The sequence below is a fragment of the Rhea pennata genome, chromosome 5 (genome assembly GCF_028389875.1).
Source record: "Rhea pennata isolate bPtePen1 chromosome 5, bPtePen1.pri, whole genome shotgun sequence".
Classification (NCBI taxonomy): Eukaryota; Metazoa; Chordata; class Aves; order Rheiformes; family Rheidae; genus Rhea; species Rhea pennata.
Genome location: NC_084667.1, coordinates 54,689,623 through 54,761,711, shown reverse-complemented (window position 1 = coordinate 54,761,711; position 72,089 = coordinate 54,689,623). Strand labels below are relative to the sequence as shown.

Below are 72,089 nucleotides of genomic sequence, written 5' to 3'. Positions count from 1 at the left end.
GCCCTTGTGCTATGCAATGAGAGTGTAAATCTGCCTGACTGGGGAGGACTCTGGCATGGCATGGGTGCGTGTGCTCCCAACTGATGATGATGGTCTTGTAGAGCCTAGCTCAAGAAGTGATGCAGTATCCCTACGGCGTTGCCAGTGGCCAATGGGTGGGAACGTCCTTTTATGACCCTGGCACATTTGGTTATGTCCTACCTACAGAACAGCATACTAGATGGCAGTTAGCAAGTTGTAGATAAGGCAGTGTATGATTTTGCAGGTTCTTGTGAAAACAGTGGCTATAGTGGAATTAATAAATGCTGTACTGTTGTACTAGACTGATAGATATTATTGTCAAATTTCCAAAGGGTGTTGCTGGTATTGCCTGCAGCTTGTGGGCTGAGATAAGACAGTTGGTCTTGCAGAGAGCATGACAGGGTTGAGTTTTGGCAGTCCTTCACTCTGGCTTGAGTTCCCTTCCTGAAGCCTCCTCTCTCTCTCACCCAAACTGCAGGGTCTCAGCTTGTTGCAACATACTGGCACTGTACAAACAATAGAGGTTGAAAAATGGCAGCAAGGACTAACACATTTATGCTGAAAAGCAAGTAGTATTGTGTATGAGCTTTATGCAATGCAGACAAGTCAGAGTGGAGGAAAATGAGGGCTTTTCATGCTGTGAAGCACCTGTGGGCCAGACGAGGTGTCTGGCATTGCCTCTAATGTGCACCACAACATACCTGGATGCTCTGGAAGTGTCATGGCAGCCTCTTGAGAGACTGTTGGGATGAATTAGCCTGTGGTACTCCGTGTGACAGTCCCTGAGCATGCCCAGGCTGTATCCCGCAGAATTTCTAGCGGGAGAAGTTTCTGATGTATAAAATTACCTAGGAAATTGGAGATTCTCTCTATCTAATAGTGGATAGAAAGCTCTTTGTTTGCCTTGGAATTTCTTCTAGGAAATCAGGAGAGTAACCAGCCCAGTTCCCCAGCTTTCATTGCTTAGAAGAGTACAGTTATTTTCTCATAGTCTTTAGCAAAGAAAAACATTTCAAAGGACAGCTTTACTGCAGAAGTAAACAGAGACAAATAGCCACTGGTGTGAGGAACCAGGTTTTTCATCTAGCACACTGCTTCACGTTCTGCATTCTGCTTCCAATTACCGAGTTTAAAATAAAGCTCGGAATCATCATAGTTTGTGTGTTTGCAGCAATTCCTAGCTTTTGCATTTGTCTGTATGCAGGAATTCATACAGGCTTCCTGTTAGTAAAGACCCTTGCGTGCTAGTGTGAAGCACTTTGGCCCAGGTGGCCAGGATTTTGCAATGGCTCAGATTGCTTGGTGCAAAGGTCTTTTGAATGTTTAGTTGCAAATATTGCTGTGGGACCTGCTGAGGGCTTTGAACACCTACTCTGAAGGGTCTAGACAAGAGCTGAGCTCTCCTTAATTTCCTACGCATTGCTAATGCCATGAGTGCCTTTTCCTGCTGTATTGTCCTTGCTGAGTTCACTCAGGAGTGTTGACTCTTCTTGATGAAATTTTATAACTCTTTAGAAAGTTTTGGCTGGCTCTTTTCCTTTCTGAATTCAAACCAACTAACATAAACCACCATGACTGCCTGTTTCTGGCGGCACGTAGTGGTACCAGTAAACAGAACAGAGTATATTAATCAGCCTGGAGAGCAGTAGGGGAAGAAATCCAGATGGACTAGCAAACCTTCCCTACAGCCAACTGAGAATAAACAACATTCAGAGACGAGAAAGACAAATGTAATATCTGTTTATGATCAAATTAAAAGTGCAGGAAAAATTCCAACTACTAGTGCAATCAACTTGGCAGGAAGGGTGTTTCATTGCACAGTGGAAAAGGAATGTATGTTTGTGAGAAAGTTATGCATTTCCCCTTGCTTCATCAAGGACCTGAGGACCCTTGGGGTATTTATGATAATCCTGGGGAAGTGCACAAAACCTGTTTCCCTTAAAGTGCCCTTGTGTTTAAATGTTTTTATTTTGTTTTAATATTTCACTAGCTCATATTTTCAACTATTTTGAATGTTATTTATTACTGAGACAATCTTTCAAGGTTCCTTTTAGTGCAATTTTTAGTCCAGCACCCTTCTTGCTGACAGGAAACACTGGTACTTGGTTACACGTTAGGGAGATGAGCTGTAGGTCTTCCTCTACATGCTGCTAAAAGGCAGTGCAAACAGCCAAGGCTTTTTTGCCAAACTCAATTAAAGAAACCTTCTAATAACTTCCTATCATACAGTATTTGGAGTAAGTTATGTTTAGCTGTGAATAGCACTGCTAGTGATGTTCTTTTTTCATAAATGCATTTAAACATTTTTTCTTAAGGAAAAATCAAAGAACTAGTTTGTCATTTATTTTTCATTTTAAAAAATGTGGTGCCTGTACACCATGGAGAGTTAGAGGTGAATGAAACTAGCATGAAGCAGATACAATAGGTTCTATAACTAATCATCATCATGAGGATTTTAGGTCACACAAATGAAGGGCTGATCCACCTCTTTTTTCAGCCCAGTTGGGTGACAGTTAAAGTACCCAGTTCCTTAAACAGCTCTAGCACAGAGGATAAGGCTAGGTTATGCTATGGCATGTGGCTGCTTGTGAGCTCTTTTCAGCTTGCAGAATTTGTCCCCAGATATCAGACAGTGCTCAGCCCATTTAATTAACTGATACTGGGGCCAAACTCCTCCTCCTGTAAAGTAATTAATTACTTTCTGAACTATATGTGACTATTCTGAACTATAGGATTGTTCAGAAAAGCTAGATGGATTTGATTAGAATTGGAACTTGCAATGGAAAGAACGGAGAAATGCCACACCTTTGAATTTTGAAGCAAGTTTTTTTTTTTTTAGCTCAGTTCCACCTGGGATCAGTGTGTTATGGATCCATCTACTACCAAGTCTATTCCCAAGAAAATGTATTTACATCTCAACTTTCATAGATGAACTTGTTTCTACATGGGAAGGTCTAGAAAGTTACCCAAATTAGACAGGGATCTAACTAATCATTTGGGCAGTTTCATCTGTATAATTAGCCATGCTCAAAATTGCTTGGACTGGAGACTTTCCCAGGACAATCAACTCATTTATACCAATAAAACTTCTTTGTTTAGACAGATTTTTACTTAATTTGGTCAAGTGTCAACTGTGCAAGCATGGGGAACTTAAGCAGAGACCTTCTGGGAAATTTGATGAGAAGACAAATGGCAAGATTTTGGTGAAATTATAGAATTCATTAAATGGTAACAGTGCATTTAAAGCTAACAGCTGTGCTGTATTCATTGATAATCACGATCTAGACCACCACTACAGAACAGATCTGCTTATTATATCCCCATGTTGACTTCCTGTGATGAAAGTGTGTGTGTGTATTTGAAAAGTATTTTGTCATCTCTCCTGCGGTTAAGATGTGATAAATACCTTGATCGTATTTCCCTCTCAGACAAAGACATTTTGATAGCGCCATATAAACAAGGAGAGACCATCTGTGCTTCAAGGGACACAAGTAAACAGGAGAGCTGGGGAGAGGCTAGGATTAGAACGAGGTCTCCCAACAGCCAGACTGTTGCCTTTCTGACAGACAAAACTTCCTGCAAGTCTGCTTTCAGCACTGATTTAAAGAACAAAAATCGTCATCATTTGGCCCCTGCCCTAATATGGCTAGGATTTTAAAGAATGCATTGCCATTGTATGATTTTTCCACCATTTCCTCCATGCTATTGAATTCTATTTTCTATTATAAAGTCAGGTCTAGATGAAATGTTTACTTCCAGAAATCCAGCCCTGAAGGAAACAATTATGGTTTTCCTCTTGGCCATCTATCTTGCTGATAATTTGTTATGTCACGGACTCGATTTATTTTTGGTTAATTTTGAGCTGTAATATGTGACTTTGTCCTAATGCTTTCTTCACTTTCATAACAGTTTACCCAGACACTCCCAGTTCGTCTTCCTTACAGTCATCGGCTATTTGAGGAAGCTTGCTTTCCGTTCCATTTGTGTCACGCGTGAGAGTATACAGAAAGTCTCAGGTTTGTCATGAGGGTGGAATCTAATTGCTATTTTTTTCTGATATTTAACTCTTTTATGTCTCAGATGGCATGAGACTCCTGGGGTTTTGTTAGGGAAACCAAAGTCGCAATTTTTAGAGACTTCTTCTATGTGAATGAAAACAAACAGACAAACAAAAGTAGATAATTATATTCCAAAAATGACAAGATAACCATGTAACTGCTTTGTTCATACCTTAAATGGTTAGATTTTTAATCCCTTTGATGTGCTCCAAGAAAACTGAGCTGCTCAAAGGGTGTGCACAGAAGAATCTGGATCCCTGTTAGGTTGGGGGCTGTTTTTGCAATGCACAGCGGCACTGAGGTGCTACGGGGATTTGTTTGCGGTAGAGTGGTGCCTCATATCAAGAGAGCTAATGTATACATGGGCAAACTATCTTGGTATAGCAAAATGAGAGAGGCTCCCTTCCTAGGCAAATGAGGTTTTTTGAAAAAGGATTTGTTGACCTCAGCAGAACACGCTAACATGAATTTATTGCTGGGTGTACTTAGGATGGTGTGTTCACATATCTTGGCCTAATGCTGTATCGCATCTTATAGGCATCTCCTTGTGATCAGAGAAGTGCTGTTAAGATTTTGGGCTGTGTGAGTTAGATTGAATCTGGCATGTGTCCTGATTTTAAAGGGTTTTTTGTTTTGTTTTTCTTAATAGCCCTAAATGTCTAAAATATTTCATGTATGATCCACTGAGTGAAGATTTAAGCAGAATCTCCCACTCATTAACTTGAGGGTCTGAGAGGGTCCCTGAATGCTGGACTATCAAACTATAGAACAAAACTTCACAGATAAGAAAAAAAAAATTTTTAAGCATTATGTAAATAAGAAGGAAAAAATTCTAATGTAGTAAATGTAAGCAAAATTTCTTTATTTAGATGCAGACCTCGAAGATAAGCCTGAAGAAAAACTGACTTACTCTGTCAAGATGCAAATTAGAAGTATGTTTTGTCATTCTGGTAGCAAGAAGATATGCTATTACCTTTCTTCTTCCAAAGTAAGGGATTTTGCATGTTGGAGTGCATTAATGTGAGGGTTGTGTAGTGAAAATGTGAGAAAAATAGATAATCTAAAGCTGTTAATTTGAACAACAGACAGTGTGTGTGGCAGGAATTTCCACAGCTTAAAATGATTTACATTAATCCCGTAAGCGATAGAATGCTGCGAGGAAAGCTGCGAGAGTCTGAATGTCTTTGGCAGCCTGGCAATGAGGAGCTAGTACCACAGCTGAGTGACTCAAAGACATGGTTGAGTTTAACTCTGACAGGTTAGCTTGTCAAGAGAATGGAAGCATGTTTACCTTCTAAGGGACATGCTTACCTTCTTAGGGATGCTGGCTACTCCAGTCCTTCCTTTTGCTAACCATCCCATCGTGCATGAAGACAGGTATGTGCAATCACTTGTGTTACAGTGGAGCTGCAAACAAGAGCCTGGTAGAAGGCAGAGACGACTGTCATTCCAATAAGAACCAACCTACTGCAAGAGCTGGCCTGGAAGCTAAGCTCATAGACACTTTCATGTGAAAGTTTTGACCCCAGTGCTTTATCTTATTATGACTGAATTTTGGGCGAGCCCTTGAACAGCAAGCTCTGCAGACGTTATATAAAAGCGATAAATCAGCCCAGATTTTTACAAAATCAGATAAAGGTTGCTAGGTTGGTTCGTTAATCTGCAGAAAGACTACCTCAATCTGCAGATCAATAGTTTAGTCTGGTTTTGGACTCTTATTACTGAATCTGGACACAGTCATTCAGCTCACAAGTAGGAATATCAGAATAGTCATGCTGGGTAAGACCTAAGATGTATCAAAATGTTTAAGGCAAGATCAGGTAAGCAGCTGTAATATTTTTTCTGAGTACTCTCCTAGCTTACCACTTTCAGTTTAGTTGATTTCCTGAGTCTGATTTGTTTTGTCCATTTAGTAACTTTAGCGGATCTCTCTTCTGAACATTTTTTTAATGTCTATAACCCACATAAATTAAACTTGTTGAATTCGCAACATCATTCACGTTGACTACCTCCTACATGAAGAATCATCTCCTTTGGTTCATTTGGAACTTGTTTCCTGCTAATTTTGTTTTTTGACTTTTAATATTTGTGTTGGAAGAGATGATGAATCACTGTCAACTCTCTCCAGGTCAGTCATGAATTTGTGGACTGCTATCAAATCTAAGTTGTCTTTTTTTCCAGATCTTCACCTGAAGATGCTTAATTTTATCCAATTTTCCTAATACATATTTTTTTCTGTATCTTCCTGTTACCCTTCCCTGAACCTTTTCCAGTTCTAGTGTATTCCTTTCAGAAAAGGGAATCAGAAGTTTATGCAAATAAAGATAAATTGTGACAGCTTAGATGTGACTGACCGAGATCCCATTATAGTTTTCCAAATTTAAAAACAACCATCTCCTCCATTTTGTTTGTTACAAGAGAGATGAATGAAGTATTTGCACTTCAAAGAAGTGCAACCAGTTTAGTGCATGTATTTTGAAAACGTTTAAAAAAGTAAGGAGAAAAATAGATCAGTAATTATTGAATGCCCACTTAAGCACTATTTCTTTTGAAGGAAAACACCAGAAAGAGGGAACATGTTATGGCTGATGTATGCTGTAGTGAGATAGGATATCCATCATAGAAAACTGGGAAAACAGTGTCAAAGAGTTGGGGCGGAAACAGAAACTCAGCAAATTAGGTTCAAGGTGCCCTGCTGCTGGGACAGGTTGCTTTAAAAAATTCAGAGCCAGTAAAAGACAGTATGCATTTGTAAGTCAGTCAAGTAACAGTCCTCTTTTTCTTATGCAGAGAACTTTCCCCTGATTGCCTGCAGGGGTTCAGGTTTCTGTAGCAAATAAATAAAAGTATTTGCAGGGCCTGAGAAACAGGTTCAGTCTTTCAATGTGCCAGTTCAAGAAGGGAAAGTTGAATCATCGTTCTGCAAATGGAAACATTGACAAGAATCACAGAAATGTTATAAAGGAGAATTTTCAGATTCTGCTGGCTCTTGAGCTTGTTAAAGCATAACTTTTGTGACTATGAATTGTTGCTTTATCTTTCTCCTAGGCTTGCGCTTAGCCATCATCCTCCTGGGTATTCTCTGAATCTGGTCTTGCACTGGACAGAGGCATTTAAAACCTATACAAAACAGATGAGAAAAACTACCTTTTGGGGATCTGCTGGCAATATTAGACATTTTGCTGAGACAGATAAATTATGATGCTGTCTGAGTAATGGAAATGAAATTTTGATGTCTTTATTTCCAAGGATTCTCAGCAATTTATCTGAAAATCCAAGGAAAGTCAGATAAAATAACTTTTCTGTGAGTTTCTAAGCTGCACAAATGAGAGATGTTTCAAGGCTGTGTTCACAGACCTTTAGTAATATTTATGAAGAATTCATAGTTTATAAAGCCAAAAGAGACTTTTATTATTAAACTTGATCTTGTGTATAAATAGACCACAAACTTCCAAACAGTACTTTCTCACCATTTACATTTTATGAATCCTTCCCATAACTGAGTTCCACAGATCAAGATGGATTATTTTGTCAGAGCTACACTGCGTTGAAAATTATATCTAGGAAAAGAAATAAGCTATATTTTTGTTTCAGTATTTATTTTAAGCTTGTGATTCATGGCTACATAGCTAATGTGACTGTATCCTCCGTGACTTAGAATAAAGCATGCAGCAAAGGGAGGGGGGAACAACTGGCTACTGTGAACTTCTTGTACACTGACGGACAGATGAGAGGCCAGTCATTTTGTCTTTCTAGCCAGTAAAGAAAAAGACACATAATTCACTGCAATTGTGACATGTTATTATTATTAGTTCATGGTAACATAATGCAGCATTCCAGTAGAGAGCTCTAATGGTATCTCAAGGCTATAAAATTACATGATACAGTATTCATTGTTGATGAAGAAGAAGAAAGAAAATCCTTTGTTTATGATGATATCAAAGCTTCTCATCTCCCAAACAAAATGAGAGAAATATCCCTTTAGATTGTCAGACAGCCTTTGATGTATTATTCACAATGAAAACCACCTATAGCCTTTCTATAGTCTCATTTTTGCAGCTGTCCAAAGAAACCTAAGTACTCTTCCAGTATCAAATGATCTGAAGACTGGATAGCATTTGTAGTGATGAAGTCCTGATCCAGCATTCAGGCAAGACCAGTGCATCTACCAGTCTCTTCCTAAAGCACCAAACCCCTGGCATGAAAACCAAAACATAGCTGTGATGTACTCCAGAGAGGTCCCCAGTACGGATATGTGGAGAGCAGGACTCTCCTCCGTGTAACCTGCCAGTCCAGATGTGCTCCACTTGTGCCTCTCCTAGCAATGAAAACAATGTTGGTCCAGAAGAGCTTTCAGACAAGACTCGGGGAACCCAGTACGGACAAACGTTGGGGAGAAGTTCATGGATTCCTCTGCTTGAACTGAGAATAAAAGAAAATGCAAGAGTGGGAGGGGAGTTTTGAATACTATATTGTATGATGTTCACAGTGGAAACTTAAATATTAAGTCTGGCAGCTTTTCAGTAGAATCTTAACACTGTGTGAGCTGAATATAATAGGAATGAATTAATGTGATTGTAGCTATGCTTCATAAAGTGGTAGAAGACAGATGTCTGCAATAACAAGATACTATGCTGACTGCAAAAATAAAGTCCTATCTTGCAGTCATTAGTCTTGAAAAACTCGCAAGCCAAACAGGAGAGGCATGAGAAATGAAAAGTGAGATCCATTGACTGTGTGCACTATAGGAGTAATAAGCCATGCCAAAGTCATGCTAGTCACTGAAGTGCCAGTCGGCTCGGTGGAGCTCGCTTCCCGCAGGCTGCAGAAAGCACAATCTATCCATTAGAGGTTCAGCCAGAATAAAACCTCCAGGCAAGATTTGCCTCTACAAAGGCAAATTTGCACTGCCAAACTTCTTGTTGTTTTGGAGTATCACTATTGTGCTGCAGCGCAGGAAAAAGAGAAAGTCAGGGTTTTTCTATAATTTCCGGTTGTTGGTTGGTCCTGTGCTTAGGATTTCTGCTTATTTAATGTGATGGCATTTTCCATGGTTTGTGTTATGCCAAAAGGGGGAATAAACAAGCAGTTTAAGAGCAACATTATCCTCACTTATGTGCCAAATTTGCTTTTTTTTAATATAGAACAGTGTTTCATCACTTAACATTTATTCTCTTTCAGTAATTCTTTCCTAATAAAAATGGATGTGATACAATGGAAGTCTCTTTCTGCACAGGTTTGAAGGAGCCATTTCCTATTTCTCTGGACTGAGTCAGAGGATTTATCCACATAGAGAAGAGCTACAGCTACAGCCAGTAGTTTCTCTGCAGTAGTCTCTGAGGCCGGTTGTCTGCGTGTGCCACCCACGGCAGTGCTGGGCCGCTGGCTCTGCTGGGAAGTGACTCAGCCCACCCTCAACGCTGGGGCGCGCTTGAGCGGGCCCACGCAGGGAGCCGATGCGGCGCGCGGTGCCATCGCGCTCAGCCCACCGCTTGCTCGCTCGCGCTCCCCGCACGCGCTCCTGCGGGAAGCGTAGACGTTTCTCGGTGAAAGAGCCCTGCTGGGGTTTGATCCCACGCAACGGGATGATTCGCAACAGCAGTCTGGTGACCGACTGGTAAGTTGACGTTTGAAGAAGTACTTTCTAGACACCTAAATCATTTGGTCTTGACAAGGTCCTGAGACAGCTCTTCCCCCCACTTAGGCACGAAGTAGCACGCAGTAAGTAGGCAAGCGCTGACCAGCGTAGGAGACTGTTGTTGAGCTGTCAAGTAACCGCGGCTCTTGTCTATTTTAAATCAGCCTCACTGGGGAAAGGATTCTTACTTAACCCCAGCACTGAAACATGTTAAAACATATCTGACGAACCATTCTTTTCACTGAAGAGTTACTAGATTATGATAATTTTTCAGCCATAATTTTGACACGGTATTCTGCTTACTAATGGATATATTTAGTTTTGCCATTGAAGCAATTATAATATTGCGTGTTTCAGAATACAAAACTTAAGTTTTCTGAGGCTATGCTGTGTTGCATGGTAGTGTAATAAAAATACTCTGATTTCTTATTGTCGTTAACATCTTATAGACAAAATTGATATTAAATTAAAACATTCTGAAATACAACAAAATATTGTGGGTTTTATGTTTTTCTTATTTAGAATGATGATTTTTTTTTTTTGCCAAAATTGCCTGAAGACTGGGAATTCTGGATTGCTGTCAGAATACAGACGAAGGAAAAAATGAAGTTTTATATACAGTGCCCAACAAGCAGAAGTGAGGCACCTGGGACAACTACTTTAAGATACAGATCATATATCCTCTTGAACTAAAAAGGGAACAAGAAGGTAAGGAAAACTCTTACATGGTCAAAGTTTGATTTTTAGCTGATTCTAGTCAAGGTGTATTTCAGAAGATGGAGTTCATCTGAAAAAAAAGTCAAACTGGCAAACTGTAAGCAGAAATGGTTAGGAAAGTTTGCACAGAAGATGAGAACTAAAGAGGCTAAAGGAGATGGGAGAGTAGTCATATAAACTATTAAAAAGGCAAAAGCATGAAGCTCTCAAAGGAATTAATGGGTCTTCTGACTTACCAAAAAGTGAGGCAAACAAGTTTTTTGTAAGTACTTTCTTTGCATTAGCTATTATTTGAGGCGATATCTGAATTCTTTCTTTCCAAGTAGTAAATATTGCCAGAGATCATAAGAGTTGGGATATTGGAACAGGATAATAAATGAAAGAATAGCAAGATACCAAACCCAGGGGCTTGGTCGAACTTTCAGCAGGGCTACTGAGAAAATAAGGCAGCTTTGTTCAAAATTGGTTATATGCTGGAGGCCTGGAGAGTAGTAAGTCATTTTACTTACCTTTTAAAGGGACACTAGGGAAAATCGCAGACCAACAAACCTTACTTCTGTACCTAGCTAATATCTCAAAGCATAAAATCATTGTAATTCAAAACAGAAACTACAAGGAAAGCTCTTCACAAACAGAGTATTCTTTCTGCCTCCAACATGCAAGAAATATCTGAGTGTGTAAAAGAGAAATGAGAGTCAGATGCTCTGATGTATTCAGAATTACAAGGTGCATCTTTGTAAACTGTAGTATTTAAGGACAAAACCGTTATAAGAAATAGCATTAATTTATTCTCTTGCTGGCAGCTGCAGGAAGAGGACAAGAACTGAGTGGTCAGACTGAGCTAGCTTGCCTCCCTAGCTATAATCCCCTTGGTCAAGGCTGAATCACAGTGACACCTGCCTTCTACCTAAGGAGCAATTTCATAGTTTAGTGTTCACAACCTACTGCTTTTCAGAGACACTGCTGCACTTCATACTTATTTAAAGCAAATTGCAAGCTCCTGGTTGACTCCAGTGTTTTTTCACATTCACTTCTATGAATAGAGGGGTCTGTTCATAAAGATGTTACATCAATCCCAAAATAAAAAGTGCAAGTGCTGTATTTAACACAAAAGTCAGTCATTCCATTTTTCTGTGAATTAATCTGTATCCTATAGAAAACTGTGATGTAATACTAGGCAAAGCAAAAATGGCAGTTGAAAACACAGTTTAATGGACAGCCTCTCTTGGGCCTCTTTGTTAGGCTCTCTGAAAAATAATTTACATTATCAGATATCAGCATCCAGTTTGTTTATGTAGATACTGATGTGCAAGAATACATTTCCAACAAACTGTGCTGGTTTTATTAGTTTCAACATACACAGCTAAAGCTCTAAATGGTTGATGTTTTTCCTCCTTGACTGTTCAACAGAACATTATCTTTTTTTTTTCCTAAATTATTACCATCTCTAATTATTCTGCAGAATCTTAAAATGAACAAAATTTAGATCTATATGATACCAATATGCAGCCAGATTACCATAGCTGAAATGAAAACATGAGTTATAATCAGGTATTTAGCGTAGTGACTGCACCTTATTACATAAAGAAACAGGTAGACTCTGGAGTGTGTTGCTACAGCTTATAAAGATTGGGACCAGAACAAATCACATCTTTAATTTTTATGAAATGTTGCCAGACTTACTAACAGGACTGGCATATGCAGCTTTGTGGTGTTTTAAGTTTGATTCATTCAAAAGTAAGTCAAATATTTATTTAAACTTGTACAAGAAAAGTCACTTAGCACTTCCTTTTGTACGAAGCAGGTCTGAATGCCTCAGCAGATCTGAATATATGCGGCTCATGGGTTCCCTTTTGGGGAATCATAAGGTAGATGATAATCTACATGCTGTATTGATGGCACCTTACATCAGGCCAGGCAAATGGTCTCCGTTCTTCCTCTTGCCACTCTCTGCTTTTATGGAGCTCGCTGTAAGGTGTGCAGTGTGCACTGTTTTTCACTTTGAATCCCCAGTTGCCCTTAGAATCACTGCCCCAGGACAGTTTTGGGACCCAGTCACAAAATGTCCATGCTGCACTGCAGGACAGTATGGTCATGTTAAACTGAGGAGTGACCTGGGAGAGAGCAACTCCCACAAGGGTTTGTGCCACAAGGACTTCTGAGCTGAAGTCTGAAGAAGCTGAGACTCTGGTTTTGGTTCCAGAATGTGTTGAGACACTTGGACTTTGAGAGTGGGTTAATTTGCTCCTGTAGAAAAACCCACAGCTTTTTTTTTTTTTTTTGTGCCGAATGTATAACGGAGATGGTTCCCAAAGGCTGACAAGTCACGCAGATTGGTAAATTGCAACAAATAATGAGTGTCAGTATGTCACCAGAGGTGGTAATTAAATAGATACGTTTACAGACTTCTAGATATTGTCAAGTAAACTGACAATAAAAGGAAAATCACATGCAGCCATCAATTTGAAGAACTTTATCCAAAAACACAATTTCCTTCTGATGTTAACAAAACTTGTCATTTTCACCATAGTAAAAGAATGAACCAATATTAAGTACATATATAGTGAAAATAGTGTCAGTAATTTGAAAAGAATGTAACAGGAGCTTAAAAGAGTACATTTCTGCTAACTAAACTTGCTAAATACAATGAACTTAGAGAAAACAGAGGGTACTATTTAAGTTATTTTCCTTTTCACAGATATAGATCCACATTTCAAGAACAATCATTACAACAATAAAGGATTTTTTTTTTAATAAACCAACCCCTATACTATAAAAATAATACAGAGAAGCCCTGCAAACCTGTTACTGTACAAGAGGGAACAGCAGAGAGAAAGAATAGGAGAATTGTTGAAGATAATTAATAAAAATAACAGCACATATTAAAGGACTCCTATAAGCCTGTGTTTTACATGAGCTGAAGGAAGAGGTCCTTTCCAAACGACTGCAAATTATGAGTGGAGCATAGATACTTCCAGAAGTGTCACTATTTAGTTTGCATTTTGGAAAAAGAATATTTTAGGTGATATTTGGGACAATGAGATAACAGAAAAAAATAAATATTACAGGCTACCTCAGAAAGCAAGCAGCTGGATTTATTTACATTAGTTAAAAATTTCATTGAAGTTTTGCAACCCACTTCTTCCAACTTTATAGCTTCAGAACTGAAAGAGACCTTAACTAGAGAAAGAACAAAGATTTCTGAGGATATGTGCTCAGACAATAGAAAAACTAGTGCAACAATTTGCTACATTATATACCCTACCAGCATATCTATCAAAATATTCAGACTTGTTTTTATTACCTTCGTATTTAAAAAAATACAATGTGCTGGTTTCTTTCTTCCTTTCTATTAGAAAAGCATAGACATCCTTAGAAGTATTTAAAAATAAAACCCCAGCAACCCAGAGTTGGTCATGCAAGTTGATCTACCAAAGCAAACTTAGAACTTTAGAGATGTTATTAATCCAGCTGACTCAGGAGGAGGCAAAGGTCCCTCTGGATAGAGCAGTTTGCATGACGAGGAACTTCAGGCATCCTTGTGAAGGTCAGAACTCAACAGAATTTTAGACCTAGATCTGCAATAACTTCATTTTATTCCTCATTAATGGGACTGAATTCCACAGGAATTGCAAATATGGCATTAATCACTGCAGCTCAGAAAGCTCCTGCAACAATACCAGAATAAGCATAGACTTCTGAGGGAGTTTTTTTCAGAGCCTCTCAGTTCTGCCCAACACCTTAGAATAAATTTCCTTTTGTTCAAAATGAGATTTAGAAACGATTAAGTGCTATCAGGCTAGAGCACCTTAGTTGTCCAGCTGAGAACAACAGGTATGACTGGATTTGAAATATTCATATCTTAGCACACTGGAAAAAGTCTTTTTAAAAAAAAATTGTGATGTTTTTTCTTGACTGACTAGGCTAGGGTTTTATGGCCTTTACCCTATTATAAACCACATGGATTGACTAAACTTTTCTGTTCTTTTGTATGTGGAAAGTCTTAGTACTACTTTCACTCCCCTTTTCCCTGCCCCAAGCATATTACTACTGATCCTAATTTGCTAAGAATAACAAAAGGTTTGAGGGGATGGAAAGACTGGTAAATGTTTGCTACTGATTGGTGCAGTTTATAAAACCTGGATTTCTGAATGACAGCATTGGGTTTTATAGCTATTGATAACACAGATACCAAACTTACTTAATGGGCACAACTTAATCTTCTGCTTGAGGGAAAGTCTTTGCAGTTTGCTAAGGTAGCTAACGATTAAGATTTTATCTCCAAGAAGAGACCTTATTTTACTGATGTCTGTCTGGTAGCACTGTGAAGGTCAACAGAGGTGATTAGGAAGGGCAGAAGAAAATTTTGGGCTTCCAAATGCCAGAGTAAAAAAGAAAACTCAGGAGAAATAAAATGGAGGCATAGAGACACATTTTGGTGGCATTTGGTTTTAAAGGGATGTGAGTTCACATCAAGGTACTTTGGCAGGAAAGAGGAATCATCTCATTCTCAGGCTAAAGGACTGTGTATTGACCTTTGAGACAGGCCTGAAGAGAGTGACTTGTCTCTGTTTTCCCCCTTTCAATAAGTGTGGGAATAATACATATCTACTGCCATAAAGCTGTAGAGGAGAGTAAGGGATGCTACTACAAATGCTCTCAATTTTTTGTGTTGTATGCATAAGAAACCTAGGTGGTTTACTTTCTTGGGGAGAGAGTAAGTAGAGTTTAGTTTTGGAAGGTCAATCTTGCATGTATTCCACCAAATTGGAGGCTTTTCAAGTCTTCTCTACGCCTGAAAAGAAATCTTCACTAGTGTGCACAACAAAAAAAGAGCCTGCATAACTGTCCCAAGAAAGAAAACACCAGTTTTGTTCATACAAAAGGATATTTGCCTTGGTACCAATAGATCAAGTCTACTTATGACACTTGGAGAAGCCTGGCTTTATAGGATGAATTTGCAGTACATTGATATGATTAGATGTGTGACAGGTCTGTACAACCAGCCTTCTTCCTTTCTCTTCTGTGTTGCGGTAGTTCCTAAAACAGATTACTGAAAAAGTAGGATCCAGAAAGAAATAGAGGGGGAAAGGTGCAAAAGGGGGTAAAAGGTCTCTATTCAGATATGTGGGGGACTCTTTGTTTTTCTACCAAATAAACCTGTAGAAAGTAGTGTCATTTAAATCAGGTTGGCCTTTTGTACTATATAGCCCAAAGATTGATTAGATGGCTGATCTAGCATAAAAGCCTGTAAAGTTTGCATTGACTTCACTTTAGCCAGATGACATGGATGCAATTTTCTAAAATAGTTTTTTTATCTGTGCAGGCCTGGCCACGTTGTCTTGGTGTAAACACCCTGGTACAGGCCAGAAGGAGATAAAATTGCCATGTATTTTGTTCTGCAAAGATGCATATTCCCATGGAGGTTTCTGGCCAGATGCTTGGACTTCGTGCCTGAAGCACCAGAAGGGAAAACGGCAGATGGCTGGTCGCTGCCTGTTACGAGTTCTTCACATATCCACAGAAGAGTTTAGTGATGACTTCACTTTCTCCATCTTGAATTGGAAAGGCAAGAGGTAAGACAAAGAGGGGCCGCATAAGGAACATGAAAAGTCAGTGTCAGATAAAGGGTAGTGGGAGCTTTTAAAATGAAGGATTTATCTCTTCAGGATGTTCCCAGGTCAGGGCCAAATGGCCAACCACGGATTAAACTGTCCCTATCTTTATCTTATGATGACTAACTGATAAAAATATACCTAGCAGAATATTGAGCTCTGGTTCTTCTTCTGGTAATGGAATAAACACTTTTTTTCTGAGGATTAGCAAGCTGTAAAATGAGGAAGGACATGCTGTACCTGATAATTTGTTCCCTTAACTGTGTGTCCAGAAAGTCAGCAGGGCTCAGAAGGGCAGAATAGGACTTAATGAAGCACTAAGCTCTGCTTGTCAGAACTCTGATGTCTGACATTATCACCAGAGACCTGGCTGCCTTTCTTCTTTCTGAGAATTAACCAGATGAAATCCCATTCTTCAGAGCTCTGAAAGCTTTAAAAGCATACAAGTATTCTGATCTGAGATTTTGATTTTTGGCCTGTTTCTCTTAATAATAGAAATCATCCTTAAAAAGAATAATTTTCCAGATTCTGCTCTGTGATTAGCCACAGGAAACCCAGTAAAATTACATGATATCAAAGGGCAGAGCTATGTGAAATTAATAGCTCACAGCAGCCTGCAGAGAAATGTGAAAGAATATTAAGAACCAGGATAGTAAAAAGAAAGTGTCTAATAATAGACAAAACACATAACAATCTTTAGGGATTCCTGATTTGGCTTACTCCCAGACACAAACGAGAATTTTCCTTTTAACTGAAATAGGTGCATAGAATAAGACTGTAAGAGCTAGCTGGTGCTAATCTCTCTTGATTTGGGACTTGTTACAACAGACTACTCAGCATTTTGCTGGTATGCTGCCTGCCTTCGAGTCCCATTGCAAACAAGGATTTGAGAGGCTCATTATTTGTCAGCTCACTTTCCCAGATAAATGGCTAAACATTACTTATAGCAAATGAGTGTCACTGCTGCTGTTTCATCAGTTTCAAAATCTTCTGTTCAGTTTTGCAAATGTGTTGGTATGGAAATACATCCTCATTGTATTTTAGGAGAGTATTAATGATGGTGATTAGGGCAGACCCTCTAGCCCCACACAGCGGCCTCGTCTAGCTGCTGGCTGCTTAGGCTAAAAAAAAAAAAAAAAAAAAGTTAAATGACTCTTTGATTTTTGATCTGTTGTCATAGATTCCTATAAGCCATGGCTAGAAAAGACTTGTTAGGGCATCCAGTTTATTTCCTTGCTTCCCACAACTCATTAACAACTTTGCAGAGCACAGGCAGTATTGCTTGTGTTTGTAAGATGATGTTTACAATATATTAGGGGTCTAATACTGCATTCAGAGTATTTGTTTTGTCTACTGCAGAACAAACTCAGCTCAGAATCATGTAAGAGTTATCTGTATTAAGTGCTTTTATTTACAGATCTTCATCTGCAAGTGGAATCCTGCTCTGATGCTGATGTATAAAATGCTTAGCAAAGTACAGAAGCCTTTTCTGCTTTTGCAAAACTGCTTCAGAGAAATGCTCTGAGGAATGTGCTTGGGCCTCCTCATCACCCCTGAGTGAGTGACAGCAGTTTTCCAATTGCCTAGTTCTAAGGAAAAGTTTAGGTTAACACATTTCCCAGGACCATGCCTGTGAAACTTCTGCCTTTCATTTCTTTTTCCACTCCCTGCTGTTGCTTCTATGAACTTTCTTAATGACAGGTAGTTCTCATTTGTAGTGACTGAATTTAAACCTTCCTTTACCCTGCAAAAGACAGAAGTGTTCACAGTGCATCAGGTCAGAACACGACATTGAGAAAGAAGGCCATATCACAACTGTGCAACCCACTGCTAAGCATGTTACCAGTATCGAGGATGATCAGACTTTGAAACAGCTTTATCCACTGCAGTTTAGGGACACAAAATCTTTAATATACCTGACAACATGCTGCATAGTCTTGTATGCAATAATATACTTGCATCCTAAAAATATTAACAGGAAAAACTGCATCATTAGTACCTTCAGCTGTGAGATAACAAATGCCTGTGCTTGCTGTCTGCACCATGTTTTTCCATGTCACTGTCAGACCAATTACTTAATTAAAAGTTCTGTTTGGGCCTTCTTGGCAGCTCAACCTCTAATGATGAAAAAATGTATGAGGGTGATCTGGATGAGGGAGGCAGAACTTGTTTTCCAGCAGTCCTGCAATTACTATCAATTTCACATGTAAGTAGGGCACTTTCTTTGGGAAAAGCAACACAAATGTGTCATTCATTTTCATTAGCAGAAGCAATCCTTTGCTGTTCCCTCTCAAACACTCTTCTTCATGAGTGAAGAATTTGGTTCAGTGCTTTGGGGGAGAAATGCAAACACTGCTAATTGCACTTAGATTAATATTCTTGGGTAATTTAAAGAAAGCACTCCACTGGTAAATTCATTAAGCAGTAAAATAATCCCATCGGGTAATTACCATATTGTTACCAGGGCAACAGAATATCTGAAAATTGTGGGGACAGTGCGTTAAAAAATATTTGCATGGTCCTGCATGTTCATGCACCAATGTCCTACTCAATTCTGTACTGGAAGCTTGTCTACAGCTTTCCAGCTTCTCTCAAGATCAGGCACGTAACCGCTTGGGGGTTTTCTGAGAGAGGATACAGAGCGTAAGAAAAGGAGGGGTACACAGCTTATATAGCTTCTCTGTTCTTTAAAACCCTTGGTATATGAAGAAGAAAATATCTATTTCAGGGTAGTGAAAGTTATCATTTTTATATTATTTAAGACTATAGCTATTCTATCAGACAAGATTTGCTTTTTGTACTACAGATCTTCCAGAACTGTGCTTCTCAAACTTTTCCCTAAGTGCAGACCTCTTCTGACCTCAGCCACCTTCACAAAATAATGTCTCCAAACAGGAAAATAACCAAATGCATAGGAACTCAATACCTCTTGTGAGCTGTCTTTGTTTTTCTTATCCTCCAAATAATTTAATTTTCTCCATCCTGCTAGCTCTGTTTGCATCCTGTTCCATGATCCCCATCCAGTGGAGGAGTGCACAATCACAATTACACAGGCTACTGTGGAACATCACTGTGACATTTTTGAAAAGACAGCCACACTGTACGTGGAGGAAAGGGAGTGAGGAGGAGAGAAGGAGCCTTGGGAGGCCTCCCACACAGTTTCAAGGATGTCTTCAGTGACTGGCAGCAAATCGCTACCAAAGAATCAGGACAGCTTTACAGGCCAGCTCACAGAAAGGGAAAAAATATACACAGTAAATATATACAGTGATAATAAATACTGATTTAGGGCATGCTGCTTTAATTCAAGCAACTACCCACCAGCCCTGCAGGAAAATTGCTTCTTAAGGTGGGGGGGAGGGAGGGAGGGGAAGAAGAAAATCCAAACCTTTCTATACATTTGGCAGCTCTTAGTCCAGCCTTAAGCTCAGAGGCAGGCAAGTGTCAAAAATAGTCTCTGTGCCTGCAGACAAGGCATCAAGGCATTCTGGAATTAACGTAATAGTTGTATGAGAAAGGAGACCTACACATTACATGCAGACTCTGAGAAAATAGCAGATAAATTCTTTCTCTAAGTTCAGATACTTTCTGTACTTTTTTTTTTTTTTTTTTTTTAAGGGAAAAAGGAAGATTTCTGATTCCTTTTTCTTCCATGAAGATTTTATAATCTCTGAAGCAAGAAAGGCTAGAGCCTGTTTTGAAAATATAGCTCTTGAAAATGAAACTGCTTATGGGAATAATACAATGAAAACACTGTCCCTTGACAGGACAAATCCAAATAACTAATTGGAGTTGTTACCAGAAGTAGGCTGGTATATATATAAAAATCAATTCCAGAAGCCTCATCAGAACCCCAAGAGATATATTAGTATTTAGGCATAAGCATTTGTAAATCTGTCAATTATCATACTCTGATGCTATTTATATCTCAGCACATACCTGATCCTTGCAGTCACTGCCTCATGACAGTAAAAGCGTCTAGCCTTCCTTTCAATTGTACTCTTCTCATAGACATCACTTGCAGTTAATTAGTCTTCACAATTTCCCCACATTCCTTTGATTCATCAATGTGCTTTGTAAGTATACAGCTTCTGTAGGGAAATCTAGATTACAACATAATGAGGTGAAAAGCATGGTATTTGACTTTGTTTTGTGGAAGGGACACACCTATGGACCACTGTTGTCATTGCAATCCAGTACTCCTAGACAGAACTAGGAGCTGCTCTGCTTAACACTTCACCTGGAATGCAGATTGCCAGCAGACAGAAATGCCTTGCAATAGTTGTGCCTCCTCCTGGAAACAGCAGACAGGTTTAGTATCAGTTCATATCCAGTAATTGATATTAAAAGGTAAGTGTTAGATAGTATTTATCTGCCTGCCATAACTTTAAGAGTCACAATTTTGAACATAGTCTAACTTGTACTCTATCAGAACCAAGTTAATCACTACCATTACTCCATCTGAAAAACTAAGATGTCCAGCAAAAAAAAAGATTAAAGCAATTTCATACAGCATTATACCGATCAAAAGCACAGTAAAAAAGGACACAAAAAAGCTGACAAAACCCAGAAGAGCTGCTAGAAAAATCTAAATAGTAAAAAATAAGAACTTTCTGTATAAATCTCACTTTTTTTTTGTATTTACCGTACCCACGCTGGCCTCTCTTTCATTACATTTTTATACAAAACATGGATTGGGTCTGTTCATGACTAAAGCTCTCATCTCCATACAATTTTCAATTGCAACCAAGCTTTCTGCCATCAAGATTCAAGGTGATTCATTTACATTTCATTTTCTTGACTGTGGCAGAACTTAATCAACAAAGTCCCTATATGTATTTATATAGATATACATATATATAAACACACACATACATACATACACACAACAAATACTGTTGCAGTTATCTTTGCTTCCTGTGGTCAGTGTGTCAGTCATCCTAGAAGGTGAAGGCATACACCACTCCCACAACCACAATATTTCCAATTGTTGCAATTATTGCAATCCATAATAATATGGCATCATTTGAAGAACGGGACGTCTCTTCTGGCGGATTCTGCATGGAAGAAGCTGCATGGACGTTGGCTGATGAGTTAAACAAGGAGTACTCTGTACTAAAGTCCTCGTTGGGTGAGTCCATAAAGGCTCCTCCCATTACAGGAAGCTGTGAAGAAACACATGGCAAAATTAGATTAAAGGCTGATGTCTGTATTTGTTTTATCTTAAAGTCATTACAAAAGAGCTACTACTAGACGATCTGAAAAATTATTATTTCATGTACATGATGCTAAGGTGTCAGCAATCTCAAACACCTGCACATGGATGTATTTTACATTATTTTTTCCATAACCTTCACAGACCTTCTGCATTCAAATATCTCTATTCCATTTCTGTTGTTAGAATTATTATTATTGCAGGAAGCCAATAACATTACATGTAATTTACACAGGAACTAGCACATAGACTCTAAGTCAACCTAAATAATTATATGGATTTTAAAAAAGAAAAGCTATAGTTATCTGTAAACCAATACTATACAAAAAGGTAGGTTTATGGCACTGTATCTGTTTTGCAACTAATGATTACCAGCAATGGGATCACGCTGCACAGATGAATCAAGCAAGCAAAATGAGGAAGTGATGCAGGAAATTCATTCTCCCTTTATATATAGCTCAAAAGCAAACCCTTGATTTATACAAAGATCATTGCAAAAGTTGTTACTGTAAAAGAGGTGGAGTGGATGCAGTGCTCTAACTTCACTTGCAAAACACATCACTGCAAAAATGCAGGATTCAAAAATCTATACAGCAGAAAACTTCAGGTTGGATTATGAAAGGCAAGACTCCCAACAAGGCATGCTCCACAGAAATGACGTGGTAGATTTCCAACACTTCTCCCACCTCAGACTTCTCCTACTGGGAGGTATAAAGTTTCTTTGTTGCACTTAGTGGATTTGTTAGCTGTACCAGACCTTCTCAGCAAGATGGCAGTTACTGAGCATGAGAATATGGAAACATTAAAGTGAAAAGGAATCATTTACTCTTCTCCTCATACAAGTTTCGGTTGTCTTCCCAACCTCACCTCAGATCCTGTGCAAATTCTTCACGATTCAACTACTCTATGGATGGAGATGCAAAGCCACATCCTCCCACAAACGTATGAATTTCTTGTTCAGTCAGGAAAAGGTTATATACTGCAGGGCTGGGACTGTCTACTACTTCTAAGAAAAAGCTCACAAAAAAGCTTTTTGCTTTCATTTTTGTTCCTTGCACTTTTAGGAATGCAGGTCTGGGAGAGTCTCCCCTGGTTCACTGAGTCCAGATTCTAGAGTAACATGCAGCTAGAGGACATATGGTTTCAGAAAGAGCTGCAGAACAGCTGCTTCACTACCTGTAGAGTCACAGGACATGCACCTCTAAATATCCTGTAAAAAGCCTAAGATATGCTGAGCAATCTCAGAAACCACAACTGTTATGTACTGCAGGAAGAGCAGGAGCAGTGAGGAATATCCTAAAGCCCCAGGCTTCTGCAGTATTCAGTAACTTAAATCCCAGAGTATTGCAGTAGGTAGACCAAACCAATGTCAGAACTGGGGCAAAAAAAAAAACAAAACAAACAAAAAAAAAAAAAAACAGAGCCATGTGCCCAAATATCTCTGCCAGCCTGACCTGAAGGAAAAAACTCCATAATGACTTTGATGACTGGATTGACCTTGAGCAATGAGTAAGACATAGACATCAGTGCATCCTACCTACATCCTGCTTTTGGATGTGGTCAAACACCAGTGCTTCAAGGAAAGCAAAAAAAAAAAAAAAAAAAAAAAAAAATCTGATTTTTATAGGCAAGTCACAGGAGAAATTGGAGATCTCTTCCAACTTCAGCTTTGGAACTAACTACAGCTTCATAAGAACCACTCACTTGAGAGTTTTTTCCTCTCATAACAACTTCCAGCAGTTTTTAAACATGAGCATTCAGGCATTTAGATCATATGAAATAATATTTGCATACATTGCACCATTAAAAGTACATTGCATTTGGCAATATTTGGCTTTATGCACCAGCCAGTCTTCAAGGTAGACCTGGAAAAAATACCATGCCCCTAACTTACTGGATGGGACAGAGTCAAACCACAACAGTAAAGAAAGAACACTGCAAAGGTCTAGGTGGATTATATCGCATTGTATATATGATTGAGCTCATTAATTACTGAAGCGCATTAATAAAACTGACCACAGGCCAGGCCTAGAAACTGAGAACAAGGGAAATCCTGTAGGTATTCTGAGCCTATCAAAAATGAATTCAACAATTGCTTCAAGATGAGCATAGACCTGGGTATCCATAGGACTGGATGGCTGGGGATGAGGGAAAGGATGCAGTAAGATTTCTCCAGTAATGAAAAGAAGCAATGGAGTACCTGAAGAAATTGGGAGCTTTCTGAGAAGACGGAAAGTTTGTTGTGTTGTCTTACTAGTAACAAACTGACTCAGTAAGAAAGGGCTCTGCATAGGGGAAACGTATGGGACCACTGAGATGACACTGAGATGAGGTTGGGAATGGCTGTAAAGAGAGAGAGGAACTGAGTTCTTGTAGGCTACAGCAGTCCATGTGGCTGGACTTCCAGAGCCCCATTTTTGTTTTGCAGCCTGTGTCCTTGCCCTTTAACATCTTTTCTCAATCAAGAGTAACCTTGACATCATCTTCAACTTGACAGACAAGTGCTGCATGCAGAGTCTTCAGGTTCTAGAAGGCATCTCTGCAAGGCCCCTTTGCTTACACTTACTCACCTATGTACTGAAAAATCCTTTTCAGACTCTTATCTTCATCATCTTTTCCAGTAATGAGAGCATACCGCTATTTCTGGTCCTAACATATGCAGTTCTGTCCTGCCTGTATCCAACTGGAAGATTCTAGCAAAGATCACCTTTGATCTCACCAGACACTGGGTCTTTCCTTTTCACTCACATTTCACTCACACTCAGACCCTGCCTTCATTCTCACCCCGGTCCCCCACCCACTGTGGTGTCACATTCACAGTATCACCTCCTACTTCCATGTGGCTTATACGAACTGAATACATCCCCTTATCTACCTGCAGATTTCAAACAAGCACCTTCATGTCTTATCCCATGTTTCTCACACATCTTCAAAGCCACTTTACTGTTCCCTTTAAAACTGCTACCAAAATCTTCTGCTTTGATAGCTTGCTTGATAGATATGTCTATTTTGTCACTCAAACAAACAAACAAACAAACAACAAAAAAAACCCACAAACACTTGCTGCAACACCAACCAGTCTCCCCTAGGCTTTCATGCTGCTGCTTTCACCTTTCAATCTGTAGACCAGATTATAGTCTCACTACTTGCAAATAATTTAGGACTTTAGTTATTATCATTCTTTCCACAACATCTTCATCTACAGCTGTGTGACTGACTAATAACCCCTACAATGGAAGAAGGCTCAGAGGAGATGGGCAAGGGTGAGGTGCCCATGAAGCTCAGGAATAGTCTAGGATGCAACTGATTAATCAGAGCTATTGCACAGAGAACTGATTTTATCTCAACACAGACAGCATCAGAGGATGACTTTTGAGTGGGTCAACTGATGTAAGCATTTCTTCCTGAGTTGATCAAAAGAATGTGAATGTCTCCCTGAGACTAGCCAGACCAGCACGAGGGAAGTGTATATGTGGCTTAGCTGAAAATAGAGTACAAGACCTGAAGAACTAACAAAGGAATTTCCAAGAGAGCAATGGTTTGAGCTGGCCTCAACCCACATATTCCTTCCCAGTGACTGGGAATGCCCAGCGTCATGACGGTAAGCCTATTATAGAGACCAGTAATAGCAATCATATTGATATTGTGATTGAACTGTGTAAGTGTACACTTGTATTGTGATTTCAGTATACTGCTAAATCACTCTGCTAAATCAAAAATCCTATGTAACATCAAGTATCTTCAAAGTAAACCTTTATATTAAACATTGCATTCTTCATTTGTGTGGAATATCTAAAAGAACCTGGTCAGAGAGTACTGGACCCTGACAAACTGAACCCCTCAGGCTCAGTAATGGCAAAACAAAAGCCCTTCCTGCTGTAGTACTAGCAGCAGTACCATTACTACTAGCAGCATCACAATACTGTCGGAGTTACCATAGCCTATGAACAAGAGGGGAAACCAGCCTGCTTTCCTGCAGCCACATCACAGAAGGCTGCCTTCAGCATTAAATGCCATCAGCATTACATTACCATGCCCAACAGTCACCCAGATGGAGAATCAGTCCTTCAACACCCTGTCCTTCCAACTCTTCCATCTCACTTTGATTCTCCCAATAACCCTTCCCTTTGGTACCAAACTGCACTCCTCCTGGTGGTGGAGGGCTGTACCATGATCAGAGGATAAACTACTTCTACTCTCCATGGTGGTGGCTGTAACCTACAAATGACAGAGAAGCATTTCAGAACCTTAAGGATCAAGTGGCTTTTATTTCCTTGTTATTCATAACATCTTAGAGAGCTACAAAAGTCTCTCTTTCAAAGCTGACTGCTAAACAGATTTAATTTTGTACCAGAAAATATCATGTCACATTCAAAATGAAAAAGAGAATGATGAAGTACCACAAATGATATGTCATATTACCTAACCCTCATTAAATAAAATTATCCTTGAGATCAAATATGATTAGACAAAAGCAGTTTGCAAGAAACCAAACAGGAAATTGCAAAAGTCAAGTTTGATACATTCCCCTTACATCAAACATTTTTGCTTCCAATTTAAGCATCAAGTGTTTTAAAGAAAACAAAAGTATCCATTTCACAACAAGCCCAGCCTTATTATGTTTGGAATCCAAAATCCAATGCCACCAACCTTTTTTTTTTTTTTTTTTTTTTTTTTTAAAATGTCTTAGGATTATGTAAGGAAAGTACTGGTCAGCTGAATCAGTATTTCTTTTTATTTAGGGAATGCTATAAAAGACAATTCGGATTTCAAGCACTTGTGACAAGTGTATTTATGCAGCAGTATTTTCATTTAACAGCTATGGAGACACTAGAGCTCTCCATAGCAAATGATGAGCATCCCATACTGGCAGCAAAATACTCTATCTGAAGCCCTTGCCTCTTTAGTAAACCATTTTAAGGGAACCAGCACTTAGATTTAGACCAATTGTGCCCTTAACTGGAACAACCATCACGAAGGCAATCAACGTGTAAATATTCACAACACACATATGTAGAGGTCCATGTATATATTATTAGAAAGACGCAGGTGTATGTGCCCAAGATGGTGAGAGGTCATTAGAATTGGTCCGATGAGTGACACCTGGCGTGCGGGTCCCACGTTATCTACCCTCAGTGAGTTATTTGAGCTGACAAGCTTCCACACTGTTACTCCACATGGTGCTGTCACAGAGGCAGGGAGCATTCACGTAGCAGCGCAGCTACGCACACAGTGCAAATGATGTCAGATCTGAATCTTCAACACTATAACGCTCAAAGAGACTGTTTTCTCCATCTGAGAGGAACACATGGTGAAACAGCTCATCGGACTCTCTGAAAGGCTTGCAGTGACCTGTTATAAAGCACTGACATGCAGCACCTGGCACAGACTCATTCTGCAAAACGGACTTCCAGTTTTTCTATTTGTAGGTTAGTAGCACTCCACTGCAGACTAGAAATAAACACCTTACTGCTGAATTCCAGTTCGCAGAAATTGTCTCTTATTAAATGCACATTCTCCTCTACTTATTATTCAAATAGCCTCGCAAAAGAACAGAGGCATGGTCATGCGGGGTCAGAAAAAAGTCCATCTCCCCTGTACATTAGCTCTAACAGCGGCCAAAAATACAGGCTTCGGAAAGAGTAAGAACAAAAACAGTTAAGCATATCTGCTACTACCCCTTAGCATCTCAAAGCCTCCAACTATTTTTAGCTTAGGAACTTCTTAAACCAGATACTGTTTCTATGAATTTAGTAACTCTTAAAGAATTTCACTACCATGAACTTGTTCAGTCTCTGCCTGAGCTCATCTTAATCCAGCCTCTTACTGCCATTTAACAGTAAGGTTTGCCCAGTAATTAGAGTGACATAAATCATCCTTGGGAGATGCCCCTCCCTCTCCACTGGAGAAGAAGGAGCACAGACGATTAGTATCAACTAGCAATCTATCTTTTTGGCAGATTAACTTTGGTGAGATGAATCTTATCCTTAGTCGTTCTCCCAGAAGGTGTAATATTGCTGCTTCCTTGCTCTGCAGTCTTATGTGAGATAATCCATTAAGGGCTGTGAGACATCCAGCCCCACACTAACGGGGGCTGAGAAGTGTCTGCAATAAGCTGTAGGCTAAGGACAGAAAGCCTGCAATGCTTTCTGTGCCATTTCTGAAGCACGGGCATGCCAATTTACATCAGCCAAGAATGCCACCCATGTCACTGTCATTACAAAGACCTGCAGTGTTTTAGCCTCAAAGAATTTTTACAGTTCAGGCAAAGCTGTGCAGCCCATGTGCCGCCCTCCCCGAGACCACCGGGCAAGTAGGCCAGAACAAAGGGTTAACTGGAAAATGCGATGATGAGGAACATGGCACGAGCAGATGGCAAGAGCGAATGCTGTAGCTCTGCTCCAAAATGAAATTCTTCTCCTAGTGACTATGTGCATAACACTAAGTAGTGCTAATAGTAGCTTCCTGTTAAATGGCTTCTGAAATCGGCAAAGGAAAAATCCAAGTGATTACATAACAGCAGGCAGAAAAGCAAACAGCAAAAATATCAAGTACTAATGAGAACACCCACTGTGCTGAATACTTCCTAGTGACATCCATGAGGAAGTTCTAGGGTCATAAGGAGGAAAACAAGGCTCTTGAATAGTTAAGCGATACACTTTCCAGTGAGCAGAAGAATCTGATTTGATGACAGATGTGATTCATCTGGGGGGGGGGGGGGGGAAGTCAGGTACCAGTCACTGATAGTTTAAAAATGATACCTTTCTTAAGTAACATCACATAATCCATCTTTTAGCAATAGCATTGCGCCATTTCTTTTGGAATCAGATGACATTCATTTTGGAGTCAGATAGAAAAGCATAATGCTCAGTTTCTACCATATTAGTGGGAACCCAAGCTTAGTATAAGCAATTTGAGAGTACTGATGAACTGTCCAGGAGCCCTTTCCAGTAACCAGAAATCCTCACCAGCATCTATGTCATGTGTGCTGTACCTCAGACTCCCTACATACGGTCTCTATAGCTATAGCTCTAGCACCTTGCATGAGAACATGCCTTGTGCAGTCTGGAGTACCTATCTGTAGAAAGTTATTCTGGAATTCAGCTGCACAAAACAGTGTAAATAACTGGCTGAAAATAAGTATTCTCACCCTCACATTTCTGCATAAATAGCATCCAAGATTCCTTAGTGATAAAAACGCTGTGATTCCATTCCCACAATTTACATCTGCTTAATTCTGCCTTGATCTTATTTTATAACCTTTAATATTTCAAAGAACTCTATTGCATTTAAACTAACTATTATCATTCTCAGTCAACTGTTGTTGGATCTCATCTTACAAGTGTGGAAGACTGTGAACAAAAATCTTTTTATTGTTAACAAGTGATAAGTCTCCAAATGGAGGCACTGTACTAAAGTAGATGATGTCTAGATGCTATTTACATACAATTCTAACAATTTCCATACACATATATGCATAAAATAATAACAAAAAAAGAGACAAAGAGAACCAGAGAGGCAAATATTTATCAATACGGAAAAGCACAGTAGGAAGCTATAAAACTTATGATCAGTGTTACCATGCAAAAGAGCTATTCAAATCTGTTCAAAATTTTCAAAATTAGCAAATGGAAGCATCTTTTCACACCATATAAAGTCACACTGTGGAACTCAAAGAACAGGAAATTTTTTAGCAATAAGAGCTGTCTGCTGAGCTGTACCAGGTTAGTATTAAACATGATTCTGGAAGGGACCTAAAACATCAAGCTGCTGAGTTTAAACTCCTCTCTAACCATGTGGGATAAAAAGAGCAGGTGGTGATTATCCCACTTATCAGAGGGTTTCTTGCACCACCTTCTGGTATTTTTGGCACTGGTCACTTCGGGGCCAAACTACTGCATTTAGCTGGACTTAAATGGACTTCTGGCCAGGCCAGCAATTCCTTTCTGGTTTTTAACAATAGTTCTTCTTCTTCTTTTTTTTTTTTTTGGGGGGGGGGGGAGGGGGAGGGGAAAGAGGGGAGGGCACAGAGGGGCAACCACACAACCTGGGAGAAAAAAAACAAAGAAACAGCACCTAGAGCATAATGTCTTCTGGAACCACTTTGCACTAAAGACACGCGTGCGCGTGTGTTGCAGGGGGAGGGATGGGAACCAGAAGTCATTCACACCAACGGAAGAAACAGCACAGCTCTTAAACCAGAAATAGTTGCAACTGAAAATTTGCTTCAAACACTAGACACTTTGGGCATGGACAAAATCAGTGAATTTTTTTAATGACTGCACCCTTCATTATTCAGCAGTCAGGGTGCTTCTGAGAAAGACTAAAATAATTTTAAGGGGCAGGTGTTAAGGGCTAGACCTAGAAGGACCTTTAGACATCATCTTATTCCTCTTGAGAAAAAATAATTAAATAAAAAGAATCAGTAGGAATTAAAAAATCTTAGTTGCTAACTCCAATTCCTACTACACAGCCCACGAAACATTAATCAGCTGAGGTTTAGCTATACCACACTAACAGGCTAATATAGCTTAGCTTTGTTTCATCAGAGAAATAACTTACTATTCCATGAAGACTCAAAAGTCTTCAAACCGTGCATCTGATGGTTTACACAGTGATGGTTATACTACAAATACAAGCTGGGATACATTTGGCTGCTGAGGGAAATAATCACTATCATTGCAGCTTCGCTGTACCTAACGATATGATATAAATGCCTCATTTTCAGCAACTTTGGGACAGCTACCTGGAATCTATCCTTTGATATGCTTCCTTAAGAGTTAATTCAGTGTTCCCATCATAGTGCAAACTCATTGGAATAAGAAATCATTCTATGACGACTTACAGAGATAAACTCTCCCATGGAAAATACATGCAGGCATCCATGAAGTCTCAAAAAGGAAATCAAAATAGTATAAAAATTTCAGTTTATTCCATAATATTATTTTCTTTAAGTTTATATAAGCTCTCAGACTCCCTGAAAAAACAGAGGAGACAAATGATAACAACGTATGTAATTTTATTTGGGCTATATTTTCATCCAACTTTTTTCTTATTTTCTTTTTTCCTTTTCCTTTTCATTTCATGTTGCATTACATTTTCAAAAATAAAAAATAGGGAAGGGGTTGAGGTATGATGAGGTCCAACACGTATCTCTCATTTCTTACTTAAGGCTACTTTTTGTAAACACTCTTCCTTGTTTCCTTGGCAAGAAGTTTAAGATACAAGCCTGACAGGCAACCAAAACAATGTATTCACGGTGAGGTGGACACAAAGAGGAGGAAAAGCCAACACGGTGTCAGCCCTAACAAGTAGCACTCTTCAGGTCTGAAAGCCTTACAGATAGAGGTAGCAGCAGGCACAAAAGTCAAATAAAACATATAGAGCAGCTTCTAGGAAGAACGGAGGAATGCCAAATGTTATTCCTACTCTGTACGCTTCATCTGATAGAATACCAGCCTCTGGTGGGCTGCCATACTTCTTGACCACATCAGGCACAGCAGGCTCAACACAACGCATAGCCTGAACAACCTACAGACTGCACATACCCCCCAGCCTATACCGTAATGATTCAATAGTGGTTTATACCTAAAGAAGAAAACTCACCAATTTGCTTAAAAATTAATCTGATTCTCTTCCATTTTTGTCTCACAAGTGAGTTAATTACACATTACACAAGAAAATAAAATTAGAATGTGAAAAAAACAGTAATAGTTTCCTAATTTCTAACATCTGAAGAGGAATTCATATTATTTGAGAAAAGTACCTTCCATGCAGAATGATATTATGAGGAAACTAAAAGCTATACCACTTGTAAATCTTGAACGCTTAAGAACTTACTGCCACCAGGCAACCATTTCAACTATCTTCTAGGATTTACTGTTCCCAGAGCAGAGCCCAAAGAAGAGAAGTAACATGTGTTTCTCATCCACTTTGGTGCAAAGTCAGCAGGCTTAGATTAAATATACTTCACCAAAGCCTTAACAAAATAAGCCTGGCTCACTTTTGCTTCAGCGGAAGAGGCGCACCAATGTGCTTCATTTCACCAGTTGTTTTGTAGGGGACAAAAACCTTATTAAAAGTGTGAGAAAAGCCTTCATCAGTGCCAAATATTCCATATGTTCTTATAAACGAAGGTTCTTAGAAGCTAGGTTTTCCTTATTTGCTAAGACTACCAAGGGATGATTAAGTGTGGCTGAACTAGACAGCAGCTACTGACACCTTTATCACGCGAGACAAACAGAAGAGCAAAGCCATCTGTCTTAGTGTACTCATGTTTAAAACTGTTCAAACAGTTCAAAGCACATTACAGAAAAATCTAATAAATTATGCATTGATTCTTTCACTCTAAAGAAGTGTGTGTCTATATACTTGTATGCAAAGTAGCACTCCTTTGTGACTTTGTATATATACACACACAGAATGACTGCAAATCAATCTATTTTACTTCTTGCAATTTGATATTTGTGCTTTGAATTGCTACAGTTGGTGGAACTGCACAGGATAATTAAAGACATGAATATAGAACAACTTTCCTTGGGAATGAATTTTTTCCTACCCAGAAGTAATTTCTGTAAAAGCTTATTCACTGGTTTTTATCTTATGGATGGGGTGGAGGGTACAGTGAAAAGGAAAGAAAAATTTACTTTTCTTTTTTTTTTCCTCATTTTTTTCAGTGGAGTCTGAACTAAAGAATCACTGCTCTAGAGAGCTGGAACAGTTCAGAGAGAAGGGAAAAAAGGAACAAAGAGGATCTATGTCTAATCTATGTCTAATGGTCTCTTGGTTTTGAAATCTTTGAAAACGCACAGATGTAAATGCACTGGGGACAAAAGTAGAAGACAGAGAACCATTACACTAGCTATCTTTGACAGCTCAACCAATATGACCAGGTATCATGTGCACCTGACTTAACTTCTGGATTCTCTATCAAGCGCATTCCAGTGGCCCTTCCTTACCTTCTAAAGGATATAAGTTTGCACTCACCTAGCCTCTTAGCCTAGAGAAATATTGCTTTGGGGCAATACTTTGAAAAGTGTAAGTGTATTAAGAAACTTGCAATAAACAGAAGTGTTATCATCCCTGAGCTTGATAAAATTCAGGTACAAAAAAAAAAAAAAAAAAAAAAAAAAAAAAAAAAAAAAACCCACCACCAGAACACCACCACCAGTTGAAAAGTCTTTCCATTAAGGGTGTCTAATCAGAAACAGGGCTGGCTTCAAGACTGCACAGCGTTTGTCCAGAGCCTGCCAGCCACAGTCAATACACAGACTCTTCCTCATCCTGAAGTTCAAAGCCTTTGGGACTTCAGATGGTGAAAGCCACAACACAACAAAATAGCTAATGAGTATCTTGGTGCTTTAAGAGACAGGATTCAGACGGGAGTGAGACAAATACACCCGCATATCCTTAGACTGATATTTACCTGCACGTGCAAGAACGTATGTGACTATGCACACATTTTTATAGTGGTATCTTGCACTAGCACACACTCTTAAAATAATCAATCTAATCAAAAGCAGTCTAATGGTGAGAATTAACTACAACCACTGCAAGGCTGAAAGCAGTCTAAAATATTAGGTAGCTGAACTGCATCAAGATCTGCAAGTCTACTTTGTTAAGCCTTTAGTGCAAGTCCTATGAAAAGAGTTGCAAAATGCCTGGCAGAAGCCCAGGATTCTCAGTTACTGGAGACTTCAGCTTGTGACTGATTCTCCAGCTCCCAAAACAAGTGAAAAGCTGGCTGGGTTCCTCTGCCCAAAGCTTACATATTTGGATAGATAATGAACTCATTGATTAAAATTATACTACTTCTACCCAAATTGAGGCTTCATTTATAACCCCCTGAAGCCAATTTAAATATCAGTAAAATATCATAGACTGACTTTTTCATGGTATTAATAAGCATATGGTAATGAAACTAGATGGTAAAAGAGATAAAAATTGGAGAGATTACAACGGGACTCACTGAGGAGGCACAAGCTGTACTACAGGCCTAGCTGAGTTGAAAACGCAAGTTTGGGATACCACTGCGCCATTTAGTGTGGCTGTTGAAATCACATAAGCTGTCAATAAAGGCCTCTAAAAGAAAGGGACTAAAAGAAATCTGATCTGAACTACCCCTAAAGCATTCCAGAGGCGGTTGCTTCCTGGGGACAAAGTGAGCTCCTCCTCACCCCAGCAGCTCCACAGCTATCCAGTCACCTGCAAAAGGGCTTACACCAGCAAGACTGAAGTCTTAAGAGCTGAACTTCAAGCCTTTTTCAAGTTAAGCATCATTCATCAAAAATCCAGCACAAGAATTTTAATAAGTAGCACAATTTTTTCAGCAGCAGCAGTGAAAATAGGAAGGATTTTTCAAAGGAAATTATCATTTCTTTTTAGCAATTCTGTGGGTTTTTTTTTTCCATTTGAAAGTTCTCTGCATACCATGAGTCCTTCTGCAATACGAAGGATTGTACACTGAAAGCATATTCAAGGGGATAAAAGCAACAGCAGATAATAAATAGATAAGCACGTTCACCCAAGTTAAACTGAGGTCATGTTAGAAATTTTAAAATGTTCCCAAACAAAACAACTTTTAGCATAGCTTTCTTTGTAGCCTAGAACACAAGACAGCCTTTTATGTAAAGTTTCTCCAGCACCTAAATAAGACCTTCACACTGTGTACAAGCACGTTGCTCAGAACGCTTTCCTCCTAACATATTCATTGTCTGATTAAGTTCTCCCTTGAAAATAAACTGGAAGCCAGCACACAGTATCATAATACACTCCCTGACTGGAGAGACTGTATAAAATCATTTCTGGGTTACATTCTTGGAAGAGAACACAATTCCTTTGATCTGTGGTTTACCATGACTTGAAATTCCTCTAAGATAAGGAAAGACATTATTTATTTATTGACCATTGCTAAGAAATAATTATAGAATTAAAAAAAAAAACAAAACAAAAACAAAAAACAACAACAAAAAAAAACACTCCAGCTTAAAGATTTCCCCTATCAGTTACATAACAGTAAGCCCCAGCTCAGTTCAGGAACAAGGGACCTAGAGAAGCGAGAAATTTAGGAAAAAGAACAAAACCAACCAAACAAAAAAACACACAAATCCAGGACTAGCTTGCACAGGAAACTTGCAACTCCCTCTAGAATCATTTATTTCCAAATTGCTGCTACGAATTCAGGTTAAGTCAGCAAAACAAATAAAATTTAACATATGACTATGACATGGTTTCAGGCCAATTCCAAACCATATCCCATTATAGTACTATCTAGAGGGCCTGCAGAAGTTAGTGGAAAAAGCTCTACTGACTTCACAGCAGAAACACTAGCAACTGTAGATAGTCACTCAAAAGAACTGTTCAAGACATTCGAGATGCCATAGGTAAGCAGGCTGGTGCTCATCCAGAAACCCTGTTCATAGCCTTGCTATTGCTCAAGTCAGTTCCTTAAGAAACTCACTCTGTGCCTCTCTCGCTCTCTTTTTTTGTTCTTCATATGCTTCAGGTTTTTGACAGACTGACTGAGCTGCACTGTGGTTTTCCATAGTTTTAGCTTACACAAAGCCTAGCAGAGCAAGGTCCCAGTCTTTTCTGGACACTCTGACTACAATGTAATTCACTTACAACAATAACTAGTAATGGCAATTACCAGTGGCTCTTTTTACTACGATTTAATACTGTGTGAGCAACCAACTGCTGTCAGATACTCTTTATCCATGCATAGCATATCCATGGTTACTATATGTATGGGAAAATCAAAATGAGATTCTCTGAACCCAATTCTCCTCATTGTATTAGCTCCATGCTGACATTTACTGCAATAATGAAATACCAGTTTTAGGGAGTCATAAGCAAAATTATCAGGATTGTCATTTTTTCACTTCATTTATTTTAGGAAGTACAACAGGCAAGAACAGCAGCATACAGTCAGCCCATTCAGAACGACCTGAAATTGAAGATTTTTCACAGAAAAAATTTGTAGTCATGCAAAAAGGTGGAGTTTCATTATTCTGAAGTGATTCTCTGAACACACCTGTTTGATACAGCTGCGATACAAAACCTGATCGTAGCAGCAAGCCAGAAGAACCACATGAAATGCGACTGCAGTCCCTGAGAAGGAGGATGGGGTCCCAGTAAATAAAACAGCAAATGCAGCATGGTTAAACTTTAATTATATTTGGTTCTCTCAAAACAGATGCTCGCAGACAGATTTCCTTTTCACCCACTAATGACTGTCATACACAATCATGTCACCGCTTTCAGAGGGCCGCAGGGTTTATACGCTTGTGGGCAAAACTGACAAGACGCAGCTGAAGAACACTCACAAAATCCAACACCCTACTTACTCCAACAGGGATATTTAGATACTGCAATGGAGAAAAGAGAACCAGACTGTGCAATGTAGTTGCAGTAAGTAACAGGAAGAAGAAAAATCAGACCGTTGAGGTGCTTGTTTTTAGCCTCTACACGTACGAGCCAAGGCCCTTCTGATTGTGGCTTGGCAAGTCACACAAGCTCCTCTGCCTGGCTATCTGGTTGGATTTTCTGGAACATCACATACTGCTGAAAGGTTCATAGGAAGTAGTAATATGATCAGAGAGACACAGATAGACCAGACACACAGGAAAAAGAGGTATATCACAAATAAATGCAGGGGATAGGGGTCTGTTGGGGAGTAATACCTTTTGCACTTCATATTAGGCCTGCATAAATCCCCATCAAAGCTACTGAAGACAGTCCTTCCAATTAGTTCAGCAATAAGCTCCATAAGATTTTAAAGTCAGCCTTGGATAACTTCAACTTTCCGCTGTAAGATCTAGAAAGAATGATACGGGAAATGAACATTCATTCCCCAGTCCAAAGCCATGTTTTGCAAGCTCGGACCTTATCAGCTCAGATAAGAACACATAAAAATGGGGTTTGAGTCTAGATAGAGTAAAAGCTCTTGCAGCTCTCTTTTCATGAAACTTGTTTCAACCACTTTTATCAAGAGCAACTTCTTGTTCTTACAGCTTAAATAGGGAAAGATGAAAAAAAACACCAAAGAAATTCCATTCCTCTCCTTTGCTTCTGAGGGTGGAAAGAGCCTTGGTGTGAAAGGGGAGACCAACACCTCAAGCTCCCCCCCCACCAACACACACACACCTAAGTGTCATTGATGTTAAACATTCTCTTCAAATGCCGAGATAAGCCAGGCTGCATATTGCAGTTCTGCTCAGAGTGGCATTTCCCTTTCAACTAAGCAAAGGATTACCATCAGCACTGATAGAGCAAAATCAATACCATCACCTCCAAGATGAAAGCAAAGCCTGGATTCTACTTGCCAGTCCTAGAGATCACAGCACTGCTCACTAGCCTGCCCAAAGCCATAGGAGAAGGGTTAATATCCACTCCTCTTTCCATTAGGACTCATTTCCCCTAGACTCCTGCTGTACTGGCACCACTTGTGTTCCCACAAGGGGAAAGTGCTCAGTCTCTGAGGGGCTGCAGAAAAGCTGCATTTCTGCGTTGGAAATAACCGGTGATGTACCAGTGCCCCGATCCATACCTCTGCACACTCCCTGTAAAAATATCTGACCAATACCCATGCCATCTGTTTCAAGCCACTTAAGAGTTTTTCCATAGAGGGGAAAAAAAAAAGGAACATTAACAATTCCTTCTACTCTTTGCTGATCTGATGGAGCAAAACAAAAAAAGAGAGAGAAAGTTTCTAGAAAGCTAAGTGCATGACTCGTTACCAAAGAAATATCACTGTGTCATGTCTGCCTTCATAATGAACTGGCATCTTTCAAAGAAAAGTACAGTACATCTTCTGCCAAGGAAATCCTTATCTATTACTTGGAACTAAGCCTCAGCTGCCAATTGATCTTGGCCTGAAGGCTGCAAATGAGATGGATTTTGAGCGTGAAACTGCTCACACGCAAACAGCAGCAAAACCATCCTGTTGGGAAACAAATCCTGATTGTAAGCGATACATTCAAAATCTGATTATTTACTCAATGAAGTAGGAGAAAAGGGAAAAGTGGAACTAATTCCCTTTACAGATCTTAATCCTGCCCACTGATTAACATATTAAGTTTCTTTTTGCCTTATCTTGTCTTTTTTGATTATAAGCTCTTCAGGCTCTGCGTTTGCTCAGTGTCTGCCACAAGATCAGTTGATGAATTTTAGAAAATCCTCTGGATTGCAGATTACCAGTTACAGATTCATGATATTGTACTGTTTATTTTTAATCATTCTTGTTGCTAGCTTATGTTTCACCGGTCCTAATGAACCAGTGGATTCACAACACTGAACAACTTCAAAATCTATCAAGCTAGTCTACTACTTCTATCAGAAAAATAACCCCTATGGACTTTCCTGCCCCATCAGCCAAAGGTTGCTGCTGAACACTCTTCATCAGGAGGATAAAGACTGCCTGGCATTCAGGGGCTGAAAAGTACCCAGACGATCCCTGTTGGTATCTAGTTATGACAGCAGGAAAAGCAAAATAAGAGGATGGCATCTGACAACTGTATTTGGGCCTGTACAGACAGAACCAGATGACTCCAGTTTGTATTGACAGACGTAAAATATTATTTCATGCACATCATTGTCACTTTAGACCTTCATTAAAGCCCATAATTTAGATACATGTTTTTTTTTTTTTTCTTTTGCAGAAATGAGATATTTTAGGTATGAAAAGTTTGACATCAGTGGACTTAATTCTGGGGATATTGACGTACTCTATTTTCTCAAAAAATTACTGTGACCCTTTGTGGATTAAGAGGTATGATATTTTGCTAAGATAAATGCTTGAGTTGCTATTAACAACAAATCTGTGTGGAAAATAAAAAACAAAAAAACTCACACATTTTTACACAAAGTACTGTAATAAGATAAAGAAAGCATACCTTCCAGGTCAGAGTACAAGTTTATGACCTCAATGATGCTGTTAACACAGAAATTATATAAATGTAAATGCATGACTTGTGTGCAGCTCCGAAGCACTAACTCGTATGGCCCAGAAATGCAGACGCATGGAAAGCACATTTAAGAAAGTTTCTTCCAGGTGACACCCTTTACATTTGTTGGGTAACATGCTCTGTCAAGTGGAAGAGTTATGATGGGAAAAAAGCTAGCAGCAAGATTAAATGTGTTTTTAATAGAAAAAAAAATGAACTGTTAATTTGTATCTTGATTCGAGATGCACTAAACCCATTTCTTTCTATAATAATGTTACTGAGAATGGAAAGAAATGAACTAAAAACAGAGCAACACTAACTGGACACTGACCACTGCATACTGACAGCTGACTCTGAGGTGCTGGCTTCAGTTCAAGGCCGTAGCCATCTCTTTTTAGACATCCTAATTCATACCCACACGTGAGCTTTTAGTATCCTCTTTAAAGATGCGGAGTTAGCATAGACATGTAATTCCTGTTCTCAGCTGACTGATACATTTATTGAGAATATGCCAGATAACCTCAGCTTTCATTTAACCAACTACAATCTCACTGTAACATGCAAAGTGACATATCTGAGGCCTGATGATTAATTTGAATTCACTGCTCACTTGGAGGACTTGAGTTAAAAGATGGAAAAGATGAAGTGGAGTAAGGAAGAGCTGAAAAGCTACAGACAAATATCTTCTGACCAGTAAAGGATCAAAAAGGGAACAAAAACCTTTATCCCACCTTGCCATAGGTATAAAGACAACAGTACTTTCAGCAACAGGGAGAGAAATACAAACGAAGACTGAATAAATAATTCAAAATGGACTATGCAAATAGACTGTAATGAACTGATACATAAAACTGAATCTAAATGCACATTTTTGAAATCCAGACCTGAAAACAGGTAAGCAAAAGGCATGAGATTTGTAAGTATTTATCTCAATTACCAAAAAATCTTATACCCATAGAAAAGAAGGGTGAACTGACAAACAACCAAGAAGCTGCCATGTCCCACTCACAGGAGTAACTCACATACTTGCACGAGCTGCCAGGCAACTGAATGAAGCAGTATTTGATCTCAGACTGCTTAGGTAAAAGAAAGTTTACAGAAAAACATATTCATAAAGAAATCACTCTTTTCTGTCAGCTTCACTGACTTGACAGCTCTTTCACATTGTTGCTGATGAGATGAGAGCATTAAAACTGAAGGACTAACAGAATTTACTAGCATTGCCAGCAGCTTTCAGAGATGTTCTCTGCTTATCCCATATAGTTATTTAATCTAATTTATCTGTATTTTTTGTCTGTTATGTTGGGCTTTACCCCAAACTGAAGGAAACTGAAGATGGACCATTCAAAACAAGATACAGCCAGAATGGTAACAGGCTCCTGCGTAACCCAATTCACTGTCTAGTAGAAAACGGTCTACCATTTGCTACCCGATACGCAGTAGCAGCAGGACTATGAACAGCCAGTGACTGTGGAATTGTCCACATTTGGGGAAGATCACCGGAAGGCCGACAGCCTTCTGATACACATGGATGCATGTGTGGGAATACGCTTGTATTTGTTTGCTTCACACCTGTGAAAGATTGTATTCAATAGACTGAATATTTCAATACCTGTGATTTGAAAATGTTTCATTTTGTTACTGACTCTAGAAAGTAATAGCCGTCATTAACTGTAAGGATCCTACAGCAACTGTGAGAATAAATAGAAAAGTCTTTATCAAAACCTAAAAAAAAAAAAAAAAAAGAATCAGATTTTTCCAGAGCGAGAGAAAGGCAAAGCTAGCAATGAGGCAACAATTAGAGGATCCTGGACAGCAGCAGTCCAGCCACTGCTCACTATTTTGCTGACATTACAAAAGAAGGGCTTCCAGGAGGTATTCAGGAAGAAACAGTAAAGTGGCTTTGCTGCACATGAAAAACGATATGCAAGATTGCAGGGACTTGTGGGAGAAGACATCTCTGAAATCTAAAAAGTGGATAACGGAAGAGGTCATTGTAGGCTAACTGGAATTAGGAGATGACATTTTGAAAGGAAACACAAAATGATGGATGAGATGGATGGCACAAAGGTTTATTAATGAAATAAATGCTCTTATGTTGAAATCAAGAAATGAATTGAGACAGAAGAGGCCAAGGCCAAAGATTAAGAAAATAAAATAGATGTTTTCTTTGGTTGATCATTTCAGTTTTCCAAATCTTCATAACATTCCCAGTATGCTCTGCACCCAGCAGAGTGCTGATCAGGCACTTGTTTCCTTGGCTTGTATTTTTCTCCCTACTGTCCTGTATAATGCTAACCTGCTTTTTATTTATACTTCTATAGGTGTTGAGCTTGTGGGTACTCCACTCACACTGCTTATTCTGCAGCAGAAAAGAATGAAGTTCAAAATCTGAGAACAGCTAACAACAAAACACGCGCAACACTGGAGCTAAAAGACAGAGACAGCAAGTAGACCTAGATCTCCTCGTGCTTCTGCGTATTTTTCCGACAGTGCTATATATCCAAGCTACATGACAGTTTTAACCATGCACTGTTTTCCCTTGAACACAGGCAAGGCTGGTGTTTATTCCCCCTGCTGCTTTAAGGCTGACTTGAGCACAGAGTACTCAACACAAATACATCAATATGGACATGAAAAGTCCCTTGAACAACACGAGGAAGCAGAAACATTCTTTCTGCCGGGCTGCCCTTCTACTTCTAGATCAAGTACCCTCCTTCGCTTTTTGGGACAAGCGCAGCCTTGCTGGTGGGCAGCAGCGGATGGAAAGCAGAGCAGCAGTTCCACCCTCCATCCACCTCTCCAACCCCACCTGCTCCTCCATGTTCAAGGGCCACTGCTCTGCCTGGGACACATGAATGAGAAGCCTTCTGCTCCTGCACACTGGCGAAAAGGCTAGGGCTAACCCTGCCCTTAGATGGCAATAAGATCAGGTGACATCTTGTTGCTTCTGGGTTTGCCCAAGTAGCAAAGAAAACATGCACATACCCTGTCAGACATCAGGTTTACGTGATGTGAATGCACATATGCCCTTACTACTGTTTTGCCTCTTGCCTTTTAACAGCAATTGTTTCTATCAACTTGTCTCTTTGGGACTTTGTCACATTTTCCAAGAACAGATTTAGAGGCTATTTAGTAGCTTCTGTGAAAAAGTTAAAAAAAAATAAAATAATAATAATCCAACTCTGGAGCAAAGAAGTCAGAGCTCTGCTGACAGCCCCCACTCTGTAAAGTCAGTGCTGGGTTTGGGCAGCATAGCCCGCAGTTGAATTTGGACCTACAGTAATAAACGTAACACAAATCAAACATGAAATAAATGCTCCCACGGCAAAAATGGTACCACATTTGAAAGATTAATGGAAGTTGTGCTTCTTAAAACACTGATCCTTGACTCACAAAAACAAGTCTGCTTTATGATTATTTAGAAAAACAGGAAGAAAAGTGTAACGGAGGGGAATCATGCAGACTGCTACATTTTGAAAGCTACTATCTAGTGCTTCTAGTAAAACACAGAAATTTCCTAATGGCACATCAGCAGAACCACATCAGGAGCGACATACAGGATCCTATGTAGGATGGTATTTTTGTTACCGAATAAATAAATCTTTAGCAGTCCTAAGAGGCAAGCACTAAACGGTTTGATACTAGCTTATGAGGTGGGCAGGGATGCAGTAGTATCATCATACAGAGCACCAGGCAGCAGGCAAAAGAGGGCCAAAAAGTGGCAGAGAGAATCAAGCACTGCCACTTGCTGCTATCCCTCAGGATTTAGGTGCAAGTCTGCATTAGCAGGTCAGGGAAAGGTGACAGAAGCCTTCCAAGATGAGAGGAAACGAAGCATAAGATGCCTCTCTGCAGCATTAAGGTCACATCCCTGTAAACATTGTCAATGTACAAGCACTCACTGGGGGCTGAACTTGCAGCTACACACAGTTGCACTGCATCCCAGTACTCCAGCAACAGACTTATTGCTAAGGTCCTAGGGGATCGTAAGTCCCATTTATGAACATCAACCAACACAGCAAATGAAGGGCATCATATGATGGCTAACAACTAACCTGGCAACTTGGCCATGGTTAGCAACTGCATGTTACAACTGCATGGCAACTTGGCCAGGTCCTTCCCCTGCACAGACCTGACATACCTCCTCTTTGCACTTTTCCCATGTTTTAACCACACTCAGCCTGTTTACAAAAATACCACTGATGGTACTGTGCAGGAATACATGTCCCAGAGCCAGCTACAATTATTGGAGTTCAGACTGTGTAAGTCTGCTTTGCTCCCTTCTGCCCAAAGGAAGGCTGCTTTTATCTCCAAGCTGCAACTGCAGATCCAGTGTTCCTGACGTGAAATGCTTGTTGTGTGTGGTTCCCCCCATCCTGCCCCAGCTCTGAGGAGGAGAAAAGCAGAGACAGAAGGAAGAGTGTGACATCCATATCGTGACTCTGTGAGGGTTATTAGTGGTGCTCTCTCATTCTGTTTATCTGGGATTGTCTCACTTTGGCCCTGGAAAACAAAGTACAAGTTTTAATCATGTCAACCTGGCTAATTTACTGCTTTATTTAGAGAATGGTGTACTGTCAACTATTGTTTGACTTTAAATAATACATATTTATCAACTATACAAGCTACTACAGTCAGTTTTGTACCCACTTTTCTGAGGATACAAGGCTGGAAATTTTGAGCTCAAGTATTTGTTTCTTGGCTAGCAAATAGAAAAATGATAATTATTGAAAATATTGAAATAAAACATTTGAAAACAAAACAGGCAAGCCATCTCTAATTATTATTTCTTCAAACATTCATGCAACTATTGAATTCACTCCACCTTTTTATAGTAAAAAAAACATTTGCCTACATGCGAGGCAGTTGCTCATCTTGGTAGAACTGGTATTTAAACCTGGGAATAAAATGGCAGCAGAGAAAAAGCATCACTAGCATAATCTGCATTTGGAGAGCTATATCCTGTCTTCGTACAAATCCACTGAGAGGTGGAACATACATTTTTAGCAGGTAAGGATATAGCTTTTCATCTTAGGTCTTCTATTAAATTAATAGAAAGAGAGGGAACACCTCAGATCAAGTGTTATGCTGCAAACTGCTCAGAAAACTGCTATCTTACCTTCAGTTGTGCTTTGATTTTTATTTTTAAAATGAGTCATTAAAAAAAGACAGCTAATCATGTGAGAGCATGAATCCTGAACTTGTTTATTCCCACGTCAGTGAATGTAGAAGCTGTAAACAGGAGAGACAGCTGGAGTACTTCTCTGTTGTCACCGTTCTGTTACTACTGCGAGACAGGCAGCAAATGGCACGGCTGCAAGGACTGACAGGAGCATAGCACGATCCTCAGGCAAACAGCTACACAAGAGCTCATCCCTACGCTGAGGACTTGGTCAAAATCAGCACTCAGAGATGTTGCTTATTTGCTGGGAAGAGCAAGCCCGGCTCTGCCAGCTGGCCAGCTCTTTACTGAAGTGGTGCAGAATCTGATAGGCCAGTTTTCCAAAACTGAGTAAGATCACCTGCTAGATCCATTTCGAATGAAATGGCACCGTATTTTTTTAAAAAACAAACAAACAAGTTAGCCATAAATCCCATACTGAAAGGTTAGGCTGTAGGCTTAAAACTTTAATTTTATCAAAATCCAGAACTACATGGATGCTTAGAGATTGACTTCATTATAACGGCCATAGCAAGAATACAGAAAAACAGAAATCTCTGGATTGCCTTTAGTGGATCAGTAGAATTTAGGACAATCATTACTGCAAGGATAGCTGATGCTGTATACACGGCCTAGAAAGAATTTGCCGCTTTGCCTCTGTCGGGCATGGCCAGTTAAAGCTTCCCCGTTGAGGAAGCTCTAAACTGGGAATGGGTTCTCATTAAAATCTGTATTTCCTCCTTCGCTGCATGGGCAAGTCACGCCTCCCCCTCAGTATTATCCTTTATTTGCATATGAAAACTTTATCCCCTTTATAAAATGTTTTGAAGTTAATGTGACTGAAAATCACGTCGAAAGTTTAACTGGGTGGGTGGTAAGTAACTGCAGTATGCAGCAATCAGACAATAAACCTGAAATAGTGGTAGCCACTGGTAGGCTATACCTGCGCGCTCTCTGTGGTTGCCTTGCCAAGTGTGCGTGCCCAAGCTGGTGCAGCCCAGTCGCACCGCAGCCTGCAGTCCTGCTCCCTGCTCACCGTTTGCCCACTGCCCCCCAGCTGCACGGCAGTCCTGCTGCAGCGCATCCCAGCTCACCAGAAAGACCGCATGCCCCTGCTTCCATCTGGGACAGCTTCTTTCACCATTTTCACCTTTCCTGACTTGTCTGTATTGCATAGATCCTGCTTTTGAGTGAAAAAGGCAGAGGAACGTAGTGTGGTAATGGGACACCACTGGGGCAACACACAAGGGCATGGAGGGACAGGCAAAGCTTGAGATGTCTGGGGATGTATTTTTAGAGAACGCAGAGAAAGCTAGTTTTTAAGCAAACTACTTCAGCCAGCTTGGTGATCCCCACAATGCTTGCCGGGGCAGGATTTCAGATCAAGACTTGCCTCTCCATGCAGTGAAGCTGTCAGCTATCTAAGATCACTCACTGAGGCCATCATGCAGGTAATACAAATGATCTACGGGTCTGAGAGCAAGTTCTCAGTTACGCCTCACCTGAAACAACAGTATATACCTGACCACAGCTTATATTGGTACAGTTCCAGAGCTCTCCAGAATAACAGTGTGGCACACTGAATGACAGCATCCTTACCCTAGATGTTATGCATTTCTGTGAAAACAGGTATTATGGGTATAGTGGAGTCCAGCTGAATCCCTTGCAACATACAAGCTACGTTACAGATGGAACAATTTATTCTTTAATAACAAACTAAAGACTAAAATCTAAAAGGTTATAAATCTGCTTATGTCAATGAAATGATACTCTTGTTTATGCAAACAGTGTAAAATATGTATTAGTTTTCTAATGGCAACGATCATGCAGCAAGATAGGACCAGTTTTCATTTCAGAAGAGATCCTCCTAAATCCATTCATTCTCCAGAACCAAGCTTAAGACTTAATAACCTAAGTGCCACTTTATAAGACAACACTTAAAAATAACGAATTAGCCCCCTAGAAGCTGGCCAGCAACAGATACATCATTCAAACCACACCATGCCACATACTCAAGGAAGAGAGAATTTGTCCCAAGCTACCCTTGCTGGCTCTCTCCCACCTCCCCTCACTTCTTACCCTAGTGCTCCCTCTGGTACACGCTGGTCCCTAAAGGCTTTGTTGAACAGCAATGGGTTGCTATTGCAGCAGCCTAGATGGCAGTTTCTATTAACATGTTGTCTTCTGCCTTCTTCATGACCTCCTTTCCTGCTTGCCATTTACTGGCTGGTACACCTGAGGGCTGTGCTGCCATTCAGAGAGACCTGGACAGGCTAGAGAGCTGTGTGGAGAGGAACCTCATGAGGTTCAACAAGGGCAGGTGCAGAGTCCTGCACTTAGGGAGAAATAACCCTAGGCACCAGTACAAGCTGGGGGCTGACCTTCTGGAGAGCAGCTCTGCAGAGAAGGACCTGGGAGTGCTGGTGGATGACAAGCTGACCATGAGCCAGCAATGTGCCCTCATGGCCAGGAAGGCCAATGGCCTCCTGCGGTTGCATTAGGAAGAGTGTTGCCAGCAGGTCGAGGGAGGTGATCCTGCCCCTCTACTCAGCCCTGCGGAGGCCTTATCTCAAGTATTGTGTCCAGTTCTGGGCTCCCCAGTGTAAGAGAAACATGGAGCTACTGGAGAGAGTCCAGCGTAGGGCTACAAAGATGATCAGAGGGCTGGAGCATCAGCCCTGCGAGGAACAGCTGCAAGAGCTGGGCCTCTTCAGCCTGGGGAAGAGAAGACTGAGGGGGGATCTTATCAATGTGTACAAGTGCCTGAAGGGAGGGTGTCAAGGGGACGAGGACAAACTCTTTTCAGTTGTCCCATGTGACAGGGCAAGAGGCAATGGGCAGAAATGAAGCACTGAAGTTCTGCCGGAACGTGAGGGGGAATTTCTTCCCTGTGAGAGTGACAGAGCACTGGCACAGGTTGCCCAGGGAGGTTGTGGAGTCTCCTTCTCTAGAGATATTCAAAACCCGTTTGGATGCAACCATGTCTACCATGCTCTAGGTGACCCTGCTGAGCGGGGAGGTTGGACTAGATGATCTCCAGAGGTCCCTTCCAACCTTACCAATTCTGTGATACCAGAGGTCTAGAGATAAACATGTTAGAGACAGTACTGCTTATTTAGTCATCCAAATGCTCATCTTTAAAACAGTGTAGAGAGTACTATGTACTCCAAAGAGGTAAGAGTTGCACCATAAAACCCACCCATGCTAAAAATTACAGCTACCTGGGTAAAGAAAGTTACCTGTGAAAGTTTAAAGCACAGTTGTAAAAGAAATTAGGTGGTACACACCTCTCCTCACACTTCATGACACTACAGGAGAAACGAGTTGCAAGACTGCCTTGGAGAACAAGGGAGAGAGAGCACAACAATTCATTTCCTTTTGCTTCTGTTCCATGTCAGTGAGAAATGCCAGAAAACACACCAGGGGAATAAAACATCTGCCACCTTGACAATGAATCAATTCAGGATTTCACTGCTTTACCCATCTGCACAATTTCACAGCATGCCCAATCACATGGTTCAGAGACCAAGACAGAATGAACCATTTTACAGCTGCCTGAATCCTATTACAGAACACCACCCATTTGTCATGCCTTAACATTATTAACTATTTATTCAGTACAGCTTTCTACAAAATCTTGGGGGGGGGGGGGGTAATACCATGGGACAGAAGAGAGTTTGTGAATGCATTTTCAACTTTTTTTCTTTTTTTTTTTTTTTTCCCCAAACTGCTCCTGGGTTCAGCATCTAGGGAAGAAAATTCAGAATATTTCAAATTGGAGTTTTAAGTTTTACTGCCCCAGCTGGAGAGCAATCAAAAGACAAAATAGGATAGACAAGAGGGTACTTCTGTCCCCAGAGTTTTAGATTTGATATTTATCACTATTCAGTATTTCTTCTAATCTGCAATCAAGTAAAGACTCTGGGCAGACATACAACATACTAACACGCTTCTGTCATTAGTAAGACAACTGAGAAAGTTTCTGTTGCGTTGCTTATGCTTTCAGTGACTGCAGCATTTTGGTTTGCTGCTCTGTTCCCCTTTCATCTTTGATAAGCACTACATTATAAACATACTCCTTTCACTTAGTCATTTATTAGCATGATCCATTTAAAGATCTAAAAGCACTTGCAAGGATGGAACAGAGGAAAACAGGCGCATGAGACTTGCCCAGTCACACACTGAATTGATAATGTTGCTAGGGCAACAGATTTTAGCCTTTAGAGCTTGGTTCCTCTAGTTCTACAGTGAATTCTCCTTGCCCAAATTTCAGCTTCTCCATCTGTAGTTCTGTAAACAGCAATGTCTTTTTTTCAGTCTCTTCAGAGGTCTTTACCAAGACCTGATGAAGTTGGATACACACAACCCTGTGTAAATATTTACTCCCACTCAAAACAGATCTTAATTAAGGCATGATGTCTGGTCCCTGTACAGGCGGAATTTTTATTCTTTGACCAAAAGTTTTCAGATCTAAACATAAATCTTTGCAAGATTTGGACTTTAGCAGGTAAAATTACAGCATTCAAGATGATTTACAGAAGGTGAGCATGGAGGATATGAGAGATGTAGAAAGAGGATATCAAAAAAGCACAGTAAACCTGACTTAGAAGGAAATTTTTTTATGCACTGGGGGAAAATCCCTGGGAAGAGTCCAGGAAAAACTTAAGTGGTGCAGAGAAAGGAACAACCTAATTTATTCTGAGTGGAGCTCACTTGTAAGGAAAGGTATTATGATATCCTAAAATGCCTTGTCAGCTATTCAACTACATCGAGAGGCACTTGATTACACACTTTATTTAAACAGAGGAGTAGTTCAGAAGATTATTTGCACACTTAGGGGTGCAATTTTAAACAGTCAGCAGTATGAGACAGATCTAAAAAGACTGTGCAAGGATACAGAAGCCAGCAAGAGAAAGGGTGGGTAGCGACTACAGCTAACAGCAACAGCTCTGGCTGCCATGTACCCTCAGCACGGTAATATTTACAGGGAGAAATATTGCATCATGTTGCCTCTGCTCCCCTTCCTCCCTCCAAAGGACATACATTCAACAAACTTTCAGCGTTCCTGGTCTGATCATGAGTTTTCCTTCTATTTAACGCTCAACATAGACACAAGTATTGTTCACTCCAAAGCTAGAGGGGAAGAGAAGAGCCCCACCTGGACATCAGTGCTTTCCAAACAGAAGGCAAGCTCTTCACTGTCTTCATTCTGGCCCATTTGGTACATAAGCACCAACAACTTCATTTGCAATGTCAGGAACGTATTTGCCAAAGGCTTCCATTGCTTTTAGACTGCTGCTACTCCACTGAAAATCTATGGAGAAATTCCTGACTTATTCACAGGCACAAAAAATAGATCAAGCCACTGATGACTGACATGGCTTCTTTAATTTACAACCAATTTTTCAGGACCTTCCTTTGATATAAAAGTGTGCATCTCCTGGAAAAAAAAATGCTCAGAACACCAGACTGCTATCACTATTTCAAAGCAAGCTTTAAAAACCATAGCCCCTGTGAACATTGAAAGGAGTTAACACCAATCTCCTTTAAGATACTACACATCAAGCCAAGGAGCCTACCAAAACAACAGAGAGAAGACTGATAGACATCGCTGGCTCAGGGAGATGATGCAATTCATGACAGAAAATACCTTCAAGGAAACTAAGTCCAACAGATAGACACAGGAAGCTAACAGAGCTGGTTATTGCTGAATTTACTTGAGTTGCTGTTCTAATTTTCTGCCTTCCACATCACTGCACTCCCTTTGAAGGCTCTAATATTTTCTTTGAGCAATCATCTATTTTGATGGTGTACCAACGGTCACTAAAATATCATGCTGCTATACTAAATCCCATGCAACTCTGATTCATTTGGAGTTTTGGGGCCTTTGCTTTTTGCCTGACATGGAAACAAGATTAAGAACAGCTAAATGGTTACACTGACTTCCAAATGGCCAGAGGCAATCCGATTTCCAACAAAGCTTAAAATAGAACCTTTTCTTTCCTCCCCTATGCTTGCAGATCATCAATGAATTGGGAAATTCTGTCCTATTAGCCTAAAGTAATAATAATAATAATCTATATCCAGGCTACATTTCCTAGCCTGTGGATTCTGAGGACGCAGTACCACCAGACTACTCAGCAAACTCAGTTCTCATCAAGCCTGAAAAGAGTGTTGAGGCTCAGAACACATTACAGTTAGGCTCCTACTGCTAAATAAAACCAGGCACCTAAACAAGCAAAATGTTTGTCATGAATGTAGTTCTTTTGCAGTCTTCATTCCTTTTGCCTGCCATCTGCAGCTATTTCTTGCTTACAATAGGACCACAGATGCTGCTGCCACCAACTATGTTTGCATATTGTTTAGTCTATATGTGCTGAAAATCGTGCAACTGTTAAATAAATAAATAAGCAAACACTTCATAGAATTAATCTCATGGTTAATTGGCACATGAAGAAAATAAGTATATCTAGTGTCTTCTAATCCCCTCTGTGCAAGTGCCCACATAGCGAGACAGCACAAATACACACATTACAAGCCCAGCCACTTCCTCCTCTTCCTTCCCTACCACTCCTGCTATGATTTGCTCTTCTCATAAGCTTCAGCAACTCCTATGAGAAGTTTTTCCTGCTGTTAACCAGTGGAAATACAGTCATTCCCAAGCACATAATCCAGAGAAAGCTGGGACAAGTAGTATGTTCAAAACAGATTTCCATTTGCCTTCTAGGAGCTGTTGCTAGGAATTGCAAAGCATGCTTAACCCATCTGTGCCAGACTCTGAGATATTTCCTGTTAAGCAAATGGACAGCCCTGCTGATGTCACTGGAACCATACACATGTGCTCCAAGTGCAGTGAATGCTCAAGGAATGCTTAAGTGTTTCGCTGCTTTGCAGCAGTGTTTCGCGTCTTTGACAGCAATTAAAAGATAATCTGGAAAGGGCAGTCACTTCCGAAATGCAGTGTACACGTTTCACAGAACCAATAAGCCCAATTCTCTAAAATTTTTAAAAGCTTTGTTGGCACAGAAGTTTCTGGTATACAGGATTTGGAAATGCAGTTTGCAGTGTTATTGCAGTGACAGAAAAGGTGCAGGGATTCCTTGTTTTTTCTCCTCTCTTCCCCCCCCCCCCCCAAAAAAAAAATCCAAATCAAATAACTAACTGAAAAGTTTCTCCAGCAAATGATTCTCACCTCAACTGCTAGCAACATCCCGAATGAGGACACCACTGATTTCTGCATGCAAAATAGATTTCCTACAACATCTGGATTAGACAACTGGTCCCTGTGACTGTGCCGTACCACGGCAAGGCACTAGAACTGGAGCTTGGACTTGGAGCTTGCAGATTTAGACACCTGCAGTTTGACTCCTCTCTGTTCTTTTAGCTTCTTGATGGTTTGATTTTATTTATTATAGGTCAAGACATTCTGGAGGAACCATGAGATGTCACAGAAAATTAATTTTTGGAAGAAAGTAGAGCTGGCAGGGCAATTCTTAGTGCCCTATTATTCCATACACTGAACTGGTCACATCAGACAATGCTTCTATCCTCCTAGCTAACATTATTAATGTTTGATGCTAAAGATAAAAGGGTTTGTGTCTCCAAGCCTTAGATTAGAATCAAGGCAGTTTTTGACAAGAGAGATTCATGCATCTTTAAATCATGATTCTCCATGTGGTTTGTCTTAGAGCTATTCTTTGGCAATCATACTTTTTAAAGAAAAAAAATCAGTGTGTCTGCCTGAACTCGTACACGTAATAATTAAGTTTCCAAATAACCAGTACGTTCAGAAATGTCACGCATAGACTCACAAAATACTAACACAACCAAAAGGTCTCTTTCCCTTTGGAGAGAGGCAATGAATTACAGCTTCCTGGCACACACGTGTGCATAAGCATGCACACAAGCTCACAATGAGCAAGTAGCCTGGATTTTGTCTTAAGCTGGTGGAAGTAGCCTACCAAGACCAGAAAAGGGTTTCTAAAGCTTTTGTTTTGAATACATTCAGAATATGTTGCTGCAGAAATAGCACACAGCCAATAAAGACTCTGAATCCATTCTGAATTCATTTTGACACCTGTGGCAGAAAAATACATTAAGGAAGAAGTGGGAAAACAGATACTGAATGACCCCGGGTGCTAGTTTCCTGTATGCAGAACACGACAGACTACAGCAGATGCTAACCATACATCCTTTTCTACCCAGAAACCTCATTAGAAAAGAATTAAAGGATATTGCACCAGCATCTGGGATTTTTGGAAATGAAGCAACTCTGTTCAGGTGCCCCAACACGTCAAACACACCCTCTGTGCACACACACACTCTGCAGCACGGACGCAGGCAGTCCACGTCTTCTGGAAAATATGGGTATTAAGTCAAACATGTCCAAAACACAGTGAGTAGTAAGTTACACGTGTCCTAAACAAACCAGTTTACAGTATGTATTCCAGGCCTTTCCAGAAGTTACACATCTCACACTAACATCTTTTTAATTTGAAGACACAGAAGCCTTGGATTTCTTATACTGGCAAGGTTACAGGTAGCTATAGGGTTTCTTCAAGGGGCATCACGGACCACTGCCCTGTTGTGGGAAAAATGACCTGAACTATTGCCAAGACAATGGAAAGGTTCAAAGTCACTTAAGCAATCACTTTTCAGACATGAAAACCTGGAAGAGTGACACAGAACACGAAAGCAATGAAGTTTAAATTATCTTAATTGAATGGTTTTGCTTTTTGTTCCAAATTCGTCATTTTGTTCCTCTAACTCTTGAAACCAGTCAGAGCCATGCTTTGCTTAGCACACCTTCAGTAAAAGAAAATCCTCAGTGCTACAAAAGAAATTAAAGGTTACAAAAAATAATTTTTAAGTTATGGCTACAGGTTGAGCCATTAAAACTAAGCACAAGGAATTCAACTTACTATATTTCAAATCCTCAGGAGCTCTTTATGAAAACTTGTTGAATATAGAGAATCAAAAGATAAATGAGTATATGAATTATATATGATATTAAGCCAAAAATAAATCCAGAGATGACCATGTTCTCAAGGCTTTTCCCTGTTCTGTATGTAAAGGAAGAGAAGATCATTTGCCTGGCTCTTAAGGTAATATTTTAACTGTACGTAAACATATCCCACCATAAAAATATTACCAGTTAAAGAAGTCCAGTCTTCATTTTCAGTATGGGACAAAAATTACAATGAATGATTTAAGAGAAGTTAAATTGTAAATATAAGTCCTGAAAAATACATAACTGGCACTATAACTGCAGGTGTTATTCAGCTCATATTGATCTGTATCATGCTAAAGACCATGACATCATTTCTTCCTCTGCAGCCTCCCAGGTTTTTAAATTACATGCTTCTATTTTGCAATTTTAATATGCGATTCAACACTGCTCAAATTATCAACTCAAATGTAATTTTCATTGTTACAGCTTCATGCAGCAGAAATGCTTCAGCCGACTCTTAAATAGATATTAATTTTAGTGTGTCAGAAGTAGGGAGGGGGACAACTTACCACTGCCCATCTGACAGAAAGATGCTGCCCCAGATCCCTGCTTTACTATTGAATATTTCAACAGACGAAGCAACATGCAGTCAGACCTGAAAAGCACTGGATGCTCTCAGCCTGGACCCAGAGCTGCAAACCTCCCCCAAAACAGCTCTTAAGCTGGAAGCTAAAGTCTCTTCCTATAATAAGAGGCTATTTCTGAGGTTACCTAGACTACAAAAGTACTTTGGAATGACTGAACAGCACACAGACGTGAGCCGCACATACAGCTCCACGGTTCAGCACTGGCTAAACATCTTTGGTGCAGTTTTGGGGAAAACATGATTACTTTAATGAAGATCTGTATTTAAAAGGAAAAAAATCCTAACAGGCTTTAACTACGTATGAGTCATCCTTATTAGCACAAGTGACCTTAATGAAATCAATCAGAGCACCTGCAGAACAGAGGACATCTAAGCCTGCACAACCGCCTCCTGATGAACACACACCCAGATGTAAAAAGGCTTATTTTAACAGTCAGTTTAATTGCCACAATCAAAGGCTGTTTTTCAGGACAGCCTAATAAATGTACTACAGTTGAGATTTTCAGACGTGCTAGCTTCAGCTAGGCATCCAACCCTTTGTCAGAGTAATAACGTTAACAAATTTATGCAACTGTGGTACAATCTCCTGTTCCACAACACCAATATTTATCAGCAAAATGTTGTCCTTTCTCTGGCATCAACTGTATCATTCAGGTGGGCATTTCATTATCTTTCTGCTGGCACAAAAAAATGGTTTCAGCGCCTCGGAGGCAAAAATTGCCTCACAGACATCTTAGAAAAGCAGGCGAGGTGCTAACAACAAAAGCTCCAGTTTACTCATACAGCTGTGTATAGCCAAAGCTTCCAGAAAGCAGGCTGCTCACATTCAAGTGCCTGAAGAGCTAAACACACAATTGCAATCATCTGGATCTGCAAGCTCTGACCCACAGAATGTTTTTAGCAATTAGACTAAAACTTCAATTAAGAGACACTGACTCTTGCCATAGCTGGTATTACGCTTTCACCCAGGCAGGAAAGGACACTACACCTTAGAGGAGGCCGGATTTTGAGCTTCTATAATACGCCACATATAGCATGGAGATTCAAAAGCGTTAACCTGATGTATTCAAAGACCATTTACGGTGTCTCACAGAACATTTAACAAAGATGACTTGGGTCCAGGATGAATGGTGCAAAGGTGCAGTAAGAATGATACAAAAAGGCAACTTACAGGAACACAAAGAGCCTGCGCAGTCCTGCAGAAACTAAACTCAGCGAGACTTAAGTGTTGCTTTTATACACTGCCAGTTTTAGCATGAAGTATTCATATACCTGACATCCCTGAGGTAAAACGTGAACTATCGCATGTCACGCAGACGTTAATGTCAGGGACTACAAGAAGGGAATGCAGGTCAGTAATTCCCACACATCGCTTGTGAAAGGTCACCTCAGTGCACCACGGCATGAGACACGCCACAGAGATGATCTGAAAAAGCAGGAAAGATACAGCAGGGAAAAGAACGCAGAAATAACGCAAAAGAGAAATTAGAGAAGTGAGACTGCGTGTGTGAAATGCCAGCAGGTTGGTGGAAATGGTTGCTTAGTTCAGAAAGAAAGCTGAAAAAGGCCCTGTGACAGGGGTCAGCAGAGCTAAGTATAGCATCCATTGCACACAGTAACCTCAAAACTGGATTAATTTCCTTCAAGAGAAGCAGAACCCAAGAAATCCTTTATAGTTGCTAAAAGGTTAGTTACACCAATACTCCTCAGAGGACTCCCACATTTCCCTCAGGGAAACAGATGTTTTGCAGACTTGGTCAACCCCATGTACCAGCTGAAAGCGCCACGAAGGCATCCGCATCTGCCTCACATCTCCCACCTGGAGCTGCTTCCTTCCTGACAGCTCCTTCTACACCTCCAGGAGGCCTTCCCATCCCAGTAGCCATCAGCCATCCAGGCCATCCCAAGGGCTTCATGGAGAAGACAGCTCCAAGGCATATAGTTTCCTTCCTAAGATATACTAGGCCATGGGGGGCATTGCACGTATCCATATACCAGCTTGTCCCTTCCTCCCTCGTTCCTATTCTCCCTCCAGACAGTATCTGGAGGGAGACATAGGGAAGTGTGATGAAGGCTTTCTACCCTTTTCTGTGTCAGGGACAGAAGCACCATACCAATATTGGTGAGGGGAATCTCACATCACATGTGGCCTTCCCTGCTGCGGGATGTTAACATAAATGCTTTTCTCTCTTAAAAAGATGTCCCACACGGAAGGGTAGATTCTCACATTTCAAAGAAATATTGAATGGATGATTCTTTTTCATGGAAAGGAAAAGAAAAAAACAAATGAATAAACCAGGCCCAGAAGATAAGGAAGTAACACACACAATTCAACTTAAATTGCTGCATTACTAACCTTCCTAAGTATAAGATGTAAAGTGATTCCAACAAAGAACTCTTCTGGGAGGCCTAAAGCACACAGCTTTGCTTTCTTTGAATACACAGAATTGAGGTAGAAGATACTCAGAATATGCAACAACAGGCATAAGGGAGAGTGTGTAAGGGGAAAGGGTTGTTCTAGTCCCAGCTGTGCCACAAACCACTTACCAATTACCAGTAAATGCTTCAGTTGTGCCTCACCTCTCCTTCTGTAGAAGGGGGATACTAAACCCTCCCTACTTCACCTCACCACTTAGTGAGCAAAAGATGGACCTAGGGAGCTCATAGATCGTGGTAAGAAGGACAGAAAAGTGATTTGATATATACAAAATTTTCTTTGAGTACTTCAGGTAACAGAGAGACCTTAAATCAAAGTGATGCTTTCCTCTCTCCATTGGGGCTTAAAATTCTTGATATTCTTTAGAACGAGTCTTATTATTAATATCTCCAAACAGAAGTGATTCTTGACAGCTCGCTCCTACCTTCAGGAAGGCACAGCCTGATACCCACTAAGAAGTGGGCAGACTTTAAGGAGGGAACAAGAGAAAATGTCCATTGCATCAGTGAAACACAGCATCACGCGAGCAGGATCAGTTTGGTTTGGTTCCATCAGACACCTCCAGCTAACATCTGTGTCCAAGTAGCAACACTGCTGTAAAGTCAGTGCCTGACCCCTATTCAGTCCCTGGGAAGTGCGCGACATTTTTGGCAATGGGGTCCTCCATTGAGGCTGGACCCTAATCACTTCTCAGAATAAAACCTATTTATGCATATACAACTACGTATATACATGAAAATAGTAAGTTATCCTGGAAAAAACATGAAATCTAGTATGTGTGACTGTCTCTGAAGCACAGTCTTGCTTGCCTGCTTAAAAGCCCAATCCCACCTGGACTCACCAGGTGATTTTTGGCTTTGGGTGCCTTGCGCCCACCAGTGACTTCTCAGTGCACTGAGTATCGACAGGTGCAATATCAATATCCACACACGTGTCTCGAGATGAAGTGCAAGACTTAGCTGTGACTAACACAGTTTGCTCGTGCAAACGGAGCAGAGCACTGCCAAACGCCCAGCCACACTGCACGCAACGACGCCAACCCACCCGCGTCCGAACGGACGCGCCTGCAGCCGTGGCGCGAGAAAAGAAACCGGAAAAAAAAAAAAGGAAAAAAAAAAAAAGATCTTCTGTTCCGTTTACAGTTTGCTCTGAAAAGGAGGGTAAACACGTCCCAGTCTGAAGCCGGCGCAGCGCCCCGAGGCGGCCGGAGTGCCGGGAGGCGCCGCCAGCCCCGCCGGGCCCCCCGGTCTCCCTCTGCCAGCCGCCGCGCCGCCCGGTCGCTGTCTCCGCTCCAGCGCAACTCCGCAGGGGGGAGAAAAGCGGGAAAAGGGGAGGGAGGGGGAGGAAAAGCCCGCGGGGCAGACAAGGGGGGCGCGGAGGCGGCGGCCCGCGCCTACCTGCGCGGCCATGAAGGAGAGGTCCATGGTGCTGCTGCTGGAGCTGCCGGCGGTGCTGAGGCTGCTGCTGCTGCCGCCGCCGCCGCTGCTGCTGCTGCTGCCGCCGGGGGCGGGCGGGGCGCGCGGGCGCGGCGCGGGCGCCGCCTCCGCTGGCAGCGGCGGGCGCGGCCGCGGTACCGGCAGCGGTACCAGTTCCAGCTCCGCCGGCTCCGTCCGGGCGGCGCAGCGCGGCCGGCGCCTCCACCAGCAGCGGGCGGCGGCGGCGGCGCGGTCCCCGCGCCCCGGGCTGGGCGCGCCCCGCCCCGCCCCGCCCCGCCCGCCTCGGAGGCGCCGCCCCGCCCCGCCGCGGGGGCTGAGGCGGGGCGCGGCGGGAGCCTGAGGCGAGGCCGCCGCCGCCCCGCGCGGCCCTGCCCGGGCCCCGGCTCGGGTCCGGCGCCGCTCCCTCGCCCTCGCCGCTGCCCGCCCGCCGCCGCTCCGCGGGCCCGCGGTGACCGGCCCCGCCGGTCCCCGAGGAGAGCGGCGCCCGCCGGGCGCAAAGCGGGGCCGGGGGCCGCGGGGCCGGGGCAGCGCTGCTGTCGCGGCCTTTGCAGGTGCCGCGCACCGTCAGCCCCTCCGGGGCAGCTGCCGCTTGGCGCCTGCGCCCGGCCCAGCTCGCGGGGCCGCGTTGGCCCTCCGCGGCGCCCGGCCGATCCCGCTCCCGCCGCAGCCGAGGGGACCGTCCCTCGGGTTTGTGACACCTTTCTGAGGGCTTGGCTGGCACAGCTGCGTTTGTGCCTTCTCCCTCCTCACTCCCGGGAATTACCCTTCCGTCGCTGTTAACATCTTGTCCCTTTCCTTACGCTTTCCCTCGTAAGCGAGGAAAAGCTCTTTTCTTTCCTCATTTCGTTCGTTGCAGTAGTGTTTTTCATGAAAATTCAATGAATTCATCTAGTGGGTTGCACTGAAAACTTTTGACACCAACTAGAAATGTAGACTATTAAAATGTTAAGTTCTTATGTGTTGAATACTCTTCTCTTGCGATTTCTTCATCTTTCTCCCACCATGTAAGTGTTTCGTCTCCAAGATGGAAGTACTTGGCCAAGTTTTTACTGTTTCACAGTCGTGTGGGGGGCCTGAATTGGGGCTGGTTGGAATCACAAGTGCATGCCCATCGCAGAAGCACCTGGACAGTCAGCTTTGCGCTGGAGTTTTAAACTCGGGAAGAAAAAACCACGCACATTCATAGCCTCTGCTGCGAACGGTATGCGGTGGCGTTAGTGTGAAGTTCACGGCTGCACCAGGTGGTAGCAAGAAGAAAATCAGATGTTTAAAATATACACCATTACTTAAATGACTGTGAGCGTGGCTGCCAAAAATGCTTTTAGGTGTCGAGAGTCCCTTCACCTAAAACAAATAAAATCTGAAAGAAGCTGCCTCATTTTAAGATTTTTCATTTCAAGTCCAAAAACAATGGAGTTGTCTCTTTGTGGACTCTGTCTCCAAAGTTTTGAAAGGATGTTGGTGTGTATATCAGAAGCCATAACGTGACTTCAAAGCAGTGTTAATCTTCTGTCATCCAGAAGAATTCCGCATGCGCTTTGTAGACATCTCTGCAGCATAAATCTACCCACGTCAGTTGCTGCATGTGTGCTAGTAAGGATCATTTCATTAGAAATAACAAAATAATTAAGTCTTTGATGCCGCAGTGACTTATGTACTTGCACAATTCTGTGGAGCACCAGAATCTGGGCAAGCGGAGCTTGTCTAGGAGGAAACAATCCTGTCCATTCACCTGCTTAAAATATAGGCACTTACCTGTCTGGTGCTCCAAATAGAGGTTCAACCTTTATCCATCTCTTCTTACAAGCATCCAAAGAGGGAAATGTCATTCTCTGCACGGATCTTCACTGGCCGCTAGCTAAGGCTGTGTCTCACAGGGACGTGGAGAACGGATGGTTTTAGGGGAGCAGCCACTTGCATGCTGAGAACTGTTGTCATTGTCACCCCTAAGTCTTTCCCTTTTTCCAGTAAATAACCCAAACTCTTTCAATCTTTCTTCATATTTTCTAAACCTATGGCAATTCTCATTGCCTTCCTTTAAACATTGTCCGTCCGGTTCCTTTCTTTTTGTGCCTCAAACTGGACACAGGTAGTGCAGCTAAACCTTATCAGTAGCGAACAGAATAAAAGCATCACTCAGTAGTGTCTTGTGGGTCATGCTCCTGATTGCATATGCTAGCATAATGCTTGCCTTTTTTCATCATCTTTTGATGAAGCATAACTTAGAGCCTTTTCCACAGTGCTGTGACGGTGCTTTTTTCCCCCATCCTGCATTCGCGTGGTTGATTATTCTCTGCTGGTGGCCTCTGTGTTCCTAGTGCTTAAAAAGATTTTCTAGCTCTTTGTTCTAAGAACTGAAGTTCATCTGACTGGGCTATAGTTTCCCAGATCTTCTTTCCCACATTCTCCCTTCTATGGAAAGATGGATACAATATTATCTTTTTCCAGCCTTAGAGTACCTAGCACACCCTGGCACCACTCGAAGAGGATTGCTAAGGTAATAAGATTGTTCAGCCAGGCTTCTACGTATTTTACTATGAAATTTGACAGGTTCAGTTGCAGTCTCTGAGCTTTTACTATCTGACATCTTATTTCTTGCTGAGAGGTACTAACAGTGCAAGACACTTGCTCATAGTTGACTTTTCAGTGAAGGATGATACTTTGGCTTTCTTGATATCAAATGTCATTTATTTTGCCTTTCCACTGAGAAATAGACCAGCATTTTTCTTGATTTATTAATATACTTCTGGATTTTTTTATCCTTAGTATCTCAAAAAATTAATTCTCTCCTGTGTTGTGCATGTAGTTACTCACTTAAAGAATGCCTTGCAGACCAGTTATTGGGGAAAAATAAAAGGATTGTTTAGGTTTCAAATTCTTTTATTTCCACACTGACTTCCAGAACAACTCTTTCTTTGTTAAGAAAAATGGGATTTCACAGAAGCATTGTTCAACATATGGGATAGTGAACTTGGCGACTTTCTGTTCCTGTTACACACAAATATGTAGCTTCATTGCATCTTTGTTTACAAGGTTAGAGTTATGGGGAAATTCTCTGGCTGTTCAGCAGACAGGGTTTTTGTTATATACAGTGTGGCAGTGGAAAAGTAGTATCCATCATTATACTTTGTAGACATTATACATTTATCCGTGATACAGAAAGTGATAATATCTCTTAAGCACCCTGGATATTTGATTTAACTGGCAGATGGCAGAGGAACACTAAAGTAAAGGACTACTACATGTGCCAGCTGTCCTGCTTGTGCAATCTAACCATGAGCATCGATAGAGTCCAATAGTAGATTGCTTTAAATGCTAGTAAAAGTTATTTCTTATTCTCAACCTCAGTTAGGAATTTGGCTATCTTATTTGGGAGACAGTGCAAAGTCATGTGCTATAGCAATACTTGTGCAGAATTGGCCCCTTAACTTGAGAAAAAAAAAAAAAAAGCCTAGTAGAACTTTGTAACCTGCTTCCTTACTTCAGGGAACGTTAGGTTTGTTGGTTCTCACAGCATTTCTATTTGCGAGAGCCATGCAAATACTCTACCTATTATCAAATTCTGTTCTGAACGATTTTTAATCAACAAAATTAACCCAATGTCCTCAATCTCCAAACTAGTAATTTACTTTTCATATTCCCTAAGCTCTGTAACTTCTCATGTAAAGCAAATATTTCAGACCTCCTTCTGTGTTCCAGTAATGATGATGCATGGTTTGAACTGAGATCTAGTAACTGGCTTGCTAATTTTATGTTACAGCTTTCTCATCAAGACTATCTAGAACATTTAAACAGATTATGTCATGATTTGCTATTGCTATGGATAGATACTATATAAAAACACACAGTTAAAATTGCAAGTATACTTGTATAATATTATTCCTGAAAACAGTTCAGTGCAATATAACTCAGAGAATAGTTTGGTTTGTCAGTTTTCCTGGGGCGTAGTAGGAAATCCTTTATTGCCCTGAATGTGTGCATAAGCTCTGCCTTTGCTTCACAAAGCAGACCTAACAAAACCCGACAATTGCGTCTTTATACTAAAAAGGATTTTTAATGTACTTGTATCTGTACAATCATATTTATCATATACTATATTTTACTACCTAAAGTATGCTATCAATTCTTACTTTTGCATCCCTGATATCACATTTAAATCTTACATTTATGCAGGGATTGACTTCCCACTTTGGAGAAAGAGAGGAATTTTGGCTTCTTGGTACATTTTTAATGTACTTAAATGGTATTCCCTCCGAGACCCAATTTTAACCTCCTGTTACCTTATTGAAACAAGTCAGAGTCACACAGGGCAATTAATTCCCTGAATGAAATCATCCAAAGTGACACGTGGAATCATGTCTGAAGACAGTGCATTATCTCTGACAGACTCCTGCTGTTAACTGTATCATAAAAGACGCCAAGAATGCAGATTTTTTTGTGTAGACTATGGTTGGACTGAATTACCACAGAGAAATTCATTAGAAGCATTTGACTTCTTTCTTTCTGGTCATCCAGGAACTGAATTATTAATGAGCAAGTACATTAATTTTATTTGCTAATAGCAGTTTGTCTTCAAGGGATGAATTAAATACTTTGGCACTTGCAACTTAACGCATTTGCAGCCTTTAATTTTCCAGTGACCAATTTCCCTGGGAGGAATCCAAACGCCTGAGTTTGCTCCCAGGTTCCCAGGGCAGTGCAGGGAGACAATTAGGTTCTTCGGAAGAGTCACTGCCAAACTGGGCATGGAGCTGGTCTGGACTGGCCATTAATAAATAGTCAACACAGATAAGTACCTAAATAAATATTCCTTTCTAGAGCACAGATGCTAGAGTCCACATTGAAGACTGATGCTTCTTCTGACTCCAGATCCAGTACTGTCTCCTGAGGGTAGATAGCCACAACTTTTATTCCATGGAAATAATGTGCTACTACTGCTTCACTTCATAATATATGAGAAGAGACCCACTGTTTAAAATTATGGGGTAAAAGATAAAGCCAGAAGAGGGAAACTTGGTTTCAGTTATCTAGCAAGCCTGAAATGAACCAAACAGGCCTTGGTTCCCTGGAGGAATGTCCTTTACATGAGGCTGAGAGTGGGTGAAAGAACAACTCCTCAAACTGTGCTGAAGCCAGATGTTTCTGCAAAGGATATGTAAGAGTCATGAAGTGAGAAAAGAACAACTTGGGGGAATCTGCCCACTGTTTCAGACCCTCCTGTGTGAGGTAAGTAGCCTGGATCCCAGTCCTCACTGGCAAGACTGCGGATATTTCTATTAGATAGCCTTGCAATAAAAAGCACAGAAATGATTCTAGGAGAAGACGTCAGAACCCAGCACTCTGTACTTCATGGTAACCTCTTCTGGAGAGCCTCTCAGTTTATCTGGATACCCACACCTAATACATTGAAAGTTCATACCTTCTCTTCCTTTAAATAGAAACTGTGATTGCAATCACAAACTTTCATTTTTACACTGTAATCTTTGACTTACATCAAACCGCATCAACATATTTTCTTCATTCAGAACTGTTCATAATGATGCTGATTTTTTTTTTTCACCACAGTGGAATGTGTCTGGCTGTATTGGCAAAGAAAGTCTTGAGGTCAAATCTGAACCTATGACTTTCTACTACTTGGCAAATAAAAACATCTTTCTTGGTCAAGCATCCCCACTGACCTCTTATGTACCCCAGTAATCACAAGTGTGAGCAAAGCTGACCAACAAATTTGGTGTTGGTCACATCCCTCTAACCATCCTGTTGGTTTATATCCCTCTATATTTCCAATATCAGTAGCAGTTATGTACTGAATGGCTCACTCGTACATAACTATCTGATGAAATGAATTAATACTAGTAATTTAAAGGGAAGTTAAGTAGGTAGCCTTCTTCATGACTCCTGAAATCCCCACAGTTACTCATTCAGGAATAATAATAGTTGAATGCTGTCTTCAGATTACCTGTGGGCAAAATATTCCTCCCAAAAGAGTTTTAGATTTAAATCTCTCCTGAAAACGAAGTTATTAACACACAGATGAGCTGTAACAGTATGCAAATTTTTAATATTTCAGGACTACTTAGCTTCATGTAGTATTTACTTCTGATGGGCAAGAAAAATCTAAAACCCAATCAATTTCCCCTTGTCCTGCTCGTATTGCAGCATTACAAGCAAACAATCCAAATTACTCTAGCACAGGGAATAAACGCAGAGGTAGCTGAATGTAGAGAGAGACGAGAAAAAAAAACAGTCTTCTGCTTCATTGTAACTCCTAGTTTCTATAGGAGGGAAGAGCAGGAGCTCAGCCCTGTGGGAGTAAGCATTCTCTAGGGAGCCCGATTCAGATCCTTAGCTGTCATAGGTCTTCATGAAACTGATGGTGTTTGTCTCATTTACCTAAACTGAAAATGCAACTGGAACAGTATCAAAGGCACAGCGAGAAGCCTGACTACTTAAACTAGCCCAGCCTGCCTGGACACACAGCCTGAGCGTCACCGGTGACGTTTTCCACATGGAGGGTGGAGCTGCTGCGTGTGTTTGCAGCATTGTCTTTATGGGGCCCTCTGAAGCTAGGAGGAAGCTGAGAGATAAGGGCTGACAGCGAGATGGAAGAAATGGGAAAGTCATCAGTAGGGGTTACCTGCTCTCAGTGGAGATACACAAATATCATAGGCACCAGCATAGCTTCTGCAGCCCTGGCTATGACCCTTTGGTGCTGTAATGGGTAAATTAGAATACAGGATACATAATACAACCTTTCCTCCTAATTACAGTCCTCTAAGTATTTTGATACAGAATCATTTTTTTCTTAGAGATTTCCTGTTCAGTCAAAGGCTCAAGAGCTGTTGATTTCATATTAGAGAACAGAGACTCATGATGGATCTGACCATATTAAAGAGGAAGGCAAAACCAGAAAATGCTGCATAATTGTACATTATTAAAAAAAAAAATCAAGATGGGAAATATCGTGGCTTTTGGAAACATTTATTCCCTCCTCTGAATTTGCATCAACTAATATAAAAGGATGATGATTAAAGATCACAGCCAATAAGAGTAGAAGACTTCCTAGTTTATGGGGGTCTCTGTGGCATAACAGGCAGAGCATTCAGCTGTTAATTGAAAAGCTGGTGGGTTGAGCTCACCCAGGGATGGTGCTCCCGTGGTGAGGTGCCTGGGGGACTGTGCTGCTTGGCACCCTGGCTTTTATACGGGCCAAAGTAGCTCAGCTGGGAGAGTGTTAGACCTAAAGATCTAAAGATGCCTGGTTCAAGCCCAGGCTTCGTCAGGCAGGGTCCTTGTTGCTCCTTCTCTGGAGATATTCAAAGCCTGCCTGGATGCAAACCTGTCTAATGTGTTCCAGGTGACCCTGCTTGAGCAGGGGGGTTGGACTAGATGATCTCCAGAGGTCCCTTCCAACCTTACCGATCCTATGAAGGAGGATGCTGCCTGTAGTAGCTTCCTCTGTCCTTAATGGAAAAGTTGTCTTCACCAGTCCTGTGTATTGCCAAGAGCTAAATGTCTACAAAGGAGCTTCTAACAGCCTAAAACATTCCTATTGGAACTGAACACCAATTTCTTTCTCCATCCAGGCAGACTTTTCGCCTATCCTTAGATCAATCAATCTTCAAATAATGAGCTCTGCACTGTTTCCTGTCATAGCACATTTGGATTTTTGGTGTTGACACTGTCATAATTTACACATTTTGAAACAGTATATATGGTATTCACATATGGGAATATGCTATGTATACTATTGTATATACTGCTGTATCACGCTTTTCCCAGCACCCAAGGGTCCTGCCTGAGAAGAGCCGACTGCTGGGGCATGTCACCAGCTCTCAAAGGGCAGGAAGGCACATTGAATTCTAATTTTCCTGTCATATGCACAAATGTTAGTTCAGCATTCCTTCAACATGATGTAAAAATACTGTTAGCCTAGAGCAGAAGGACAAACTAGAGTGCAGAGGCTTAGAGCGTATCTGCAATACAGGTGCCAATGCTCCATGCAAGCCCATCCAGAACAGAAGTGGTGGAGGGCACACAGCCAGCCAAGACTCACCAACTTGAGAAAGAGGTGACAGTGGTTCCAGTGCTGAATGACTATGCCAGCGCAGCCCTTTGCAGTGTTGTATTTTGTATTACACCAGTTTAGGCTAGTACTGACTTGGAGATATTCACACCATTGCCTGATGCAGACACACTGTGACAGACTTATCTAAGGCCAATTTGTAAACTCATAGTGCAAGTTAGATCCCCAAAACTGTGTGATCTTTGTAGTTAGTCCAAAGTACTTTCTTGTTATACAGAATAATAGGCAATAGGATTATTTAATTCAATCCAGAATATTTTTCAGGAAAACAAACCGTGTGGTAATATTGCTAAGGTAAAAGCGTAAGGGTTGAAATAGCACTGGGCTGGGAGAAAAAGGATAAAAAGAACCTACGCTGTGGTAAGGGGCTGCTGTAGATTAAGTACAAAAGATGGTAACCATACTCTTTGAACAAACTTATAGAATAACTAAAAGGGCAATAAATAATGGTAATGGATGAAGCACAATGCCCAGCCTTATGGCATACCTCATTTCATCCTTTGTAAATTATTCCACAATCTAATAGCTTTCAAGAAGCTTTTCTTAACCTTGAATCTGTCCAAATATATAAAAATGTATTTTTCTGCTCATTATCTCAGCTATTTTTCCACAGCTTCTAATAGTTTTCTTCCTTCCAAAATGTTTGGGCAGCCTCATATACCTCTGATAAAACAAAAAAATGAAGCGCTCTACTGGAGCTCTCTGAAACAAGTTCAGGTATGACAGCCCGCTCCAGGGAGGTCCCCACATCACAGAGAACATCATTACATCTGGCACTGAGTAGCAAATCTAGTAGAGAGGTCCATCTCTGACTACTATACCCTAACATGTCTGAATTGCTGATGTAGAAGTGGTCAGCTGGTGTAGCCAGAGATGGGTCTGTGTGTCTGTCCCATCTGAAAGCAAAATCCTGTCACTTTAGGAGCAGTGATTGCTCCGAGCTGGGTGGTAGCTCTTTTCAGTTGCTGTGCCTTTCCTAACAGGACTCTTCTTGCATGAAGAAGGTGTTGATCAACCTTCCTACCTCAGACAAAACTACCTAAATAAAAATAATGGCATGGCATTTTGATGCTCAGGCTTTGATAGGCTAGACCTAAGGTGTCTGACAGCAGTGAGAGGCAGAAGAGGAACATTCTCTGTCACTGCTAATACTGCATCTGTGAATATGCAGTCATGGACCAAACATTGTAAGGGTTTTGGAAACAGTCAGAAAGGTCTGTCATTTTTTTTAAAAATGAAAATAAATAAACAAGGAAAATGACTATCTCGTGTGCCAACAACTGTGACAAGTGCCTTGATTTACTGAAGAACCAATTACTGTTCCTGCACATCCATACCTCCCACTGCATTTTACAAGACACATCAGTGCTATTACATCTAAATAATACAAAACAACTTGTTTACAAAAGCAGACATCATTTTTTTCCTGCCTTCCACTTGCCAATGCAAGTCCATCATGTCAAATTTCATCTACTTTAATTAAAAAAAAGTGCATACATTAAGTGAACTTCAAGATCCAATGATGGAATCAATGAAAAATGCCTATGCAGTGGGTGAAAGCAAACAGAAATGCCTCTTCCTTGTTGAAGAACGAAGCTACTCATAGAATCAGCGAGGTTTACGATCTGTTTATGCCCCAGTATTTTAGATCACAAGCACCACTGCTCCTTGAATGGCAGAGCTGACCCTAGGGCTCAAGAGAGTTAAAAATGAATAGAAAAAAAGTGATTTGTTAGCGGATTCCCTTTCCTCCATTCTCTTTGATATGAAGTAATTAATGCTGAACAGCCTGAGAAACAAATAATACATATCTAGAATGGAGCATTAAGTATCCTCATTAAAACAGGACAGAATCTAAGGGTGAATCTGGAAAAGCCAAATCTTTCCAAAGGCACTAACCACAAAGAACTGACCCAAGTTACACTTTTCCAGATGCCAGAATGCAAATGAAGGCAATATCTGCTCCCATGTCAGTTCTTTCCCCTTGTCATTTGCACAAATAGATGCTCCTGTTCACTTCTCCTGTTCTGTACCTTTGTCCTCAGCTGTCTTTGCAAGACAGGCTGAAATCGTCTCTCCTGTTTCAGACAGCTTGTGAGGTACTGTTTTCATCTTCCCAAGAGACCAATGGATTGGCTCCAGGCTACTTGCTAAGTATGCTCTTGTCATAGAGTGACACACGAAATAGATTCCTTGACCTACCATAAATGCCATTCCCCTATTTGTGTATTTGCAGGAAATTTTTACTGGTGAAGGACAAAAAAAATTACGGCACCATTGTTTCAAACATTTGAGGTTTCTTGTTTAGGTATACTCTGAAAATGAGGAAATATGTTTCTAAATTTTCCATGTTTCAGTAGTTTCCATGGATAATTTTGCTGCTAACAAACATGAGCCCACTGGAAATCAAGTCAAACTCTTCCTAGTTCACATGCTAGCATTAGGAGTACATATTCACCAATAGTTAAGAAGCGCGTGGATAAATCTAGCCTAGGTCAATATCTGAAAATGAAGCTGGCTATCTAGTTCCAGCAGGAATAAAACAGAACTGTCACCCTTGTTATAAAAACAAGCAGGTAGGATTTGAAACGTACACAGAAAATGTGTTTACTGAGCAAGGAAGGAACACTAGAGGATATGACTCTAATGTCTTCTGACCGTGGTCACCCTTCAAAGTTTTGTCATTGAAAAGGCAGCTACTCTTAACAGGCCTAGGATTCCAGCCATGTTCTTCTGTTTTCTAAATGAACAAGAGGCTCTATCTTAGAATTATTCAGCTCAGATCCAAGGGAAGCTTACAATGCAAAACAGGAAAGCAAAACCTAGTAGACAGCGTGCTAGCCTATAGGATGTACTGCTACAGCAAGCTGTTGACAAATCTCCCATGATGTCTGTAGAATCTGTGGGTAGTTTAGTTTGCCTCTTAGTCCATTAGCTAAATAATTTAAATAGAATACTTGAAAAAAAAAAACCCATACAATGTCCTTAAAATCATTCCTTTGTTTTGAAATGGAAACATTCAGAGATATCACTTATTAGTTCTTCACTCTTCCTGAAGGAATATTCTAGCTAGCTTTTATGCCAGCTCCTCCTCTGTGACAACTAAAAATCTGAAATGCATTATAAGTCCTAGGTATTGCAGCGTACAAAGCTCGTATCTGTGGCTACTCAGATACTGAGGTAATACAGAGTCAAAGAAAATAATACTGGGTAGGATGTGAAGAGGACATCTAGTCAAATTTCCTGGATTAAGGCAGAATCAGCAGCATCTAGACTATTCCTGAGAAGTGTCTTCAAAACATCCAGTGAGGAGGTCATGTGGTAGAGATTTGCAAGCTCCCTAGGCAGCCCTTTTCACTATTAACTACTTTAATCATTAGAAAGCCTTTTCTAATGTCTAACTTAAATTTCCCTTGCTGCTATTTAAACCCATTACTTTCATCATATTCTCAGTTGATACATAGAACGCTTTATTCCCTTCTTTTTCACAGTAAACATTCGTAGATGTGAAGACCATTATCATTTCTTTCTCATTTCTTCTTTTCCCACAGCTACAGTCCCAAACATTTCAGCCTTTCTACACAGGTCAGGCTTTCTAGACGTCTTACCATTCTCCTCTACTTTTCTTCCAGTTAGTCTGCATCACTCTTGAAAGTGAAGCCTAAAAATGGGATATTATATGCCAAGTACAGCCTTACACACATAAAACTTTAAGTTTTAGCCCCACAAGTAATGAAAAAAATATGTATTTGTACGGAAGAAGAGAATAGGTCATATGAGCTAAGCACTAGACAGTCATATAGTAAGTGAAAGTTTCTCCCGAAGGGCTTACAAATAACAAACATAGCGCATTAACAAGGGCAAGAAACAGCATTAGGAAAGTTTGTAATAACCAAAGTAGTGACATAGTAAATTCATTCTTACTATATGCTAGATACTCCTCTACTCCTGATAGCAAACCTGAAACAGAAGGGAGATGGTTAGGAAGATGCTCTGAGACTATGGTATTCATACTGGTATTTGGAAACCAGTATGTTTTGTAATGTACTGCAAAAGTACCTTTTATATATTAAAGCCTGCAGCCCACTAGTAGGCTATACTGAACTGTCCACTGCTATCCAGAAGGAGCATGTTTCTCAGAAAACTCGATGTTTTTCATAGCCCACCAAGCCATGTCACCTGTCAAAAATGATCCATTTTTTATGGACCAATACCTAGCACCTATCAAGTCAAATAAACCATGTTCTAATCAAATGAGATATATTGACTATGTAGTGAAACCTATCAAATCACACACTGAATGAATTTAAGATACCTACAAAAGGGATGGAATTTTTTGATATGACAAATGTCCTACTCTAAGGTTTAGTGTTTTGTTCTAATCTTAAGCAAAGCTTCATCTGCTTTAGTGAAAACTTCTCAAGATCAGGCTTGACTGGATTTTTAAGAATTTCTTTTCATAAACTCCTGTGCAGTGATAGGTGCTCTTCATTCCAATTGAAAGTCTTCCATAAAAGAAGATGGTGTGATACGTAATAGAAGAGTATTGCTTTTCTACATGAGATTTGCATGGTAAGCAATTATTGTAATGAATGTTGCAGAATCCTTCATTACTTGCCAATACTAACCAACAGGACTTGGTGCAGAAGGCTTGACTAAGATTTCCATGTCATGAGTTCTGATCAAATTCTAACCTGGATAAATCACAGAATAATTTAGGTTGGAAGGGATCTCCAGAGGTCATTTTCTCTGACCCCTTGCTCAAGCAGGTCCAGGTAGATCAGGTTACTCACAGTCTCATCCAGTCAAGTTTTGAGTATTTACAAGGATGGAGACTCCACAGCCTCTCTAGGTATCTTTCCAGTATCGGATCCATCTTATGGTGAAAAAGTATTTCCTTGTATCTAATTAGAAATTTCTGTATTCCAACTTGTGTTTATTGCCTCTTATCCTACCACTGTGCACCTAGTGACAGTTAACTGCATTAAGGTCTTCCCTATTCTTCTCTTCTCCAGGCTGAACAAGCTTAGCACTCTGTCTTTCCTCATTCATCCTGTGCTTCAGCACCCCAATATATCCTGGCAAACCCCTACTGGAATCTCTCCACTCTAATACGTCCAGGTCTCTCTTGCATCAGGGAATCCAAAACTGGATGCAATACTCCAGAGGTGATCTCGCAAGGGCAGAGCGGGGGAACAGATAGTTTTCCCCAGCCTGTTGGTACAATCTTGCATTAGCAAGCCCAGAATGTGGTTGTCCTTCTTTGCTGCAAGGGAACTCATGGTGAGCTTGCTCTCTGCCAGGACCCTCAGGACCTTTTCTGCAAAGCTGCTTTCTAGACAGTCAGACAGTCCCCAGCCTGTACTGGTGCAAGGGGCTATTCCTCCTCAGAAGGAGGATTTTGTATTTGCATCATCAAAAGATAGGGAAAAAGTTTCCCTCGAGGTAAAAAGAAGTGTTCCTACTATTTATACACTGTATATTGATGGTATGTATTTAAAATACATGGAAAGCAAAAGTGTGGATACCATATAGTTTCATTACAACACATGGTTGCCTCAACCACTTTACTCCAAAGGCTGCAGTCAAATTATTAAAGGTAGCATTGGTAAAGGTGTATACATGAACATTAACAGTTTGTCGCTGTAACAGAAAAATCTCCCGCATGGACTGCTTTATGGAGGATTTTCTTTCTTTTCATATCAATTAGTTAGAGGCAAGAGCGTTTGCTACCACGAAAAATAAAGTGGATTAGCTCATAGCTCTCTCTGAACCCATGCCTAACACACAGCAGTCTCCTTTTAGCTTTTGCTCTCAAAGAAGATCTGACTGTTTACTTAGATCTTCAAGGAGAAATGGTGTATAAGGAATAGGATCTTATCATTGAAAAGCCAGACTGATTTTTTTTAAAAATCAGCCTTTGCCAGTCTCTCTAGCTGAATTTAACAGAAACTGTTACCAAACTCACAATTTCCCTGAAGGGAACAATAAGCCACAAATCTCTTCTCTACAGGGAGAACTGTGACAGATTGAAAGAATAGTCATAACTATCCTCCCTCGTAAACCACAGTAAAGCTAGAGCAAATTCTCCACTCAGTGCTTTCAATGCTTTATGCTTGTTTGGCAATATTAATTCATGGACCACCAAAATATGGTCTTCCTCACCAGGAAGAATCCAATCTAGTCTGCTTCTAATCTTAACAAGAGCAGCAGAGAGCTTTTGTCTTATTTCAGACAAAAATCACTTATTCAAGAGCATGAAAACATATTTTTATAGAGAGCCTTATTTTTTTAAAAATGTTATTCATTAATATTTATAGTCAAAAAAATAGAAAACACTGTATCATGTGGGTATTTGCCTTTTTGTATCCTTGCACTGTCTCCTAACTCGGTGTTTGTGAGAAAGGAACATTTCTTGGATCACTTTTCTAATTTCTTTTTCCTGACCTTTACACCTTTTAGGTGTATTTTAAGTTATACCAGTACAGTAACCAGCTCAATATATCATTTCATGAACTGCCAGAGACCACCTGCAACACAGAGACTGTAATTCTATTATCATGGGATTCTTGCAGCTCTACCACAAACCTTTGGGAGGTACACTGATACCTCTTTTGGCCGGCTCTGTCAAAAAACCCATTCACAAGAAACATCTACTCTGTCATCTCTAGCTAATTCCTTCCATTATGAGCTAAGGTCTGATTTCAACCGTTGATTGCAAAAAGATGTTTTCAATTATTTTTGATGTTTAAACAGCACCCGATAAAGACTATCTCCATTTCACTCTACTTTTTGGGAAGATTCCCTGTAAGTCTCTGAGGACTTTGGGGGCTACAGAGTTGGTGCTAAGGCTTTCAGCTCAAGGCAATCACAGCTCTGCCCAGCAGTGGCTTAAGCCAGAGGAAGAAAAGTTAAGCTGCCCATTGCATCCTTGCACAGCAGCAGCACTGATTTCCTAACTATGCTCTCATGTTTCGACGACAGTCTAGCACAGGAAGCAGGTCCGTGCACACCCTAAGGACAGCAAATGGGTCAACAGAAGCACCCATCTCTGAGGGCACCTTGCTGAGAGACACCATAACTTCCAGTCTCTTGGGTCTCAGCTTCGCAGATACAAACTGTGCACTAAGCAGCGGCCTAACTACCTGGCTTTGTCAGAGGTA

At 40.7% G+C, this 72,089-nt stretch overlaps 1 protein-coding gene across 1 annotated transcript; it reads right to left on the bottom strand.

The window, feature by feature from the left end:
• Positions 1-20,539: 20,539 nt before the first annotated feature.
• C5H14orf132 (chromosome 5 C14orf132 homolog) lies at positions 20,540-56,821 on the bottom strand. Its single transcript, XM_062577734.1, has 2 exons — positions 56,802-56,821; positions 20,540-21,214 (listed from the first exon to the last, which is right to left on the bottom strand). Exons 1-2 carry the CDS (start codon positions 56,811-56,813, stop codon positions 20,990-20,992), a joined length of 237 nt encoding a protein of 78 aa, XP_062433718.1. The 5' UTR covers positions 56,814-56,821; the 3' UTR covers positions 20,540-20,989.
• Positions 56,822-72,089: the final 15,268 nt, after the last annotated feature.